At 45.0% G+C, this 60,948-nt stretch overlaps 1 protein-coding gene across 1 annotated transcript; it reads left to right on the forward strand.

Annotated features, from left to right (window-relative positions):
* Positions 1 to 16,740: 16,740 nt before the first annotated feature.
* On the forward strand, positions 16,741 to 50,356 carry arl6ip1 (ARL6 interacting reticulophagy regulator 1). Its single transcript, XM_084328510.1, has 6 exons — positions 16,741 to 16,875; positions 18,195 to 18,328; positions 20,211 to 20,330; positions 40,498 to 40,615; positions 44,773 to 44,857; positions 49,243 to 50,356. The coding sequence occupies exons 1-6, from the start codon at positions 16,840 to 16,842 to the stop codon at positions 49,359 to 49,361; spliced, it is 612 nt and encodes a 203-aa protein (XP_084184636.1). The 5' UTR covers positions 16,741 to 16,839; the 3' UTR covers positions 49,362 to 50,356.
* The last annotated feature ends 10,592 nt before the right edge of the window (positions 50,357 to 60,948 follow it).

Below are 60,948 nucleotides of genomic sequence, written 5' to 3' on the forward strand. Positions count from 1 at the left end.
AGCCCAGCAGGCACAAGTCGAGGTGGCGGGGGTAAGGACGACGGTGGGTGAGACGGCGGCAGGAGAGACGGCGTTCAACACCACGTTCAACACCGAGGAGAGTCGGGGAGCTCTTGGGCACCAGGATCGGAACCAGGAGCCACGGCTACCCGCACCAGGCCGCTACGCGGGAGCACCGGAGGGATGCAGGGAGTTCATCACCCAGTGCTCACTCGTGTTCCAGCTGCAGCCACGCTCATTCCCCTCTTCCAGAGCACAAGTCGCATATATTATCACCCTCCTCACCGGTCAAGCACTCTCCTGGGCTACGGCCGAATTAGAGAGCGGTTCGCCTCTCTGTGACTGTGTGGACGACTTCACCAGGGAGTTGAGAAGGGTATTCGACACTTCCCGAGTACTCTCGGTCTTCGAGGCCGGTGGGCGGCTTCTCGCTTGCCGGCAGGGCTCCCGCACGGTCTCAGAATACGCCATTGAATTTCGGATCGTGGCTCGGGAGGCGGCTTGGCCGGAAATTCCTTGTGTGGTCCTATTTCTCAAGGGACTCTCCGCACGGATGCGAGACGAGTTATCCGTGCGTGAGATCCCTGAGCAGCTGGAAACGCTCATCAACACCGCCATACGGATGGACAACCGACATCGGGAGAGAGAGCGGGAGCGTGAAGATACTACCCAGGTATGTGTCCTTTCTCCTCCCGTTGTTGACATCTTCCCGCATTACACGAGTGGGCCACTGGGTGATGAATCCATGCAGCTTGGGGCGCTGCCGCTCTCAGACGACGAGCGGCGGCGCTTCATCGAGGAGCGACGCTGCTTCCGGTGCGGCCGCACCGGTCATCGTTTCGGCAGCTGTCGGGAACAGGCTGGCTCAACTCGGCGCCAGTCGGGAAGGGGAGGTGCTCCGCCAGGCCTCGAGAGGGCGCCAGCAGGTGGGCTCACCCCAGCACTACCAAGCCACTACAGGGCGGCGGGCAATTTCATTCACTTGGGGTTGGTGAGAGAATGGGGAATCCCGGTAGAAGAGTTGGGGGTTCCCATTCCTGTCTACGCCCTGGACGGTCAGCCCCTGGGCAGTGGGAGCGTCACACAACGTACTGTCCCTATGCACATCCGGGTGGCGGGTGGGGGGTGGGAGTAGGTTCAATTATTTGTTATTGTCTCCCCCTATTCTGTTATGGTGTTGGGTCATCCCTGGTTGTCTTCATGTGTACGGAATATTAATTGGAGCACGGGCAAGCTCTCAACGGAGGTCGACGTGAAGTCGGTCGTCGGCGAGAGTTTGTCCACTCCCTTGTCTCCCTTCCCCTCTTCTTTTTTCTCCTTCTTCTCTCTCCAGGGTGGTGGGGAGCGTCGCAGATTCTGTTCCACCCTCTAATCCCGATTTGATAGGGGTTCCTGAGATCTATTGGGACCTGGCGGACGTTTTTAGCAAGACGCGTGCTAAAGCACTACCGCCTCATAGATCGTACGACTGTCCCATTAATCTTCTACCCGGTACCTCCCCGCCTCGTGGGCAAATGTTCTCTCTCTCACGCCCCGAGACCTTGGCCATGAACACCTACATTGAGGAGGCATTGCTTGCGGGGCACATACGTCCTTCCACATCCCCGGCCGGCGCTGGTTTCTTCTTTGTTGACAAAAAAGATGGGGATCAGCGCCCATGCATTGATTATAGGGGATTGAATGACGTTTCCATCAAGAACCGATATCCTTTACCTCTCATGGACACGGCCTTTGAGTGCTTCAGGGGGCACAGGTCTTTTCTAAACTTGACTTACGTAATGCATACAATCTGGTCAGGATTAGAGAAGGAGACAAGTGGAAGACTGCATTTAATACACCCAATGGTCACTATGAGTATTTGGTCATGCCCTTTGGTTTGGATAATGCTCCGGCAGTCTTCCAAGCCCTGGTTAACGACGTGCTGCGAGACTTGATTGGGGTGTCGGTGTTTGTTTACCTAGATGATATCCTAATTTTTTCTCGCGATATGGTGCAACACCAATTGCATGTTCGGGAGGTGCTAGACCGTCTCCTCAAGCATCAACTATTCGTTAAGGCTGAGAAGTGTGTGTTTCACACTGATACCGTTTCCTTCCTGGGCTTTGTGTTGACGAAGGGTGATCTACGCATGGATTCGGCCAAGGTGAGTGCAGTCTTGGACTGGCCACGGCCTTCGTCGATCAAGGGGTTACAACGGTTTTTGGGCTTTGCAAATTTTTACAGGCGCTTTATTCGCAACTTTAGCGCCTTAGCCAATTCGTTAACAGCTCTCACTAAGGTCTCTCTCCCTGGCTTTGAATGGTCGCCTAGGGCAGAGTCGGCCTTCTGCGATCTCAAGCGTCGGTTTACATCCGCTCCTGTATTGATCCGCCACAATGCAGAGGTTCCGTTCATTGTGGAGGTGGATGCCTCTGACATCGCTGTGGGGGGGGGGTGCTCTCTCAGAGGTGCTTAAAGGATGGGAAAGTGCACCAGTGTGCTTTTTTTTCTCGCCATCTGTCATCAGCCGAGCGCAACTACGACGTGGGTAATCGGGAGTTGTTGGCTATCAAATTGGCACTGGAGGAATGGAGACATTGGTTGGAGGGGGCGGCACATCCTTTCATTGTTTGGACCGATCATAAGAACTTGGCTTACATCCAAGGGGCTAAACGCCTTAACGCTCGCCAGGCCAGGTGGGCGTTATTCTTCACGCGATTTCGATTTACCATCTCCTATAGACCCGGGTCCAAGAATATCAAACCCGACGCGTTATCGCGCCAGTTTGATCTTCCTGGCCGGGAGGAGCAGCCCCATCCCATTATTCCACCGGCCTTGATTTTGGCACCCGTGTCTTGGGGCATAGATAAGGTGGTAAGGTCGGTGCTGACGCGGGAGCCTGATCCTGGCGGGGGCCCTCCGGGGCGGTCGTATGTGCCCAAGGCGGCACGCTCACGTTTGCTGCAGTGGGCACATGCCTCATCCCTCACCAGCCACCCTGGGGCCACCAGGACCCTGGAATTTATCCGTAGGAGGTTCTGGTGGCCGACAGTGGAGGGGGATACGCGTTCCTTTGTGGCGGCCTGCCCGATGTGCGCGCGCAGTAAGACCTCTCGCCGTGCACCGGCAGGTCTCCTCCGGCCACTTCCTATTCCTAAACGGCCCTGGTCGCACATATCCCTGGACTTTATTTCTGGCCTCCCCCTTTCGGACAGGTTCACCGCCATTTTGGTGGTGGTGGACCGGTTCTCGAAGGCGGCTCATTTTGTTCCTCTCCCCAAGCTTCCATCGGCCCGGGAGACTGCTTATCTGGTGATACAGCATGTCTTTCGGGTCCACGGGCTTCCGGTGGATATCGTGTCGGACCGGGGTCCTCAGTTCGCTTCCAGGTTCTGGAAGGCGTTTGCCGCCGGTCTCTGCGCCTCTGTCAGCCTTTCGTCTGGGTTTCATCCGCAGTCGAACGGGCAGACGGAGCGCGTCAACCAGGACCTGGAGGGGGTCTTGAGATGTTACCCGGCAACGTGGAGTAGGAGGTTGGCATGGGCTAAGTACGCGCATAATACCCTCCTCTCCTCCTCTACCGGTATGTCTCCCTTTCAGTGTCAGTATGGTTTTCAACCTCCTTTGTTTCCCGAGCAGGAGCAGGAGGCGGAGGTGCCCTCGGCCCAGGTACATGTGGCTCGCTGCCGCAGGACGTGGAAGCGGGTCCGGGCAGCGCTGCAGAAGGTTTCGGTTAGTACCCAGCGGCAGGCTAACCGCAAGCATCGTCCGGCTCCGGTTTACCGTCCTGGGCAGCGGGTTTGGCTTTCCACCCGGGATCTCCCTCTCCGGGTGGAATCCAGGAAGCTGGCTCCTCGCTTTATAGGACCCTTTAAGGTGGTACGTCGGGTGAATCCTGTGGCTTACAGGCTACGGCTTCCGAGTTCTATGAGGGTTCATCCGACGTTTCATGTGTCCCTGTTGAAGCCGTTCCTCTCATCGCCCTTGGCCCCGCCACTGCCTACGGTTCCTCCGCCTCGGTTTATGGGTGGTCACCCATTTACACGGTGCGGAGGATACTGGGTTGTAGGCGGAGGGGTAGGGGGTTTCAGTTCTTGGTGGATTGGCAGGGGTACGGGATAGAAGAGCGTTCTTGGGTGCCTCAAAGGGATATTTTAGATCCCAGCCTGATCGATGATTTCCGGCAGCTGAATCCCGAGGCCCCCAGGTGAACGTCTGGTGCCGTTCGTCGGGGGAGGGTACTGTTACGATTCTGGTTCTTGACTACGTCGGGAACCTCCCACCTTCTCTGTCATCTGTCACTTGTTTACTGTCACTTGTTTCCCTGTCATTTAGTGCTGTCAATTAGGGGTTGGCTTCTGATTGGCTGTCACGGGGGTGTGTGTGGAATGTTGGTATTTGGTGGCTACAGTATATAACATTCCTTTCCTCTGCTTGTCATTTGTCAGGTCTTCACTTTAGGCGTTCGGAGATAACGCGGGCGGTTCCTGTTCTGGACCACCACTAAGCTCCATTATCTAATTCTCTCGTTCCCTTGCCTTGGCATAGTATCCTAGTATTACTCTTTGTGTTCTTTACTATTAAGGGGAGACACTACAGGTGAATAGGGTAAAAAAATTTACTAATAGATATCACAATGAAAATACCCCAGTTGATTACTTATATTAAGACAAGCCTTTTTTGTATTACAAGTTTTTTGAAATTGTATGTTTAAATATGCAAATGAGGCATTATCTACTTAAATATGCACTAATTTGCATATAATTCCAGGACAGAAATCTGAACATTGGATAAAGCCATTTTCAAAATTATAATTTCATTTTGTTGACATATTAGAGCCAAAGGTTATTACAGAGGGGATTTTGGATATCTCTTTTTATCACTCCATAAATCAGAAAATACTCCATTCAGTAAATTTTTATGGTAAAATTCCATATTTCGCCATGTTTTTAGGAATAAATGTGATATAAATCAGGGTATGAATGCGATATCAACAAACCCTTCTGTAAATACCTTCAGAACATAGATATGAATAGAACTGGAAGGTTTGGTGTATGTGAGTGCTACTGAAGTGGAGATTTCTGGCTCAGAGTATGAGGAAAAACTCTTAAAACTCATTTTTGGGAAAACGACTTCAAAGTTCTGTATTGTAAAATGCCATACTTTTTTTTTTAAACAGATATTTACAAACACAATATCTAATCAAACCATTAGTAATAGACAACCTAAACACATGCCTGATAACTGAATAATAATAATGATGTTATTGAAGTGAACAGAACTACACACAGGCTACAAACAGTGTAGTACAGTGTAGTACCCCCTAATAGGCAAAAAATATTTAAATAGATATCACTATGAAACTTTCCCAGTTTGTTATGTACATATAAACTAAGAAAAAATATATTGCAAGTTTTCTGAAATGTATGTTTATATATGCAAATGAGGCACTTCCCCATTAAATATGTGCACATTTATGGATGCAATAAGGCAAAATTAAGTAAAATAAACAACTAAATGTGTGTTATTGACGTTTTATTGTCATTAGTTTCATAGAAGACATGTTTAGGAAGCAAAATATAACAAAATCTCAAAATCAACAAAAAAAGTATATTTGCCTATTCACCTGCAGTGTCTCGCCTTAAAGTCGAACCTGTTCAAGAGTATACCTTCTCCGTCTCTATGATTGCCTACAACAATTGGAACTCACCTACCTCCATCCTGACAGCCTAGGGGGGTCTAACGACCACCCCTAGGCATGGTTTATTGTTCACAAACCACTCCTGCGCGTGATGTAATGCTTAATTCGTAGAGGCAATTAGGCACTGTCTTTAGTCTGTGCTTAAGCGAGGGAACATTTATGCGCATGCGGGGGAGCGTCATTAGCGTGCATGCAACCAGTGTTGATATGAGGAACGCAACACTGCACACACACACACACCATAGCTGTCAACATTGGGATTTAAAAAAATGGGAGATTTCGCCCCGCCCCCCTCCCCCTCCCAATGTAGTCTCCTCCCCCTCGTATGTATATATTTTCTGTTAGGATGTTTGTTGACAGCTGCTCTCTGCTGAGCTGCCTCGTCGCTGCCATCTGCTGGTCAAAACCTGTATGTACCCAAGGACTGGGTGAACTACTAATTGCTACATTAAATTTATCAGATACCTGGCTGAAAGTGAAATGCTGTGTACATCCTTGCATTAAATGAATGGAAGTGTCAGTGTATGAGGGCCGACGTTCCACTCTACTGGTTAAGATTGCTTACTCGTGAGTAGTACGTTCGTTGATAAAGAAAAATAATGTCCACAGCCGCTCCAGTGTAAAACAAAGATATCCAAATGGTTTATTTCTCTTCCTGTCAGGATCTGAACTTTCTGGACAGACCTCTGGTGCCCCCGGGCGGTCTGTTCGCGGTGCTACAGGCCGCCGCCCTTCGTATGGACTTTTGTGTACACATATTGTCAAGTCTGTTGTCTGTCTTGCTCCCTGTGTATCTCCCATTAGTTCAGATGTTCTAGTCTCCCTTGTATTCCCTGTGTTGTTATGTTACAATGTTTATTCCTGCCTGTTAGTTCAGTGTCTAGTCTCCTTCCCTTGTATTCATGTGTCCTGCCTGTCAGCCCCCAGCTGTTCCTTGTCAATTATAATGAGTCCTGTATATATTCATGCTGCCTCTGTCTTCCAGTGTCACGTCATTGTTTGTTGTTAGGTTTTCCTGTCAGTACCCTTCCGTGCTGTGTGTATCTCCGTATCTCCTGTGTCAGTACCTTCCCGTATTTGTAGTCCATGTTTTCCAGCATTGCTGATGTTTTGTTTTCCCCTGTAACGTGTGCCTTTTGACTGTGCTCAGTAAACTTATTATTATCGGAATGTCGACTCGTTGCCTCATCTCTCTCACTCCACCTTGTCCTGCGATTGAATCCTACACCCCTCCTGAACTCCGAATCCTCACAGTATGACGCAACCTAACCAGGATTCAGCGGACAACGGGAGAGACCAAGCGAGCGACTTGCTGCTGACCATGCAGCACTTCTTCGAGGGAGATTTCCTCGCTTCATCCTCGTTCGAAAGGATGCGGCTGCACGCACTGCTCACCTGCGCAAGTGGGACTTGCAGCTCGGAGCAGGCTCCACTGCTTGCGGAACATGAACGGCAGCTGGGACTGATTATTCGGGCGCTCTGGTCCCCTGCTCCCAGCAAAGCCACGGCTACCAGTACGCCCTCCTCCACAAGTAAGGCCTCTACTGCCACCGCAGCTGTTAGCGTTGGTCCCGCGGCCTTCACTGCCCAGGCTGTTAGCCCAGCCGTTAGCCTAGCTTCCAGAGCCAGTAATGCTAGTCCCCGCTCTGTTAACACTGTCCAGACTACTAGCATAGCCGTTAGCCTTGCTTCCCCAGCTAGTACTGCTAACCCCGGCTCCGTTAACACAGTCCAAGACTAGCATAGCCCTTCCTGCTAGGGTAACTCCTACTGCTAGCACCTTAGCCCCTCCCGCTAGCGTAGTATCTACAGCTAGCACCTTAGCCCTTCCTGCTAGTATAGCATCTACAGCTAGCACCATAGCCCTCTCTGCTAGTATAGCGTCCCCTACTGGTCCCGTAGCCCCCCTAGGGAACAGGTTTCATGAGGCACATTCCCTCCTACAAGAATTCATGGGCAATTATTCTCCGGCCTGCAGTCTGGAGGAGCGAAAGAACACTTATCGCCTGGTGTTCTCCATGATGAAGCGGAGTCCTGAAAGAGCATGCGAACTCCGGGTACTGGCCGGGAACATGTTTAGGGTGCTCTTCCAGGACCCCAGCTCCCCAGCCGACTGCCAAGCTGCTAACCCTGGTAAGGCCTCCACCACCAGCATGGTCTCTACTGTTAGCATAGCTACTATAGTCCCTACTGCTAGCATAGCTTCCACAGCTAGCACGGCCTCCTCTGCTGGTGAAGCCTCTACTGCCAGCGTGGCTCCGGTTGTTAGCACAGCTACTGCCAGCACCATAGCCCAGTCTGCTAGCGTAGCGCCTACTGCTAACAAGTCACGGAGAGCTAGAAAGTCTAGGAAGGCTAGCATAGCTTCACCTGCTAGGGTACCTGCTGCTAGCACCCCAGCCCTGCGTGCTAGCCCCACTGTGGGTGTAGCGCATTCAGTTAGCATGGTCTCCACGGCTAGCCCAGCCCCTACTGCTAGTACAGTTCCTACTGCTAGCGTAGCTTCGTCAACTAGTCTGTTTCCCACTGCTAGGACTGCCCCTTCAGCTAGTAAGGTCAGTTTCCCTGGAGCCGCCCTGTAGCTGGCGCCTTAGCTCTTCCTGCTAGCATACCCTCTACAGCTAGCACATCCCCCACTGCTAGCAGACTCTCTGCAGCTAGTACTGCTCCTGCACTTAGCTTAGCCCCTGCTAGCTTACTCCAGATTGCCTATGTAGCCTCTACCACCAGCATATCTCCCACTGCTAGGACTGCCCCTTCAGCTAGCGAGGTCAGTTTCCCCACTGCTAGGACTGCCCCTTCAGCTAGCAAGGTCAGTTTCCCTGGAGCCGCCCCGTCGGCTAACTCCACAGTCTCGTCTGCTAGAGCCCTTGCTGCTAGCACCTCAGTCTTGTCCGCTAGAGCCCCGGCTGCTAGCACCTCAGTCTCGTCCGCTAGAGCCCCTGCTGCTAGCGTTTCGGTCCCGTCTGCTAGGGTTCCTATGCCTAGTCCCTCAGTTCTGCAAGCTAGAGTTCCTACTGCTAGCGCTTTAGCCCCGCCGGCTGGTGTAGCCCTAGCAGCCAGCACAGGTCCTGCAGCTAGCATTACCCAGGTAGCTAACTCAGTCTCTACTGCCAGTTTAGCCCCTGCTAGAGTGGCCCTAGCTGCTCCTGTTCCTCCGGCTCCCGGGGAGACCCTGACGTCTGGTCCGGGTCGTGCCCCTGCTCCTGTCCCCGGGGAGTCTCCTGCCTCTGGCTCGTCGTCTGGTCCCGGCTCGTCGTCTGGTCCCGGCTCCTCGTCTGGTCCCGGCTCCTCGTCTGGTCCCGGCTCCTCGTCTGGTCCCGGCTCCTCGTCTGGTCCCGGCTCCTCGTCTGGTCCAGCCCTGCGCCGTGGTCTACGCCGTGGTCTACGCCGTGGTCAACGCCAAGGTCTGCACCAAGGTCTACGCCAGGAGGGATCCCCGTCCGGGCGTCTGCACCTGGTCTCGAGATCTGCACCTGGAGAGTCGTCTGGTCCAGCCCTGCGCCGTGGTCGACGCCGTGGTCAACGCCGAGGTCAATGCCGAGGTCTGCACCGAGGTCTACGCTGTGGTCGACACCATGGTCAACGCCGAGGTCTGCGCCGAGGTCTACGCCAGGAGGGGCCCCCATCCGGGGTCCTGCACTCGTTCCGAGGTCTGCACCTGGAGAGTCATCTGGCCCAGCCCTGCGCCGTGGTCTACGCCGTGGTCGACGCCGAGGTCTGCGCCGAGGTCTACACCAGGAGGGGCTCCCGTCCGGGGTCCTGCGCCCGGTCCCAAGACCTGCGCCTGGAGTGTCCCCCGTCCGGGGTCCTGCTCCGGGGTCGTCGCCTCCGCCCCTCTTCTCCGGGCCCCCTGGTTCGGTCCCGAGGTCTCCACCTGGAGTGACTCCTGTCCAGGGTCCTGCTCTGGGGTCGTCGCCTCCGCCCTTCATCTCCGGGCCCCCTGGTTCGGTCCCGGGGGCTGCACCTGGAGGGGTCCCCGTCCGGGGTCCTGCTCTGGAGTTGTCGCCTGCGCCCCTTTGTTCCGGGCCCCCTCACCGGGCCCCTCAGGGCTGTACGCTAAGCTTTTTCACTAGGGGCACACTTGCCCCTAAATGAGAAATTTAGGGGCAAAAAATATTTTTTAGGGGCAAATTTTTTAATAACAATTTTACCATTATTTATATCGATTGTTTTTTATTTAAAAAAAAAGAAAAAAAAATGTATATAATTTTTTTTAATAAAATATATATATTATATAATCATACTTGTAGTTGTATTATCTGCGAGACATCGCCACCACGCAACAAGTCTAAATGCTCGCTATATGCAACCAGCTCCACTGTCTGTGTGTACTGAGTAGCCTCCAGCTACGGCCAGGATTCTCCGGAGCTGCAGCTGGGCCCTATACTGTAGCCTCCAGCTACGGCCAGGATTCTCCGGCGCTGCAGCTGGTCAATATTGACTATACAGCGTGCCCTCAGCTCGAATACGCATCGACTCAGTGTTATAAGACATTGATATCAGGACGGAGCTATCTGAACTATTTAGTTTAATGGGACGTTTCATTTTGAACAGTAAGCTAACGCAAGCTATCATGCACTACTAGACTTACTGGAGCATTTGTTGATAGCTATCAGTAGCTAGCCGGCTGGCAGGCTCACCGAGGTCCCAGTGTTTACAACAGCCACGGGTGCGAGAGCGCTGAGGAGGAGCAGACGCTGCAGCTCGCTGATCATACCTGCTGAGTGCTCACTGCTCAGCTCGCGTGAGTGACGTCATCGCGTCATCACACGCCTTGGATAATTTAGGAGTGAAATGCGAATCCAAGGCTTGAAAGCACTACTCGCAAGCCCGCCCCCAGATAATATTTACCAATCGCAACGGCCAATTAAAGGGGCAATTCGCGACGATATCATCGCACTGTACAGCCCTGCCCCTGTCCCAGTGCCCGGCCTCCGCCGTTGGGCTCCTGTCCCCATCTCCAGCCCCCCTCTCCGGGCCTCTGTCCCTGTCTCCAGCCCCCCTCTCCGGGCCTCTGTCCCTGTCTCCAGCCCCCTCACCGGGCCCCTGACCCCCTCTCCAGCCCCCCTCACCGGGTCCCTGTCCCCGTCTCCAGCCCCCCTCTCCGGGCCTCTGTCCCTGTCTCCGGCCCCCCTCTCCGGGCCTCTGTCCCTGTCTCTAGCCCGCCTCTCCGGGCCTGTCTCTGTCCCCCTCTCCGGTGCCCCTGGTTCCGTGCCCTGTGCGCCCTTCTCCGGGCTCCCCTCTGGTCCTGTTCCCCGGTCCCCCTGCTGCTGGGCCCCTCCTGGGTTATTTTTTCCGCCCCCCCCCCCCCGGCTCCTGTTTCCCGTGTCCTCGTCCCCAGTTATTTCCGGGGTCTCTGCCCTTCGCCGTGTCTGTTCCGGGTCGATCTTGTGGGTCGTCTGGGAGCCTCCCCTTCGGGGGGGGGGGGGGGGGGAGTACTGTCAGGATCTGAACTTTCTGGACAGTCCTCTGGCGCCCCCGGGCGGTCTGTTCGCGGTGCTACAGGCCGCCGCCCTTCGTATGGACTTTTGTGTACACATTATTGTCAAGTCTGTCTTGCTCCCTGTGTATCTCCCATTAGTTCAGATGTTCTAGTCTCCCTTGTATTCCCCGTGTTGTTATGTTACAATGTTTATTCCTGCCTGTTAGTTCAGTGTCTAGTCTCCTTCCCTTGTATTCATGTGTCCTGCCTGTCAACCCCCAGCTGTTCCTTGTCAATTATAATTAGTCCTGTATATATTCATGCCGCCCCTGTCTTCCAGTGTCGCGTCATTGTTTGTTGTTAGGTTTTCCCGTCAGTACCCTTCCGTGCTGTGTGTATCTCCGTATCTCCTGTGTCAGTACCTTCCCGTATTTGTAGTCCATGTTTTCCAGCATTGCTGAGGTTTTGTTTTCCCCTGTAACGTGTGCCTTTTGACTGTGCTCAGTAAACTTATTATTATCGGAACGTCGACTCGTAGCCTCGTCTCTCTCACTCCACCTTGTCCTGCGATTTAATCCTACACCCCTCCTGAACTCCGAATCCTCACACTTCCACAGCGAAGTCTTTCTTTACAGAAGTGGTCCTAAATCTATTTTCCTAAATATTCACGTCACTACTACAAGGTAAGAAAACTGTATTTTCCCAGTCTCCAAAATCACCGCTGACTCGACACATGAAAATTCCTCCACACTGGTTGTTGAGTCCATCCGTTCAGTCCTGTTCAGTCCTTGGCTACACACCCTGCTCTTCTTCTTCTTCTTATTCTTATTTGAATTTCCGGCAGAGTAGACGCATCGAGGCGTATTACTGCCCTCCGCAATTCTTTTTATGGGCTCTTCTTCTTCTCCTTCTTCTCCTTCTTTTTCTTCTTCTACTGGACCCCGTCATCACCTACATTGTCCATTGGAGTGCAGCTACTGCTGCTACTTCCTGTCTGAGCCCCCCTCCGCGGGATTTCTTATACTACACTAGTGGTGTTCCATCTTTAGGCCTCTTCAACTCACACTTTCTCCTTCTTCTCTGCTCCTCTTGCCTGTCCAATACTAATACATACACTAACGCTATATCCTCTGGTACAACTCTGAGGCATGCAGAAATGTCAGCACTGCCTCTGTGATCAACTGGTGGTTCTCATTATCCATGCCAAAGAATGATTTAAGAGAGAAGGAAGATACTCCCAGCTCTACCAGACTTTTATAAAAGATTTCCCTCTCTTTCCTATACCTTTCACATTCTAGGAAGACATGCCCGACAGTTTCAGTCTCTCCACATTCACACACCCCATCTGGATGTTTGCCCACAATGAACAAGCTACTGTTCAACCCACAGTGCCCCAGCCTCAGTCTACACATCTTCACCCTATCACTCCTTGACCCATATCCCTCCACCTTGATCTTGACCCGAGGCTGCAGAGAGAAATAGTGCCTTCCCTTGGTCCCCCTTTCCCACTCATCCTGCCACTCAGCCTCAACTCCTTTCTTTATCTTATCTCTGAGTTCTACTCTTCCCATTGAAATACCTATCTCTTCCTCCCTTCCCAGGCTCTGTTTGGCAAGGGAGTCAGCCATCTCATTCCCCGCAATCCCAGCGTGTCCCGGGACCCAACAAAACTCCACTGACCAGCCTGCCTTCGCAATCCTATATAAAACCAACATTATTTCCTGAATGAGATCAGGGCGAGCTTTAGACCCACCTGCACTCAGAGCCATCAGTGCAGCAGCCGAGTCAGAGCATATAATCACCTGGCTTGGTCCCACTTCCTCCACCCACCACAATGCCCTGCTCTGAGAGAATTGTGGACTATATATAGAGACACAAATGTAGAATGTTCGGTTATGACATCACGAATGTTCCAGAACGTTCTATCATGACATACGGTGACATCACGAATGTTCCAGAACATCCTATCATGACGGCATGTGTTCTAATGTTCTAGAATGTTCTATGTTCTAGAATGTTCGGCTATGACATCATCTGGTTAATTCATATGCTCTGAGAGAATTGTGGACTATATGAGACACAAATGTTCTAGAATGTTTGGTTATGACATCATACGGTGCCATCACGAATGTTCCAGAACGTTCTATCATGACATCATACGGTGACATCACAAATGTTCCAGAACGTTATATCATGACTGTGACATCACCAATGTTCTAGAATGTTCTATGTTCTAGAATGTTCGGCTATGACATTATCACAAATGTTCTAGATTGTTCGACCATGACATCATACTGTGACATCATAAATGTTCTAGAATGTTCTATTATGACAAATACGACGGTTCAATGACTTTATCTAAATCCAATCAATATTAAACATTATAATACAATAACCTAAATATATAGCTTTGGCTCCTATAGTGTTTCTGTAGAGGAGATGGAACGCCTGCTCTTGTCGGCACTGCACAGCCATGGAATCGCAAGGCCATAGATTTAGAATAGATAGAAAGGGCACATTGTGGTGTATCATAATTAATTTGTTGAATAAAATATGGATTTTTATAACGTTGACACAAATTAAGGAATATTTACACTAAGTTCTCTTTTACCTCTTATTTAATTCATTCATTAATTTAATTGTAGGTACTGTTTATATTGTACATAGTCCTGTGTGTTGTATATTGTGTCCTATGTTACTTTTGTGTTTATTGTCTCTTTCTATATACACCGTGGGAAGGCACGTAATTGAATTTTTCTGTATGTCTTGCACAAATTGGAAAATGACAAAGTTGATTTTAACTTTTAACATGTGTCTATAGTGTCAGACACTAATTGTAATGTTAAAAACGGATACTGCTGTAATATAAAGTGAAATTCTACCATGCCTCAATGTATCAACTTTAAACATACACTAAAGGCTAGATCCACAAAGAATGGATTGCACGGAGCAAGTTGCACCCTTACTTACAATTCATTATGAATTGAAAATGGGGGACCCTGATGTAAACAAGACGGAAATCTTTCTCTGTATTGTACTGTATTGTACCCATTCTGCAATCTGTTAATAAAATGTTCATTCAATCAATCAATCAATCAATCTGCGTGGTGATTGATTGAATGAAATTTGTATTAACAGATTGCAGAATGGGTACAATACAGTACGGCTCAATACACACACGTTATTTTTTTTTATCTACTTTTTCTCCCATTTTCTATTTTTCTCCCATCCCAATTTCGTATCGTCCAATTATACCCTCCCCTGTCTCGGACGCTGTTTGGCCATGCTGTAATGTGGACGAAGCCATACATTGCACGAGTCCCCTCCGGTACTCGAGGTAGCAGCCGTCGCATCTTTTCACCTGCACAGCGCGATCTTTCAGCGTCGGGGGTCTGCGCTTTGGAGGGACGCCGCCCCCGTCGCTTCCTGATTCTACTGCGCAGGCGCCAGGGGCGTAACTCCCACGGGGGTCTTTGGAATGTGTCCCCCGCATTTTTTCAGAATGCAGTTATGTCGTCCCCCCTTCTGACTACCTGTCCTATTATTATGCAAAGAGGAGTAGATGGGGGTCGCATTCTTGCCCTTATCTAGAGCTAAACCAGCAGCAGTGACGACACCAGCAGTGTGTGTGTGTGTGTGCAGTGAGTGGTGCGTTCCTGAAATCAACTGGGATTGCACTCGCTATTTGCATATCAATAGCGCCGGTCGTCAGGTGTGTTAAATACGACCGGCGCTATTGATATGCAAATAGCGAGTACTTATCTGGGCTTGCGGTATTGCACCCCTGGTATTAAAAAAAAAATCAAGGTAGAGAGGGGGGGGGGGGGGGGGGGGGCCCCCTAACCCCCCCAGCGACGTCACTCGCCACGCCCACAAATCTGTCCCCGGCACACCTGGAGAGAGAGTTACGCCACTGGCAGGCGCACCAACCGACCTGTAGGAGTTGCTGTCAACAACGTCCGATCCCTACCCATCAGCTTCCCACCCCCTAATACTGCCAAATGTATTAGTATGAACGACCAGCAAAGCTGAATGCAATGCGGAGAGCTGGGCTCGAGCCCAGCGTCTCCTGCATTGGTGGTGAGCGCCTTGCCCACTGCAACACCTAGCCGCCCAATACACACAATTGTTAAGGGGATGCAGACCAGAGAAAGACTTTCGTCTTGTTTACATCAGGGTCCCCCATCTTCAATTCATAATGAATTTTAAGTAAGGGTGCAACTTGCTCCATGCAATCCATTCTTTGTGGATCTAGCCCTAAATGTTAATGTTAGAAATGTAAATTACACATTATACACTGAGAAACCACGGCTCTCTGGGAACAACCCCACTTTGCCTGACAGTTTGTCAGCAACTGTTTTCTGGTCTGACTTCCTGTGCTAACTTTTGAATCTACACTGCTGCCACCGCTCGTCGCAGAGGGGAATAGACCACTACACTTCCGCGTTACATTGAAATCAGGGAGGAGATTGCGGGGGGGGTCAAATGAATGAATGTGGACGAGAGCCGTGATGTAAGTGGTTGCCGATACGGCTGTGGGGGTGCTAGAGACATGATCGAATAGACGTTTATGCGCCTCGCTCTCCTGAACACGGCGTGACCCATAACTAATCGATCAGAACTAAATCGGCAGAGAAAAAGCCTATTTTAAAGCACCTATTCCGCATGGACATGCGCAGAGTGCCCATGGAGTCTGGACGACGCGAGATGACGCTCAAATGAATGTGGACTGTTCTATCAGAGGGGGGAGCTTCGATGGTCATGTAAGTGGCTACAGACCGCTGCACTTAAATATAAACATTAGTCTACCTGGAGACTCAATGAGGTAATTGTAGATGTCGCCATAAGACGCGTCTGGCCATTTAGTGGGATAATTTTTTCATTATCCTGTTCAGCTGAAAGGACACTGGCCATCGAAGCTCCCCCCTCTGATAGAACAGTCCACATTCATTCGAGCGTCATCTCGCGTCGTCCAGACTCCATGGGCACTCTGCGCATGTCCATGCGGAATAGGTGCTTTAAAATGGGCTTTTTCTCTGCCGATTTAGTTCTGATCGATTAGTTATGGGTCACGCTGTGTTCAGGAGAGCGAGGCGCATAAACGTCTATTCGATCATGTCTCTAGCACCCCCACGGCCGTATCGGCAACTACTTACATCACGGCTCTCGTCCACATTCATTCATTTGACCCCCCCGCAATCTCCTCCCTGATTTCAGAATCCCGGAAGTGTTACGGTGGTCTATTGCAGCCATTTTCTATAAATAAAAAAATACAGGAAAATATTTTACCCGGAGGACTGCAGACGAGAAGTTGAAAATATGGTTGAAATACGGGAGAATCCCAGTAAAAACGGGAGGGTTGACACGTTTGACACACACACACACACACACACACACACACACACACACACACACACAAACACACAACCAAGCCTTGGCAGGTGTAACGATCAGTGCTCAGCCCAGAGCTATTCATTACTTATTATCTGGTTAAAAAAAGGGGGGGGCTCTGCTTTGGGCCAGCCCCGCGTGTATCCATGATTTGGAACTACATTTCCCATAATGCTGTCTGCTACTAATTGACGCAAATCTTTAGATAAAAACATCCTGCCAGCGTTTGTCCGTTAGTGACGTTCATGCGAGGGAAGGAGGTGTGTGCTGCTGTGTTCCGCTTCTGATAAATAGCATTTGAAAACAACGAACCTCTGAAGATAAATCTACGCCACTATTGAACATGGCCGAAGGAGACAACAAAAGCGCCAACATACTCGTGAGTGGTAACTACAGTGACGCTGTAAAGTAACTTTACCTTAGCTGACGTTAACGATAGCTCTTGCTAGCTAGCTAACGTTAGCTAGGTTGTTTGCTTCCTCACGACTGCATTACGTGAATGTTGCTGTAAATGTCTTTAAGGAGGGTTATGGTAACGTTAGTTCCCGTACTAACGTTAGCTTGCTAGGCATGTGCATTTTCCAACACAAAGTGCTGACTAGCTGGCTTGCTACCGCTAAATCCCTTATCCGACCATCTGTCGGTGTTGGCTTCACTGTTCCGCGATAGCCGGGTTAAAGCTCATGTTAACGCCCTTCACCAAGTCTATTAGACCAGCAAACTGGCGAGTTCCCCAAATTACTATTATCTGAGAGTCGTTCATGGTCTGTATATACGCCGGTAACATTAGAGGAACCGTAACCATCTGATGTCTTAACATGCGTTAGTGAGAAACTCTCCGTGCTAAGTGGCTAATCGCACATTACAATTACCTGGGTAAATATAACGTAAAAAAATAGGCCTTGAGCTATTGGCCCGTTACATTGCGTAATCTGGAAATGAAGAATGTATTGACAAAAGTTCGCACCACGGTGAACCTAGTTCACATGAGCTGTATGTTGTTGACCCACCTAGCAGCAGCCTCGGCCACCTCCGAGCCCACTGCCCGGTCAGCACAGCCGGCATGACATGGCACATCAAGCAGGCCCAAGGACTTATCGTTAAGAAACGTAAAGAAGACTAGGTCAAAGTGCTTTGCATCCGGCCCCTCTAACTTCAAGTATGATTCTTATTGCTTGTTTAATGTAGCCATGTCTAATGTTTGAGGGGGTATTCTGTTGCTTATCTGCGTGGAGCTCCAAGGAATAGTCCCCATCTGGTAATTAAGCCCTATCCCCGTTTGTCATTGGCCAGCATATATGCAACAGTACTCTGCTGTATTCAAATATATTTGCACGGAAAACGTTATCAGGTGCAACTGACTTCTTATGGAAACTGTGGTTGCTGTAGTCTTCATTTTAGAGATGTGTCTAGTACAGTGGTGAACGGATCAAATGTGTGTCGCAAAATTGGGTAGGCCAGACCAAGGTGCTGGTAATCTGTATAGGCCTACTTGGTATACCAACGGAACAATCTTTGACTGGTATTCTGAGCATTTATTTGTCAATCTGGTAGCCTAGGTAGAAAATATGGCTGCCTCAGACTAGCCATTTGATCAACCCTGGTAGTGGTGACTCTGCAGTGTCTGCTGCAGCAGCATGTCATGCACTTGGCTGAGACCTAATGTATGTCTCTCTAATGGTTCTCGTGTGTGTCCAGGCTCAGGAGACTGCCCAGCTGGAGGAGCAGCTGCAGGGCTGGGGGGAGGTGATCCTGGCAGGAGATCAGGTGCTGCGCTGGGAGAAGCCATGGTTCCCTGGGGCGCTGATAGGTGCCACCACCCTAGTCTTCACGTGAGTGTCTCTACACTGCACGTGTTTGGCATAGACGATTATGCTCTATTCCCCCTCATTCGGTAACGCATGTGCAAGGTGCCAATGCCAACACGTACACAAGTATATCCCAACTGCATCAAAAAGGCTGTCTGTTATGATGTTGGAGCCTTGCAATGAAAGGTATGCTGAACACAATGGTCTGGCTTCATGTCTGTAGAAAAAAGCAAAACGGGTTGGATCTTAGGTCACCCTACAAATCTGCTCTGGGTCATAATAAAAATGCCACGGAATGTGGGTGACCGGAGGGGAAAGTTTGGTAACTGGTTAGTGAATAGGGCAGTTCCTTCTTTTTACACTGTTTCACTTTATGCCCTCTGTAACCTACAATCACATTACTTTACCTTTCAAGTTTAGCACTTGTTCTGTCTCATAAGAAAGTATGCCACTTCTGGAGACTTTTATTGAAATATGTTTTGCAGTACCGGCCCCAGTGGGAATATAACCCCTAGCCTGGTGGTGGTAGTGCCATGTTTTATGCTGCATTCAACTATAACTTTGTAGGTTGACATTTTTTAAACTGCAGTCAACTTGAGAGTTCCTAGTAAAAAACTTGTGTTGTGATTTGATTTCTCAACCCCCAGTTCAAGCCTCTGCATAATTTGATGTAATTTCAACCAAGAGTACATTTGTAGTATATTAGCAATGTCATTGTAAACTGTCTTTGACTTGTGAGTTGTAGTCCATGCAAGACAAATCGACAGATCCATCTGTTTTTATGAGCATCTGTCTTTCCGACTTTGAAGTTCAAGCGCATGTAGGTCAGTGACGTTTTCCACTTCCAACTCCCCACCTCTGTCCATAAATTAATGCAGCATTAGGGCTGGGTGGGTATTGTTTTAAAATCAATACAGATACCCCGGAATTGGTACAGATACCAAAAAACGATGACTATACCTTTGCAGAGTTATGTCCATCACATGTGCTATATGAGCCAATCTGAGGTTTATTGCATGTTGGATTGGTTCAACAGATTAAATGGCCAATCACCATCTTTGTTTATGAGATTAAGTAGTTGGGTATTGAAGACGGTTTGTATTGGATGACTCAGCATTTTTTTTAATACGCCCTACATGGATACCTGAGCTACAGTGAATGGAACTCCTAAATCTGGTAGTGTTGGTGCCATGCTACCCATTGGGACATTGTGAAGGGTAGTGGTAATTATTTAGACATTGAGGAGGGCTGGGAAGTATAATCAATATGAAGGTATACAGTCTTTGATATGTGTGGCCTTTTACAATACCCATGTCCACATGTATTATACAATATAGATGTATAGTAAGTTGATCAAAACTTTTCCTTACAGCAGAATAAAAAATGTACAAGAATATATACACTGTGGGCGGCTACGTGGCGTAGTGGGCAAGGCGCTCGCCACGAATGACTGAGACGCTGGGCTTGCCTGTTCGAGCCCAGTGCTCTACATTGCTTTCAGTTTAGCTGGTCGTTCATACTAATACACATTGGCCGTATTAGGGGGTGGGAAACTGATGGGTGGGGATCGGGCGTTGTGGACAGCGACTCCTACAGGTCGGTTGGTGCGCCTGCGCAGTAGAATCAGGGAGTGTCCCACGCATTACTCCTCGCCACAGAGATCGAGCTGCGCAGGTGAAAAGATGCGACTGCTGTTACCTCAAGTACCGGAGGGGACTTGTGCTATGTATGACTTAGTCCACATTGCAGCTGGCTTGTGGGAGGCAAGAAACAGCGTTCGTGACAGGGGAGGGTTGAATTGGATGATACGAAATTGGAAAAAATGGGAGAAAAAGTGAATTAAAAAAAAAAGAATATATACACTGACAACTGTATTATCCCTGCCTCTCTCCCTCTCTGCTGACAGGCTGATCTACTACTTGGACCCATCAGTGCTGACTGGGCTGTCCTGCACAGTCATGCTACTGTGCCTGGCTGACTACCTGGTGCCCACCCTTGCCCCCCGCGTCTTTGGTTCCAACAAATGGTGAGAAGGGGCTGTTGGATGAAGGGGACGTTTTTGGGTACATGTCCATTTTCTGACCTATAAAAAAAATTGTCTTACTCAAATGTTGTGGAATTTCCAGCCCAAAGCTCTAGGTGAGGCAAGATAGGGATGGTATATTTGGTTGTTACAGTCCTTGTAAACAACTTTTTTCAGACTTGTATTCTTTTGTAATAAACAAACTATTGCATATTGTGGTGACCTGATTGGTCATCAAGGTTCTAAACCGACCCATACGCTAGAGTGTGTAGTTTCAGAGTTTCCTGCAGGTTATTCCATGAGATATGGGCAGAGAAGCCAAAAGCAGATCTTCAGTACAAACTCTAGGCACTCTTAAGTGTAAGCCAATCACTCGATCGTGTACCACAGGGTCCAGCGGTCTATTCCATTTGCGATACAGCGCTATTTGATACAGATGGGAAAGGTAATGGAATATATTAGATGAAGGAACATGAAAAATTCTTTATACAATAATTGAAACGTAAATAATACAATTATTCTGTTACAGCTGCTGAGCTATATACTATAGCTACTGTCTAATATCTTCCTTTGAAATTAAATGGGTTTGAGACTCAGCCCCCCCTTCCCTCACTATTGGATGCCTCTGAGCGTTCCCAGGAATAGCTTACAGTAATTAGCGTTAGCTTAGTTAGAGTTGGCATATAACATTAGTTAAGGTTTTTAGCACAACGTGTGTGTATACAGGAAGGGCGAGGATGAAAAGCATGTTAGACCATTGGACCTGTTGCTCGTGGAGTTTCGTTGCACATAGAAATGGCGTGACTCGCGAGATGAGTTGTTACAGAGCTGAATAGCTAGATGTCATAGCTTCTAAAATTGAAATTACAATTGCGCATTGACACGGCCACTACGCAAAACTATTACTTGCACACTGCTCCTAAATTATTTTTCTGGTTTGCACAAATCAATTTTTAGGGTTAAATGTGAGTGAAATGCTTGCACTGTAGAGCCCTGCGACTGTTGGGCTGTTTACTTTAGGACATCTGACTGGCAGGACTGTTGGGCTTTGTTTTGCATCTTGTGAGACTTGTTTCTGCATACTGCTTCAACAATGGGATTAGGGGGACTTTGCAGCGCCATCAACGACTCCTTCAGAGCAGGTTATGGTTGTTCTACAGATCGGCCACACGTACAGCATTGTTGGGTCCTGCACACTGGAAGCAAACCCTGTCATGTTCTCTTTATCTGATATTAAGGTGTGCTCTCGTCATTGCTACACCCCACCAAATGTAGGAATTTAAAACTGACTGTCACGCATGTTAACTCATGATGACTCATTAATTTGTCATTAGCGGTGGCAAAAAAAAAAAAAAACGGATTGATGGCAATTGGCAGGAAACTAACCATGCTTTCCAGCATCACCTGTCATTCAGATTCACCAGGCTAAAGAACCGTCTGGATATCCATGCCAAAATGGAATTCTCTAACAATAATTCAAAGATGCTTTAACAACGGACATAGTTTCCAGCCGTCTTTCCCCATGTCATAGCTACTATGTAAAATAACATGATACTTCTGTTGGACACCTGAAACCAGTGCTGAGAAGGCCTCCGCCTAACTTGTGTAGCCTTGATATTTGGCAGCTCTTCCTGGTCGGACGTCCCCTTCTCTTATCTGGAGCTGACTGTGAGAACTGGACACCCACGGCAGGGATTGAGTGACTGGTCTGCAGTTGCTGCTGGGTGTTGTCCTGACTGAACCCCCTGAGCTCTGACTGTTCCCATGTCCTGACTGAACCGAGCTCTGACTCTGCAACCTTTCATCTACTTCACCCAAAACCAGGAGTTTTATTTTTACTTTTTTCTAATTGTGTAGTCTCGTATCTAGGCCTGCCACGATAACACATTTTGCTGGGCGATTAATTGCCCCCGAAAATATCGCGATAAGCGATATTATTGCGACCGGTTAGAGAATTTTTTTTTGGAGAAATTTATTTCCCAAAACTTTTATTTTGAAGCCCACCGCTCCGTCTTTTCCGGTGTTTAAGACTTTTATTTTGAAGCCCACCGACCGGACCGGAAGTATTGTTGTGATTATCAGGTACTTTTTGGGTACCAGAAAAGTCACGTGAAACACTGCAGACCACTGAATAGAGACGCGTCTCTACTCTCTAGGATTTCATAATCATTATGTTTGCAGCAGGCACAAGTGCAATAAACAAAGGATACAGTCACTGTGTATTCTGCCTCATTTATTGATTAAACAAAACCGACATCAACACAATTTGCCACCGAGCGGAGAGTTTAGTCTCGCAAAAAGATCGCCGACTTGTTAAGGCTTGTTGTTAGGTTAGGTGCTAATGTTGTGCTAGCGTTTTAGCATGGCTATCGTACATAGCGTGATCAATATAACTCGCTATTGATTGTTTGTATGAGTAACGTTAATGCTAGTAGAATAGACACAACGTGAGGTAATCACCATCCATTTTAAACCGGTTATTACCTAATGCTAACGTTAGCAAATAGACGCGACTGGTAACGTTACAGCTTGTTAGCCTAATGCTCGTTAACGTTAGCATAGACAGCCTAGCTAACGTTAACGCTTGTAGAATAGACACAATGAGAGGTAGCGTTAGCAGAATAGACACAACGAGGGTCTTGTTAATGTTGTTATTGATTGATTGATTGAAAACTGTTTACTCTGTTTGTATGAGTAACGTTAATGCTAGTAGAATAGACACAATGAGGGGTAACGTTAGCCCCACGGAGCTCCTGTGCTGTGCTCTGTAGTAAAGCCAGCGGCCCGCCTCCCAACACGGACAGTGACTGACAAGGGGCACTGGGTCCGCCTCATTAAAACAAACGCGCAAATAGCAATTAATCGCGCCCGTCAAAATCATTGCATTCATTTTAATTATCGCGGCAATTAATCGATTTATTGCTTATCGCGGCAGGCCTACTCGTATCCCTGAGGAGGCTTAGTTGCCATGGAAGGAGATTTGTTTATTGGGCTGCATATGACGCAAGCTGCCCAGCGGTACCTTGCCGCAAATGTGTCTTGTAGATCACTAACATGCTGACAATGTGTCTTAAAGACCACTGTTGTAACATGCTGACAATGGTCCTCATTCTCGAACGTGTTCGTAAATACCTTTTCGTACCAACAGTTTTACGAAAATCCTCCTCCGGATTCCTAAATGCGTGAAACGGTCTACGTATGTGGCAAATCTTCATAGCTGGGTTCCCACAAATGACACGAGTCACTTCTTCATGCCCTTTCTCACTCCCCATTCGGTGGCGAATCAGCGTCTGCTCGCACCAGAAAAGGGTGTCCGTCTGAGTGAGAGCGCTCTCCCCCTGTCTCCCGCTGATTTGTCCCCGGGGGCGCTGAACCTGGACCGCTGAAATAGGTGGTCTCGGGTGCGCACTAGTGGGAGCGGGGGGCGTGACACACACAACATCGTTACTGTAATGCTTTCATGCTTGCTTGAATTTTGGGCAGATAAAACCACACGGCAACAACTGGACAATACCCACAAACGATATTTATGGGCAATTTGCGAGTTCAGACCTCAACCAAAACAAGCATGTGGAGCCTCACAGCTCAGTGGATGAAAACATGAAGCCACGTTGCACAGCACTTCCCTGGCTCGCATTAGGCCTGGCAATTTTGTTTGCCATTGCTATGTCTATACATTGGTTTCTTGGGGGGGTGGGCGGGAGTTCGCATCCAAAGACGGAACGAGACGGTACGGAGCTGATTCGACCCCGATGGTGAGTGAGAAAGCACCCTTAAACTGAAATGTGTGTTCTCGTTGATTGAATTCGCATACAGACACACCCCGCCAGCTCCTATTAGGCGTGGCAGAGGTTCGGCATTGCCCTGCACCATGCTGATCCATTCAACAGGTAGCGCGGAAGATTTTTACGACTGATCTCAAAATGAGATTCAAATGTATCAGTGTGAAGGGCGGCTGAGTGGCGCAGTGGGCAAGGCGCTTGCCACTAACGCAGGAGATACTGGTATCGAGCCCAGCTCTCGGCGTTGCTACCGGCCGCCATACTAACACAATTGGCAGTGTTGGATGGTGGGAAAGCCAGTGGGTGGGGATTGGATGTTGTGGACAGCGACTCCTAAAGGCTGAGCCCGAACCCTGTTTTTAGGGTTCGAACGTTCGCCAGGGTTTATCGAACGTTCGAACGTTCGTTTTTTTTAAATTTTTAAATTTGTTTTTTATTGTATTAGATCCTACGGAGGGCGGCATTGCATAGTCTATTGGTGAAAAACATGTTTACAGTGGTGGCTGTTCATGTAAACATGTAATTAAACAAAGCACGCAGAAGAAAATAAACAAGCTACTGAATCAAAGTTACTATGATAAACAATAGCCCTTGCAGTCACGTAAGGGGCTAGATAAACAACGGCATTAGTTTTGTGGCATTAACGTTATATAGTTAGTGTTACACGTTCAATAACAGGTATTCACTCTTGGTCGACGGGGAGGGGAGCCGGGAGGAGAGGCGCACGCTCCTCAACAGACCCGTCCACCGTCTACCTCGGAACGGCCGGCCTCCCAACACGCCTGCCGCCCGTCCGCCCTACCACCGTTCCGAGGTAGACGGTGGACGGGTCTGTCCACCGTGCGCCTGCTGTTTCCAACGCAACCACCTCCCGCCATGAAGCTCGCGCTCCGTGGCCGAAAAAGGCTGGTATTCATTAATGATCCTTCTGCAGGTTCACCTACGGAAACCTTGTTACCGATTACTTCCTCGGCGGGGAGCTAACTACGGCTCCCCGGTAGCTACGGTAAGTCTGTTGAGGCTTCAAGCAAGCAGATCATGGCGGCGTTGCCTGAAGTTAAAAACGAATAAACGCTTGCCGATTGGTGGTAACAGCAGAGGCGGGTGCAAGCGGTGTGACGTAATTGGCAGAATCGCCTGTCAATCAAAATAGAGCTCTGGTTGAGAAATAGTATCCCGCTGCAGCCCGGCAGACCATACTGGTTGAGCCGAGCGCCTGACGCGCCGCTTCACATCACCTCAACCCCGTGCGCATCCTTTATTTTTTTTTCACCGAACGTTCGAACCTATTAATTAAAGTCCGAATGTCAGCGTAACGAACGAACGTTCGGGCTCAGCCTTAACTCCTACAGGTCTGTTGGGTTACGGCGGAAACGGGAAGTATCGGGGGCAGCGTGAGCCTCCCACGCGTTACTCGCCACAGAGTTCGAGCTGTTGCGGTGAAAAGATGCGACAGGCTGCCTCCTCGTGTACCGGAGGGGACACGTGATGCAAGGCTTCTATCCTCACTACAGCCGACCAGTGGGAGGCATAGTCTAGCAACGTTCAAGACAGGGGAGGGGAGTAATACGAAATTGGGATGGGAGAAAAATATTAAATACGGAGAAAGTGGATCCGTGTGGCGATCGGGTTAGTTCTTATTTGTTTTCGGACATGGTTCATTGAGTCATGGCTATAAATGTAAAACATGATTGTTAATGTCGTATTTATTATAATTATTTAATTCCACGGATGTCCGTCATATCGAAGTGATATTGGCATGACTTATTTAGCATGACATCTCATTTAGTAATGTCAATACTGAACAACTGCACGCTTGTCAAGAGCCAATTGCGCAGTCGTTCAGTATTGACATTACTAATTAAGATGATGTCATGCTAATGTCATGTTCTACAGTAGGACTTACTACTATAATACCTCATAAAACGAGTCATTCGAATAATGGAAGCCTACTTTGCTGGAACACATTTAGCACGTATACAGTACGTGTGCCCTGAGGCTGCCTCACGTTTAGCAATGAGAATACATCAAACCAACAAATAATATCATAGCAAAGACAGTATATGGCATATTAATAGTGTATTCCACTATACAGTAGCTATATCGGCGGCGATCGGTTTAGTTCTTTAGTTTGCAGTGTGTAATGCTCACTGTCTCATTGAGTCGGGACTATAAATTCAAAACATAATATTGTTAATGATACAAATATTGTATTAATTTAATTCCACGGATGTCTGTATCGGCAATCCCCAATGACTTGTCCCAGAGAAAGTTGTTAAACACAGGCGCACACCGCGACTTACGACTTTTCGAGTTCATAAATCATACAACGAATTTACAATACAAAGCCGTTGGAGAATGCCGAATAAGTACGTAAATTGAGTTACGAAGGAATTCCTTTAACCTTTATGTCTGTTCGAGAATGAGGACCAATGTGTCTTTTAGATCACTGTTGTAACATACTGACAATGTGTCTTGTAGATCACTAACATGCTGACAATGCATCTTGTAGATCACCGGGAGGAGAAGCAAGGGGTCAGGATTTGTCTAAATATTGCAGTCATGTAATCTGCTGACTTATGTCCCAGGGTGAAGAACACGGAGGTCTGTCTGTACAGTTGTTCAGGAAATGAGCTGGGGGGGGGGGGGTGATGATGATGCCAGTACAGTCTTGCCTATTAGGTACTAATATTACAACTGGATTTGAAGGACATTAGCCTATTTTTAGAGCCAAGTCAGGAGGGTGTGGCTATTGATCTTTACTCTGTGCAAGATGCAACTGTGGCCTCCAGGACTGGGAACTGCATTGCTCAAGTGACTGCCTCACCATGCATCCTCTTAAAGCTGCAGTAGGCAACTTCTAAGAAATTGGCAAGAGGGAGTTTATCTGCCCAGCAGAAATTGAGCTCTGAATCACTTTTCAAGCCAAAAACATCTGACTGGCCTAAAACAAACTTCAATCGGATCTTTTGGGCTTGCCAAGTGGTGTACCTGGGGTTGCATCTAAGACCACTATAGTGTTCCTCATCAAAAGTACACAATGTGAAAAACCACCTTGGAAATATTTATTTAGAAAGATTTGGCTTAAAACCACTGGTGCTTATTAGAGTCTGGGATAACATTTGATGCTGAGATTTCTCCATCTGCTGGGCAAATAAACTCTTGCTAACTTCTATGAAGAGGCCTACTGCAGCTTTAATGCCACTGAAGCCAAATAAGATGGAAATAAACGTGTGGATGGATAGACGTGTGCACGATTAACTAGTGGGGCTATTCTAGTATGGTGTCATGGTCTCAGTTTGGGTCCCTGTACTTGGGGCCTGAAATGGGTAACTAATGATGGCTAAGCAGAAAATGCGCACTTCCCCTAAAGTCAGTTCTGTATAGTGGAAGGTTCTGATACTGGGGCTGCTTCCCTTATGAATGTGAGCATGTATAACTGGTTTGTTTATTCACCATAAAATTGTATTTTGGAGAAGTGGCTTCACGGTAGTTAACGGTCCGGTTGATTAGCTGGCCAGCTGAGAGAAAATGGTCACTTTGAGATGTTTGTTCTTAACACATCCACCGCCATAAACGGCTTACGACGGGTTTGCTGATCATGTGAATTCCGCCAATCCACAGCATACGACGTTATTGAGATCACATTTAATTTTTTTGCCATGGTATTCATAATTCCGCCACCCAGCCTCTGCTGAGACAGTGGGACTCGGCACAACCGTGCAACGCTTCAATACCGTCGCCTGGTGGATGATCGGGCGAGTTACAACCGGAAATGGATCTCTGGTGATCTCGGTGCATCTCGGAAATCCGTCCGGCAGTCACATATTGTTGCGGGACTCTAGACACACATCAGTGTATATGGATCGCTGCCATAACTCAATAATCGATACGATTTGGGCGTTTATTGCGCCATACAAACCGGAAATGGATCTAGTCAATCGACGGCAAATAAGTGGGATCTTTTTCCTCCAGTCTCATCGGCGAACGGTAAGAGGACTAACGTTAGTTTCAGCTTGATTTTTTAAAATTCTTTTCAATGCAAACCGCTCTGATCAATATATCACCCATACTACATAAAGCATTTACTGACGATCACGTAATTATAAACGACCCCCCCCCCCCTTTCATCCGCATAACTAGCGTTCTAGGAATTACTGCAGAAAACAAACATACTTATATTCTAGACGGTATTTTCGTATGAATATATGAATGAAAAAGTGTAACGTTCCTACATCCTGAACGATGGATAATCGATGTTGAATGGGCCATAGTAATGTCAATTTAGCAATACAATTTAGCCCTGCAAAGAAGGTGAACATCTCCATAGGCTTAGACTGGTGGCAGTGACCATACATTGATGGATAGAAGCGTGACAGTTAATGTGTTAAGGAGCAAGTGTCCAGATCTAAAGAGGAAGATTTATTTTTTTATTAAATTGTATTATCTGATGCAACAAAGATCATTACATTGGCATATTATCGGTCCCCCTGCTCTCTAAATAGCTCCACAGAAAAACTCATATCAGCCAACCACTAATTCACGCCCCTCTCCCCAACTCAAGCTACAGTTGGCCTATGCCGACACGTTCTAATCAGAAAACGCAAAAGTACTTAATCGACCACAGGAAAAGTGTTTTATTTTTTTTATAAATATATTTTATATCTTATCGAAGTCTCCCAAAAAAAGCATGGATTGAGAGTCGAACTAACAATGCTTATGGGGGGGGGGGGGGGGGGCGGGCGGAGGCGGCGGAGGCGGCATGTGCACTTCCGCTAGACAAAGCCACCCAGCAATACTATGATAGAAGGTTATGGTTAGTTTAACCTTTGGCCCTAGCCATATTTTCAGAAAATTTGCCTAAAAGTACATGCCCAAGTAAATGGAAGATTGCGCCACTTCTACAAGGTCCACTTGCATATTCTTGGTATCTAGGGACATCTATGGACCTTGGGGAATATATTCAGTGTCAGAAATATGCTTGAGTAAATTGTAATGAACCAAAGGAGAATATAAAATTTATTTTCCATCTTTAGACGGCAATGGTGGTGTAGTGGTTAACACTGTCGCCTCACGGCAAGAAGGTCCAGGGTTCGATTCCTTGGGGGGGGGGGGGGGGGGGGAAGGACGGACAACGGGATGGGAAGGACAACGGGATGGGAAAAGTGCAGAGACATTTCATCGGCGACTCAGTGCATGTGCGTTCCTGTGGGTCGCCCCATCTTGCGTGTAGGGATGGGAATCGAAAACCGGTTCCTAATTGTCCGATGCCTGGAATCGCGTGACTTTCTATTCCATTATCGCTGCCAGGTTTTCCCGACCGTTGCACATTTCAAAAGAATAACGTTGGCGTTAGCATGTAGCCATGGGCAGACTATTTGATTCCTTAAGGGCTCGAAATGTCCTGGGTTTTGGTCATATGCTCCCGAAATGCTCCCGCTGTTTGGCTACTTCTATGTGCAGTGAAAACTACTCGAATGCCTTAGAACAGGGGTCGGCAACCTTTTTGACATGGAGTGCCTGTTTGAAATATAGTTGTAACTAGTGTGCCTCAACAATATTCCATGCATCGTACATTATTTTTTTCTCATCAGGTATTTTTTATGATTTTTACATTATTACATCATTATTGTTATTATTAACAATATTATTATGATGGTTGTATCAACCCTAAATCTGAGTTGGGGGGGGGGGGGGATGCAATGCAGACAAACAGCTGCATACAGTGCGACCATTTCACTCGCATTTTTTTGGACACATCACACACCATCAGTGTGTGTACTGTACGTGTGCTGTCATAGCTCCACCTACAGGCCGAATGGAGAACACCAGGATGTGAATGTGAGGTATATCGTGTAAATACGTTTTGATTGATCGCAAGACTACACTGTAAAAAAAAAAAAAAAGTTACCAGAACTTAAAAATATTTAGTTCAGTTACTGTGCATTAAGGTTTTCAGTTTTCAATCCATAATAAGTACACAACCACATTATTTCAACCTAATAAAACTATGTTTATTGTCATTGTTTTAAGAACACAAGTTGACTTGGTAATACTCACATTTTGAGTAAAAAAATGGCTTAACATGTACAATGTTCAATGAAATAGAAAAATAAATAATAAAATTTGTTGATTAATCCCACTGGTCACAATGGTGACCATAATATTTTTTTTGTTATAAGGCTCTGCAAATGTTACTGAATGATGTAGCAATGTATTTCCAGCTAAATTTAAATAATAAACAAAGGGTCTCAATTAACTATGTGGTAGTAAAAAGAACCAGTGGGAGGATTTCAACAGTGCAAAATATTTCACTAATATTTATTAAAAAAAAACGTAATGCTGCCCCCTGTGCCTATGCAGGCACGTGTGCCTAGGGTTGCCTACCCCTGCTTTAGAACCTAGTCATTGATTTAGTTCAGGTAGTAGGGATGGGAATCGAAAACCGGTTCCCATTGGGAACCGGTTCCTAATTGGCCGATGCCTGGAACCGTGTGGCTCCCGTGACTTTCAATTCCCTTATCGCTGCCAGGTTTTTCCTACAGTTGCGCAATAACGTTAGCATGTAGCCATGGCAGACTATTTGATTCCTTAAGGGCTCGAAATTGCCTTGGTTTTGGTAATATGCTCCCGAAATGCTCCCGCTGTTTGGCTACTTCTATGTGCAGTGAAAACTACTTGAATGCTTTAGAACCTAGTCATTGATTTAGTTCGGGGTGAGCTAAAATTAGCCGCGGAGCTAACGTGAGCTAACGCTATTTAATCAAGCTCACAAAGAGAAACGGCTGACAGCGGATAGTACATGTACAAATACAATAAAACAGCAGGTGGGGGCTGTTGTGTAAACCTTGTACTCTTTAGTTCACATATAATAAGAGACTGAGTGTTTGTTTACAAGTCTGTACACTGTAAGCCAGGAAGTACCGTGGTGGTGCAACATACAAATGTGTCCGTGTAGCAACACAAGCCAATACCTTATAGGACAGGGGCCCGGGGAGGGAGCTCTGTGTGAGACAGAAGTCAGAGGAATAACGACCTGTTATTCAATAGATTAAATTAGTTTAAGAATAAAAAAATAAATACATTTTAAGAGAATCTCAAATACATTATTTTATTTAAGTGTAGGCTATAGTTAATGTTTTATTTTTTACAGTTTTTGTATTTTTCTGACATGGGGGCTCAACAATAAATGACAATCAAAAATGTACCAGCTTAGACCCCTACGCTCTGCATCTTCTGGCCGCCTCAGACCTACTCCTATCCAAGCTCCGGGAGGGTCATCAAAGAGAAGTCGCCTATTCTCAGTCCTTGCCCCACAATGGTGGAATGAACTACCCACCCCAGTTAGCAGGGGTGTACAGTGCGACATATATCTCGCACGTGCTACAGCAACAGCTGTCTGTGCGATGGATGGATTTACTTCAGTAGCACTGGTGCGATAGGGATTCGGTTCATATAGATACTCTTATTTTGAAAATCCTGTAGCGGGTCTCATTTCTGCCCACGCGCAGCTCCAGCTAGGCTCCAAAAGCTAGCAACGTTCAGGTGCATATGATACTCTTATTTTGAGAAAACTCTTGTGACAACTCGACGAGTCGTATCCGCCCTATCCGTGCCACTGCTTCTGCAAGCAGAGCAGCGCGTTGGTCGGTTGGTGCACGTTAACACAGCAGTGCGCCTACACGTCCCGAAATAAGTCCGTGGTGTTTTTTCTTTCTCGCAACGGGTCAAATGCATCTACATGCTTTGCACCGTCGCCATTCCTTTATGCGCACATCGCCCGAAATTAACGTTTATGTACCATTACAATCACTACAACGTTAGCAAGCTAACAAGCTAATCCTGATCACAGGCAGAGCCAGCAGACAGTGTGGAAAGGGAAATGGGGGGGCACTCTCTCCCCTTCCCTGTGTGTGCGTGCGTGCGTTTGGAAAGACGATGAAGTCACTAGTGAAGACTCAGGACAGGAGTATATTATAGTAAACTGAGGATGGACAGATAATGATGATATTCAAATACAAGTTTCGAGAGGAGTGGAAGTTTGAAGACAGACTAGACTACAATATGATGCGGGGGTGGTGAGTTGAAACAGTGTGTGTGAATGAATGAAAACTTTATTTAACAGATTGCAGAATGGGTACAGTACGGCTCAATACACACAATTGTTAAGGGGATGCAGAACAGAGAAAGACGTTTGTCTTGTTTACATCAGGGTCCCCCATTGTGTGTGTGTGTGTCCCAACCGACCCCACTTCTATGTTTCAATAAATTATTTGCATTTAAAACTATTAACACTGACTCATTCCTTCAGTCCACTAAAAATTATGCTAATATTCCTTATGTTGTTTATGATATTAATTTAAAATAGCATATGAGAGTATCATAGTAATAATAACACATGGCGATATACTAAATGACAGCCAAACATGGCACTGCAACTAAATAACACAAATACAATAGGCACATTTGTGACTGTTACAAATATAACACGTTTTATACTTGTGCTACAAGATTTTGGCCTGTGCTACAAAACTATCAACCTCTGTAGCACCAGTGCTATGTGCAAAAAAAGTTAACGTACAGCCCTGCCAGTTAGGACAGCCGAATCACGTCCAATCTTTCGCCGTCGACTAAAGACTCACTTCTTCAACCATTATCTGAATTAAAAAAAAAAATCTAACCGTACTGTCATGCACTTGTCCTAATAAACTAACCTACACTGTAGCACTCAACACTTTGATGAACATTGTTGCTCAGCTGATAGAGTTGTGCCCTTCCTGATGGCTTGTCGTACAGAACTTGTAAGTCGCTTTGGATAAAAGCGTCAGCTAAATGTCTAAATGTAAATGTAGTTCAGTTGCATTTCCTATTTATGTAAATTATAAAGTGATCAGGTATCGATAAAGAATCGAATCGATAAGCAGAATCGATAATGGAATCGTATCGATAAAATCCTAATCAATTCCCATCCCTAGTAAGGTAAGATTAGCCGCGGAGCTAACGCTAGCTAATCAAGCTCACAGAGAGATAAACAGCAGGTAGTACAGGTACAAATAAAATAAAACAAGGGACAGAGGGTTGACTGTGTTTACTAGTAGGTACCGTGCAACATACAAACGGGTCCGTGTAGCAACACGAGCCCATAGCTTACAGGACAAGGGCCCGGGGAGGGAGCTCTGTGTGTGTGAGACAGAAGTCAGAGGAATAACGACCTGTTGAATGCAACTACGGTTCAATAGATTAAATTAGTTTAAGATATTTAACTGTAGTTGCATTCAACAGGTCGGTATTCAATAGATTAATACATTTTAAGAGAATCTCAAATACATTATTTAATTTTAAGTGTAGGCTATAGTTAATGTTTAATTTGTTTACAGTTTTTGTATTTTTCTGACATGGGGGCTCAACAATAAATGACAATCAGAAATGTCAAGTTGCATGTTATTCTAACCAGCTTAGTTCTGTTGCATTTCCTATTTATTAAAATCATAAATCGATAAGGGAATCGATAAAGAATCTGATCGATAAGCAGAATCGATAATGGAATCGTATCGATAAAATCCTATCAATTCCCATCCCTACTCGTGTGTGTGTGTAAAATATCTAAGCAGATTATTTACAGGTTTTTGTAGATTCGGTACTGCATTTTGCCATCTGGACACATGCAATTTGAAATATGAATATATAATATCGGGATATAGTATGGTGTCATGGTCTCAGTTTGGGTCCCTGTACTTGGGGCCTGAAATGGGTAACTAATGATGGCTAAGCAGAAAATGCGCACTTCCCCTAAAGTCAGTTCTGTATAGTGGAAGGTTCTGATACTGGGGCTGCTTCCCTTATGAATGTGAGCATGTATAACTGGTTTGTTTATTCACCATAAAATTGTATTTTGGAGAAGTGGCTTCACGGTAGTTAACGGTCCGGTTGATTAGCTGGCCAGCTGAGAGAAAATGGTCACTTTGAGATGTTTGTTCTTAACACATCCACCGCCATAAACGGCTTACGACGGGTTTGCTGATCATGTGAATTCCGCCAATCCACAGCATACGACGTTATTGAGATCACATTTAATTTTTTTGCCATGGTATTCATAATTCCGCCACCCAGCCTCTGCTGAGACAGTGGGACTCGGCACAACCGTGCAACGCTTCAATACCGTCGCCTGGTGGATGATCGGGCGAGTTACAACCGGAAATGGATCTCTGGTGATCTCGGTGCATCTCGGAAATCCGTCCGGCAGTCACATATTGTTGCGGGACTCTAGACACACATCAGTGTATATGGATCGCTGCCATAACTCAATAATCGATACGATTTGGGCGTTTATTGCGCCATACAAACCGGAAATGGATCTAGTCAATCGACGGCAAATAAGTGGGATCTTTTTCCTCCAGTCTCATCGGCGAACGGTAAGAGGACTAACGTTAGTTTCAGCTTGATTTTTTAAAATTCTTTTCAATGCAAACCGCTCTGATCAATATATCACCCATACTACATAAAGCATTTACTGACGATCACGTAATTATAAACGACCCCCCCCCCCCTTTCATCCGCATAACTAGCGTTCTAGGAATTACTGCAGAAAACAAACATACTTATATTCTAGACGGTATTTTCGTATGAATATATGAATGAAAAAGTGTAACGTTCCTACATCCTGAACGATGGATAATCGATGTTGAATGGGCCATAGTAATGTCAATTTAGCAATACAATTTAGCCCTGCAAAGAAGGTGAACATCTCCATAGGCTTAGACTGGTGGCAGTGACCATACATTGATGGATAGAAGCGTGACAGTTAATGTGTTAAGGAGCAAGTGTCCAGATCTAAAGAGGAAGATTTATTTTTTTATTAAATTGTATTATCTGATGCAACAAAGATCATTACATTGGCATATTATCGGTCCCCCTGCTCTCTAAATAGCTCCACAGAAAAACTCATATCAGCCAACCACTAATTCACGCCCCTCTCCCCAACTCAAGCTACAGTTGGCCTATGCCGACACGTTCTAATCAGAAAACGCAAAAGTACTTAATCGACCACAGGAAAAGTGTTTTATTTTTTTTATAAATATATTTTATATCTTATCGAAGTCTCCCAAAAAAAGCATGGATTGAGAGTCGAACTAACAATGCTTATGGGGGGGGGGGGGGGGCGGGCGGAGGCGGCGGAGGCGGCATGTGCACTTCCGCTAGACAAAGCCACCCAGCAATACTATGATAGAAGGTTATGGTTAGTTTAACCTTTGGCCCTAGCCATATTTTCAGAAAATTTGCCTAAAAGTACATGCCCAAGTAAATGGAAGATTGCGCCACTTCTACAAGGTCCACTTGCATATTCTTGGTATCTAGGGACATCTATGGACCTTGGGGAATATATTCAGTGTCAGAAATATGCTTGAGTAAATTGTAATGAACCAAAGGAGAATATAAAATTTATTTTCCATCTTTAGACGGCAATGGTGGTGTAGTGGTTAACACTGTCGCCTCACGGCAAGAAGGTCCAGGGTTCGATTCCTTGGGGGGGGGGGGGGGGGGGGGGGAAGGACGGACAACGGGATGGGAAGGACAACGGGATGGGAAAAGTGCAGAGACATTTCATCGGCGACTCAGTGCATGTGCGTTCCTGTGGGTCGCCCCATCTTGCGTGTAGGGATGGGAATCGAAAACCGGTTCCTAATTGTCCGATGCCTGGAATCGCGTGACTTTCTATTCCATTATCGCTGCCAGGTTTTCCCGACCGTTGCACATTTCAAAAGAATAACGTTGGCGTTAGCATGTAGCCATGGGCAGACTATTTGATTCCTTAAGGGCTCGAAATGTCCTGGGTTTTGGTCATATGCTCCCGAAATGCTCCCGCTGTTTGGCTACTTCTATGTGCAGTGAAAACTACTCGAATGCCTTAGAACAGGGGTCGGCAACCTTTTTGACATGGAGTGCCTGTTTGAAATATAGTTGTAACTAGTGTGCCTCAACAATATTCCATGCATCGTACATTATTTTTTTCTCATCAGGTATTTTTTATGATTTTTACATTATTACATCATTATTGTTATTATTAACAATATTATTATGATGGTTGTATCAACCCTAAATCTGAGTTGGGGGGGGGGGGGGATGCAATGCAGACAAACAGCTGCATACAGTGCGACCATTTCACTCGCATTTTTTTGGACACATCACACACCATCAGTGTGTGTACTGTACGTGTGCTGTCATAGCTCCACCTACAGGCCGAATGGAGAACACCAGGATGTGAATGTGAGGTATATCGTGTAAATACGTTTTGATTGATCGCAAGACTACACTGTAAAAAAAAAAAAAAAGTTACCAGAACTTAAAAATATTTAGTTCAGTTACTGTGCATTAAGGTTTTCAGTTTTCAATCCATAATAAGTACACAACCACATTATTTCAACCTAATAAAACTATGTTTATTGTCATTGTTTTAAGAACACAAGTTGACTTGGTAATACTCACATTTTGAGTAAAAAAATGGCTTAACATGTACAATGTTCAATGAAATAGAAAAATAAATAATAAAATTTGTTGATTAATCCCACTGGTCACAATGGTGACCATAATATTTTTTTTGTTATAAGGCTCTGCAAATGTTACTGAATGATGTAGCAATGTATTTCCAGCTAAATTTAAATAATAAACAAAGGGTCTCAATTAACTATGTGGTAGTAAAAAGAACCAGTGGGAGGATTTCAACAGTGCAAAATATTTCACTAATATTTATTAAAAAAAAACGTAATGCTGCCCCCTGTGCCTATGCAGGCACGTGTGCCTAGGGTTGCCTACCCCTGCTTTAGAACCTAGTCATTGATTTAGTTCAGGTAGTAGGGATGGGAATCGAAAACCGGTTCCCATTGGGAACCGGTTCCTAATTGGCCGATGCCTGGAACCGTGTGGCTCCCGTGACTTTCAATTCCCTTATCGCTGCCAGGTTTTTCCTACAGTTGCGCAATAACGTTAGCATGTAGCCATGGCAGACTATTTGATTCCTTAAGGGCTCGAAATTGCCTTGGTTTTGGTAATATGCTCCCGAAATGCTCCCGCTGTTTGGCTACTTCTATGTGCAGTGAAAACTACTTGAATGCTTTAGAACCTAGTCATTGATTTAGTTCGGGGTGAGCTAAAATTAGCCGCGGAGCTAACGTGAGCTAACGCTATTTAATCAAGCTCACAAAGAGAAACGGCTGACAGCGGATAGTACATGTACAAATACAATAAAACAGCAGGTGGGGGCTGTTGTGTAAACCTTGTACTCTTTAGTTCACATATAATAAGAGACTGAGTGTTTGTTTACAAGTCTGTACACTGTAAGCCAGGAAGTACCGTGGTGGTGCAACATACAAATGTGTCCGTGTAGCAACACAAGCCAATACCTTATAGGACAGGGGCCCGGGGAGGGAGCTCTGTGTGAGACAGAAGTCAGAGGAATAACGACCTGTTATTCAATAGATTAAATTAGTTTAAGAATAAAAAAATAAATACATTTTAAGAGAATCTCAAATACATTATTTTATTTAAGTGTAGGCTATAGTTAATGTTTTATTTTTTACAGTTTTTGTATTTTTCTGACATGGGGGCTCAACAATAAATGACAATCAAAAATGTACCAGCTTAGACCCCTACGCTCTGCATCTTCTGGCCGCCTCAGACCTACTCCTATCCAAGCTCCGGGAGGGTCATCAAAGAGAAGTCGCCTATTCTCAGTCCTTGCCCCACAATGGTGGAATGAACTACCCACCCCAGTTAGCAGGGGTGTACAGTGCGACATATATCTCGCACGTGCTACAGCAACAGCTGTCTGTGCGATGGATGGATTTACTTCAGTAGCACTGGTGCGATAGGGATTCGGTTCATATAGATACTCTTATTTTGAAAATCCTGTAGCGGGTCTCATTTCTGCCCACGCGCAGCTCCAGCTAGGCTCCAAAAGCTAGCAACGTTCAGGTGCATATGATACTCTTATTTTGAGAAAACTCTTGTGACAACTCGACGAGTCGTATCCGCCCTATCCGTGCCACTGCTTCTGCAAGCAGAGCAGCGCGTTGGTCGGTTGGTGCACGTTAACACAGCAGTGCGCCTACACGTCCCGAAATAAGTCCGTGGTGTTTTTTCTTTCTCGCAACGGGTCAAATGCATCTACATGCTTTGCACCGTCGCCATTCCTTTATGCGCACATCGCCCGAAATTAACGTTTATGTACCATTACAATCACTACAACGTTAGCAAGCTAACAAGCTAATCCTGATCACAGGCAGAGCCAGCAGACAGTGTGGAAAGGGAAATGGGGGGGCACTCTCTCCCCTTCCCTGTGTGTGCGTGCGTGCGTTTGGAAAGACGATGAAGTCACTAGTGAAGACTCAGGACAGGAGTATATTATAGTAAACTGAGGATGGACAGATAATGATGATATTCAAATACAAGTTTCGAGAGGAGTGGAAGTTTGAAGACAGACTAGACTACAATATGATGCGGGGGTGGTGAGTTGAAACAGTGTGTGTGAATGAATGAAAACTTTATTTAACAGATTGCAGAATGGGTACAGTACGGCTCAATACACACAATTGTTAAGGGGATGCAGAACAGAGAAAGACGTTTGTCTTGTTTACATCAGGGTCCCCCATTGTGTGTGTGTGTGTCCCAACCGACCCCACTTCTATGTTTCAATAAATTATTTGCATTTAAAACTATTAACACTGACTCATTCCTTCAGTCCACTAAAAATTATGCTAATATTCCTTATGTTGTTTATGATATTAATTTAAAATAGCATATGAGAGTATCATAGTAATAATAACACATGGCGATATACTAAATGACAGCCAAACATGGCACTGCAACTAAATAACACAAATACAATAGGCACATTTGTGACTGTTACAAATATAACACGTTTTATACTTGTGCTACAAGATTTTGGCCTGTGCTACAAAACTATCAACCTCTGTAGCACCAGTGCTATGTGCAAAAAAAGTTAACGTACAGCCCTGCCAGTTAGGACAGCCGAATCACGTCCAATCTTTCGCCGTCGACTAAAGACTCACTTCTTCAACCATTATCTGAATTAAAAAAAAAAATCTAACCGTACTGTCATGCACTTGTCCTAATAAACTAACCTACACTGTAGCACTCAACACTTTGATGAACATTGTTGCTCAGCTGATAGAGTTGTGCCCTTCCTGATGGCTTGTCGTACAGAACTTGTAAGTCGCTTTGGATAAAAGCGTCAGCTAAATGTCTAAATGTAAATGTAGTTCAGTTGCATTTCCTATTTATGTAAATTATAAAGTGATCAGGTATCGATAAAGAATCGAATCGATAAGCAGAATCGATAATGGAATCGTATCGATAAAATCCTAATCAATTCCCATCCCTAGTAAGGTAAGATTAGCCGCGGAGCTAACGCTAGCTAATCAAGCTCACAGAGAGATAAACAGCAGGTAGTACAGGTACAAATAAAATAAAACAAGGGACAGAGGGTTGACTGTGTTTACTAGTAGGTACCGTGCAACATACAAACGGGTCCGTGTAGCAACACGAGCCCATAGCTTACAGGACAAGGGCCCGGGGAGGGAGCTCTGTGTGTGTGAGACAGAAGTCAGAGGAATAACGACCTGTTGAATGCAACTACGGTTCAATAGATTAAATTAGTTTAAGATATTTAACTGTAGTTGCATTCAACAGGTCGGTATTCAATAGATTAATACATTTTAAGAGAATCTCAAATACATTATTTAATTTTAAGTGTAGGCTATAGTTAATGTTTAATTTGTTTACAGTTTTTGTATTTTTCTGACATGGGGGCTCAACAATAAATGACAATCAGAAATGTCAAGTTGCATGTTATTCTAACCAGCTTAGTTCTGTTGCATTTCCTATTTATTAAAATCATAAATCGATAAGGGAATCGATAAAGAATCTGATCGATAAGCAGAATCGATAATGGAATCGTATCGATAAAATCCTATCAATTCCCATCCCTACTCGTGTGTGTGTGTAAAATATCTAAGCAGATTATTTACAGGTTTTTGTAGATTCGGTACTGCATTTTGCCATCTGGACACATGCAATTTGAAATATGAATATATAATATCGGGCCTATAAATTACCTTATAGCCAAGTCATACATTTCTTAATCAGAACTTATGTCATGTATCCCTCGGAGTTGTTTTAAAAAGTAGCAGGATTAGGGCATTTGCTGCCCCCCCCCCCCCGGAGCAGGTAGGGGTTTGGTGCCTTGCTCAAGGACACTTTGACTGTCATGGGACACATTAGTTGTTGTGGGGCTTGAACCAGTGACCTTGGGCATCTCTAACCGCCAGGCCAACCCTGCCGTCCCCACTAAGACCTTCCTCTTTGTCCTTCAGGACCACTGAGCAGCAGCAGCGTTTCCATGAGATCTGCGGCAACCTGGTGAAGAGCCAGCGGCGTGTGCTTGGCTGGTGGAAGCGCCTCTTCGCTCTCAAGGAGGAGAAGCCTAAAATGGTATTTACCAAACACACAGGATGCGATGCTACCGTTCCCATGCTTGTATAGATTGGTTTCAAATGTATTGTCGTCATGCAGTACAACAAAGAAGTTTAGCATCTAACCAGAGTGCAAATGTAACTGTAAAGTGCAATATACAATGTACAGGTCATTAAGCTGGATATAAAACTTATAAAGAGTACTACTGAGTAATGGTGCTATTATCGGGTGCATGTACAGTGATGAAGACACTATGGTACTAAGTCATACTGGCCAGCAGGTAAGGGATATGAACAGATAGTATCTACAGGTATGTAAATATATACAGGTGGATATGTTTGTGTATAAGGTATTATTGTACATGCTATCATAGTTTTATGAAAGTGTATAAATTGGTATATAGTAAGAATTATTTGCATATATATTCGTGTGTGTATAATATGCACAAACCAGGCTTGGCTGTGGGAGAAGAGTGTGGGTTTGGTGTATTAGGGTCATCAAGTGGGCAGCGTTCCGGATGTTGAATTGGGCCTGTGACACTTTCGTGCGGCTCAGTGAATTCCGGCATAGCAGACTCGGGTCGCTTTCACACAGGGGCTGTTTGGTCCGGACTTTCGGACCAGAATTCGATAGTCCGGTTTTTCGGGTCTGTGTGAATGCGCGTCGAACTCGGTTCGCGGACAACAGTCGAACTCTGGTCCGCCTGAAAACGTAGGTCTCGGTTCGGCTTCATCGAACCAAACGCGAACCAAATATAGGAAGTGATTATTATTATTACCACTGCTCGCAGCACTCACTGCAAAACAAGCACACTGCATCTAATCTCTATCTATATATCTGTGCATCTTGGGAAGAAGGAAGAAAAAAACGCGGCTTATTATTATTACCGAGGCGCGCGGCTTATTATATTATTAATAAAACAGCTACTTGTGGGCACTCATAAAAACACCGTGGTCTACAAGTTGTTTAGCGAGAGGATGGTGGTAATGTGCTTCAATAGAACAATGGATCAATGCCATGTCAAAACTCGGCTCCGCTGATCTGGAGGACTCGCAGTCCACACAGACGCACACACACACATTTCCACTGTCCAATAGACAAGCGCCCTTTTCGACCGCGTGACATTGTTCAGAAGGTCTCGGTCCGCCTGACAGATATCTGTGTGAAAGCAGGCGAACCAAATGAAGAATGCAACAATGTTGCAACTTCACCCCCAGAACCGCACAGAGTCCACCAAAACTATATGTGAAAGCGACCTTAGGATCACTCCAGTCAACCACACTGTGCTACACCCACACACAGACTCATAACTGATCATTCTAATTTGATCACCCCCCCCCCCCCCCCCCACCGCAAGTCTCTTCCCCTACTTCTGTAATGAGTGGCCATTTCTTCAGTTTCTCTGATTAGCAGAAGTGTGGACAGAGACATTCCAGAGCAGTGCAGCTTAATGTGTTGGCGCTGATGGAAGTTTTCTTTTTTTAATTTATATATACAATGGCTGCCTTTCTCTCTGGGCTGCAGATAAATGTGGCTGTTAGTCAGCTGATTTGGCTGCTGCTTTAGCAGGTCATAAAGTAGGTTACAGGCTGCGCCAGGCAGACTGCTCACACTATGCCCTGCACTAGTCTTCAATGGGAAGAAATCAGGTGGAACCTCACTCCCCAGATCTATAAATGTCTCGGACTGGTGCATGTTCTCCTATGCATTAAACGTGTAGCTCTACAATGCTAGATTTTGGTGTCATATTGTACTCCTCACTGATCGATCACAGTATGTGGCTTGAGGCAAGTGTCTAATTTTCACCTTTTTATGGTGATTGTGCACAAATATTACTTTGAAATGCCCACGGTGGCCTTTGCAATATATAGGTGTGTGTGTATATATATATATATATATATATATATACCATGTGTGTCAAAGATACTTCAAGATTAATGATTTTCTTTCAATTTAATTGTATTCATATCTATTTGACAATTGGGTTGGGCTACTTGGTTTGGGAAGGTTATCTAAGGACACCAATCTGTCACTTCAAGTGATTGTGCCTAGAGCTGGCCTGAACTATTTGAATGCTGGCAAATGGCTTCTTCTCTGCATGAATGCCATATTATGCTTTTAAGTTAATATCCGATGTCCCCAAAACGACAATGTGCTTTAATTTCTTTGCTGAAAATACCCCTCGGATTATGCATTCTAGCATGTCTCTATACCCCTATTTCAATCCCATTTCTTAACGGGTCGTTTCCGTAGATTTAAACTTGAACTGCCATTTGTTTGCATCCCTGTTGACTACAGGTCAAACTAGACATTGCAGATCAAATATGAATTAAGATCCAGCAATTGTATATCCATTCTCACCTAAAATGTTGACAAACTTATTTCTTCTTTGGTGGAAAAAGAGGAAGTTGAGCAAGCCGCCCATCTTGAAAAACGGACATAAAAATCGAGGACCACCCATATGCAATGTGTAGAGCCTAGGGGTCTAAAGGTACACGTATCCGTACCGAACTGAACCGTTTCACAGTGTAGTGTACCGAACGAATACAACGGTATGTTAACCACTAACGACTGCCCACCGGGCGCTGTTTTTTTACACAATCTAATATAATTATATTATTAATTTCAATATAGAATATTCGTTGACAGCCCTACAAGTAGAATTAGTTACTGCACACTACATCACCCCTGAGTGAGTGGAACATGGAAAGTCAAACTTTACCCCACTGTACCGAAAACCTGTACTGAACCATGACTTCAAAACCGTACGTACCGAACCGTGGTTTTTGTGTACCGTTACACCCCTAGTAGAGCCGTATTGTAAAGAGGCTGGACTACTTTCGGGAGAGAATAATTCCCTTTGGCATGGCTTTTAACTCTGCAGATGCACTTCCAGCTATATGATATAAAAGACGCTCAAAGCACAATATGGTGCCTTAACATTAGTTGCAATGTTTTCCACAAGTTAAATGACTACAGTCACACGTATAGCAGTGTGATGTTGAAGATTATAATGGGCAAATGGAAGGATGCAAACTAAGGTCGCTTTCACACAGGGGCTGTTTGGTCCGGACTTTCGGACCAGAATTCGATAGTCCGGTTTTTCGCGTTTGTGTGAATGCGCGTCGAACTCGGTCCGCGGACCAAGCAGGCGAACTCTGGTCCGCCTGAAAACGTAGGTCTCGGTTCGGCTTCATCGAACCAAACGTAGGAAGTCACCTGATAAACCATCTTGGGTATATTATTACCACGGCGCGCATTCACTGCAAAACAAGCACACTGCATCTATCTATCCATCTACTGTGCATCTTGGGGTAGAACAAGGAAGAAAAAAAACACCGCTGTTATTATTAATATTACCGCGGCGCGCATTCACTGCAAAACAAGCACACTGCATCTATCTATCTACTGTGCATCTTGGGGTAGAACAAGGAAGAAGAAAAAACGCAGCTATTATTAATATTACCGCGGTGCGCATTCACTGCAAAACAAGCACACTGTGTAAACATGTCTCGTGGACAGACTTGGGGGAGCTGAAGACCAAATAAAACAGCTGCTTGTGGGGAATGTGGGCACTCACAAAAACAACGAGGTGTACAAGTTGTTTAGCGAGAGGATGGCGGTAATGGGAATTATAATCGAACAATGGATCAATGCCACGTCTCTGCTACTATCACGCTCACGCAGTTTGTGTTGACGCGCATTTCACTTCCTGAAAGGGAGGGATTTCCACTGTGTCCAATAGACGAGCGCCCTTTTCGACCGCGTGACATTGTTCAGAAGGACTCGGTCCGCCTCACAGATTTCTGTGAACGCAGGCGAACCAAATGAAGAATGCAACAATGTTGCAACTTCACCACCAGAACCGCACAGAGTCCACCAAAACTATATGTGAAAGCGACCTAAGGGGCAGTGAGTGAAACCCTGTCTGTCCTGTTTCACAAAACTGGGAATGCTGTGAAGTAACTTGAATGATTTTAAATTTACATTTTGTAAACCCTCAGTATTGGTTCATAGGAACAAGTGAACATCCAAAGGCTGAAAAGTGAGATCAGACCAGCTCGTAGCTGTACAGATTGAGTGAATGTATAGTAGAGTGTTTCCCTTAGAACACCAGTCTGTGCATTTGCTACGCTGGGAGCATCTTTAACGGCCCCTCCCTGTTCTCTCCACAGTATTTTGCCTCTGTGATCAGCAGTCTGGTGGCAGTGGCCTGGATCGGACAGCAGGTGCACAACCTGTTCCTGACGTACCTGATCGGTGAGTATCAGACGCGTCAAGGCTGCATGATGGAGACAACGTATTGCCCTCACCCCACCTTTTTTATGACTTTTACAATATGATTTGGTGTAGTTTTTAATTAGGAAAATGTTTTAATTAGAGGTGGGCATAGATAACAAATTTTAATCTAGATTAATCTATCTGCAATCCTGGATTTATTAAAATATTACATTCAAAATATGTGTTCTACCCAAATAATGACCAGAAGTAAGTCCTTACTTTTTCTTTCCTCATGTTTCTCAGGCCAGGTGGCCCATTACACCATGAGCCCATCTCCCGTTTCCAAAATGCATTACAGACTGTTTGAAAAAGCTGTTTTGCTATGATAATTGGTAATGAAATATCAAAATAATGTTCAATAAGATGTACTTGTGTTAAGTTGTTTTATTCAGAAGTTAACACAAATGAATAATATTACCAGTACAGTACAGTATCTATCTATCTGCGTGGGGCGGCGTGGCTCAGGGGTAGAGCGGGTCGTCCAATGATCGAAGGGTTGGTGGTTCGAATCCCGCTCAAGCCCATGTCCATCCCACTGCCGTTGTGTCCTTGGGCAAGACACTTAACCTACTTGCCTCGTATGAATGTGTATACATGTGAATGAATGTTGGTGGTGGTCGGAGGGGCCGTAGGCGTTGATTATTCGCCACGCTTCCGTGAGTCTGCCTCAGGGCAGCTCTGGCTGCAATTGTAGCTTACCACCACCGGTATGACTGTGTATGAACGAATAATGGACTCTGTGAAGCGCTCTGGGTGTCATGAAGAGCGCTATATAAATCCAAGTCATTATTATTATTATCTAGCACACTCTCAGGAGCAAAACAGAAAGAAGCATCTTGAACTATGTGACATGGCTTGACTCAATCAGTCCAATCTCTATTTCTCCTTATTCCACCAGTCACTCAGGCAGACCAGCTTGTTTTATGTAGCGGTGTCTACTTATAGTGCCTATAATATTTTTCCCATTGGGTGCCAGACGGGGCCAAACCCTGCCAATGCAAATCAACTGCTCCAGTGGAGTTGCTCAGTGGCCAATGGTGTCAACTGTGGTTGTACTGGGCAGCTCCCAGGTGTGAATGGAACTGTGTGAATGTGAAGCAGGGCGTTCCTGAAAAAGAGCATCTGTGCTCAGCGAACCTACCCTGGGTAAATGAAGGTTAAAAAAAAAAAAAAAAAAAAAAAATTGTTTTTTTATTAACTGCGTCAATTATATTATCGCGCAATACTAGTATCGCGTTAACGCAGCGCGTTAACGGCCCAGCTCTAGTCTTAATGGACTTGGGGTTCGATTAAGACTTGCCTGGTTCCAGTCTAATTTTTATTTTTGATACAGTTGTCAAACTTGTCACCATAGGGGTAGTGGGTTTATATGTTTCCACTTATTCAATTGATCCAACCATTTGATCATGGGAGCAGAGCTGAGTCTAATTAAATGAGATTATTTTTACATTTGAGAAAAACCTAAGTTATGGGGACAAGACTGTACCTAATGCAACGATTCGACCTTCGATTAAGATTATTCAGGCAACGATTCAATGCATCATGAAATATCTTCATTTGACCACGATTCGATGAATTTTTATCTGTTAATTCCCCCCAAAAAAAATTAGCCACAAATGTGGTTGGTGGAACTGATTCACTCAGCATGAATGGACTATAGGTCAATAAAAAATCGACATTAAAATAGATTTCATTATTTTTTTAATCTATTACATTTTCAAATCGATGCATTGTTACACCCCTACTAATAATACACAAACATAATACACTATTGGAATTATATACTGATTACATGACTCGTTTGTTTTTAAACGCTGTAGTTTAACATTTATTCATGGATACAATTGAACTAAGATGGTGGTGAATACCGCAAAAACAAACGAGTGACGCAAACATAAGTAGTTGTGCTCTTGTGATTGGTCGAAGTTTGCCAAGGCATATGGATACTGAAGTAGTTACCATGGAAATGAGTAAAGATTACAATATAAAACTAGGATAAAAAGAAAAGGGTTTAAAAACACATTTGGCTGTAATACTAGTTTTGATCTTCAATGGGAGGAAATTACAGGTGGAACCTCACTCCAGATCTATAAATGACATGTCTCGACTCTCAGTGCATGTGCTCCTAATCCTATGCATTAAACGTGTAGCTCTACAATGCTAGATTGGTGTCATATTGTACTCCTCACTGATCTGTCACAGTAGTCTGTGGCTTGAGGCAGGGGTCTCATTTTCACCTTTACTCTGTGGTTGCACACAAATATTACTTTGAAATACCCACGGCGGTCTTTGCAATATATAAGTGTTTGTATATCACACACTTTTCATAATGTAATAAAACTTTAATATATTGTTCAACTCTAACACGTTTTGAACATCGTTTCATAAAACCAAAACACCAAGTTGGAGGGCAAAAGTAATATTGATGATCCTGCTTTGGCTGTTGCATTTTTAGCTTTCACTTGCAAGTTAGGCTGTGAAGGTCTGACATATTTGGCATGATGTGTGAACAGGAAGTGTTAGTTTGTCACTTGTGTGTCAACAGCCCTCTGTGGCAAATTGCCACAGAAAAGGGTTTAATATGGGCGGCTAGGTGGTGCAGTGGGCAAGGCGCTCACCACCAATGCAGGAGACGCTGGGTTCGAGCCCAGCTCTCCGCATTGCTATCAACTTGGCTGGTCATTCATACTAATACAATTGGCAGTATTAGGGGGTGGGAAGCTGATGGGTGGGGATCGGACGTTGTGGACAGCGACTCCTACACGTCGGTTGGTGCGCCTGCGCAGCCGAATCGGGTAGCGACGGGGGCGGCGTGTCCCTCCCACGCAGACCCCCGACGCTGAGAGATCGCGCTGTGCAGGTGAAAAGATGCGACGGCTGCTTCCTCGAGTACCGGAGGGGACACGTGATGTAAGGCTTCGTCCACATTGCAGCCGGCTTGTGGGAGGCATGGCCTAACGGCGTTCGAGACAGGGGAGGGTAGAATTGGACGATACGAAATTGGGATGGGAGAAAAGGTAGATAAAAAAAAATAAAAGGGTTTAATATTAATCCAGAGTTCTGCACATTCCAGACATGTGTTTTCTTTCCTCTGTTGGTAATGAACATGGCACTTCGCCCTCTTGCATGTTTCAACAGGTAGTTTTTTTGTGGCAGGTTGTTTTAATACCAGTTTTGCATATGTTGGCTTCAGAACCAAATGATTAGCTAGGGCTGTCTTAAATACTTAGAAGCTTCGTTCGATGGGCATGGGATTCGAATATGAAAATAAAATTAGATAAAAAAAATATATATATGATAATTCTTTTGCAAAATCAACTCTGCCTCTGTTAATTACAACAAGCAATTCTGTTTGTTATTTAAGATGAGGTCGTACTCGGCACTGACAGATTTGTGTTCATTGTGCTGCTTTTATAAAGCCTCAAATGACTGCTTACAATATTTCATGAAAGCAAAGTGTTTCATTTGTCTAAGGTTTAAACTTTACAGCACTGACAAAGTTGAACAAAGTGCTGTACAAGTCCCACAACATTATTTATTTTTTAATATATTTTTTATTTCGAAGCTTCGAATTAAAATCGAATCTCTGCTTCGAATTCCAAAAAAAATCGAAGGTCAGCCCTTAGCTTAAATTATGTTTGCTTCAGAGCTAGCTATTTTCTAACTCTAGTTTATGTAGAAGACTACACTATTCCTAGAAAATGTCCCGGAGTCAAATACCTCTAGTCTTTTTGCTATTGACTGGGTACTCTAGCTGCAGTGAGGCAGATGCTTCTATGCAGTCAGTAACCCCCCAGGGAATGTGACTGTTGATGAATCGTTGTGTGGTAGTCGGGTATGACTGCTGTGGGCCATCAGGCACAGTAGGGAGAGGCTAGCCAGATATGACTGCTGTGTACATTGTGTATTTTTGTACAATTCCCTTAAAATCTGGAACAACTTTTGGAGATGCCCATAATTGTTGGATTACTTGGCTGTGGCTGTTTTGATGGCAGCATGTTAGAACTGGTTGGCTAGCGAACATCTGCTAAACTACAAAACTGCCTTAGGTTTAGCCAGGCGGCCAGTGTTTTGCACCACAGTATGCCTGACAAAATGGACACAGCTGTAGCTTTCCTTTTTTGTAAATGACTTACAAGATTGGAAGACTGAAGGGTACAATCACTGATCAATGGGTGTATTCCATCAATTTTTCCTTTTTTTATTAACTGATTAGCAAATGCAAATTGTGTGCCCTAGTCTGACTATAGGCCACAGTTGTTGATATGGTGTACACATATGGAAAGTAATCTGAAATCTGTTTGGAAGTGTAAAATATATTGCAATCATGAGTCATAACTTTGTATTTCCTGGTTTGGGTGCAGTGAGCTTCCTGTTTCTCCTGCCTGGCCTGAACCAGCACGGTGTTATCGCAAAGTACACCTCCATGGCCAAAAGGGAGATCAACAAGCTGCTCAAACAGAAGGAGAAGAAGAATGAGTAAGATGGATAAATAAATAAAACGGAGGCCTGAAGAGGACCTGAAAGATGGACTACGGAATGAAGGATGAGACGGAAGTTAAACTGAAGCAAAGAAACTACAAGATCAAAAAAAGCCTCCTGTATCCTCGGTCTCTGCCGTAGAGCAAGACCAACCTTCACACGCTGGTGGAACTGTCATCTCCCTGTCCCTCCCGCCCCTTTTTGTTATCTAGACTAATCACCTGGTGGGATTTGGATAGTTTTTTTTGTTTTTTCACCCTTGTTCATATAAACTCCCACACATGCAGTCACCAAATCGGGAGTTCTTTTTAGATTCTATCATTGTTTCTCATGAAGTCGTCCTTTTTACATGTCACTGTTTCTGAGCTCCTCCCTCTCACACACCTCCCCTTCACACTCTAGGTCCTCCCTTCTGTTTTTCTTAGTTTGTTCTTAAGACGCCAGTAATGCTTTTTGAAGCCATTCCCATTTTATTCTTATTTAGCTGGAGAAAAGTGACTACTGAGCAGAGTTTTCGTGGTGTTGCTGTGTAATTTGTAACCCTGCGTAGATTGAAAAGTACTGCGCTTTGACTTTTTTTCATGACCGCTCACAACAATTTTAAGCTTATTCTGCTTCCGTCATATTTAATATTGCACTGAGGGGGGAGATGTAGAGAAACTGGAGTCAAAGCGGGCCTCTTCTGTATAGAGATCAGGTTTCTAGATGCAAGCCTACTGCTGTATTGCTGCTAGCCAGGACCTTCTGTGGTCCATTAGCTTTCGCTTGTCCCCACCTCCAACACACTCTATCATAACTTTGTTCTGGGGTTCCTCTGTCCATGTAAATACACCCGTCTCATTTCCCCATTTCTTATCCTTGTGATTTGTGAGTTTTTGTTTTTTATTCTGTCCCTACATGTTTGTTCTCAACTCCTTCATTTCATCTTATATATATATTTTCTTCTTCTACTGGAGATCTTTACAAAGAAATGAATAAAGTCTGATTTAAATTAAATTTGACTCCTGGTTTTTGTTTTGTAGGCTGCCGTTTTGGTTTTAGATGGAACACTAGTTTGTGGGGGGGGGGGGGGGCGTTGCAGCTCTCTAGGTACCTAGTTTTTCAAGTAATGTTTTCTCATCAATATTTTGTTCCTACCCCGGTTATGTCCTACTTGTTTACATAATCTTAATCGCATTCTTAGACTTGAGCTCTTCTCCACAGCCCCTCCTTTGGAACAATGTGAATGTTTTGAATAATCTGTGGAGCTACATTGCAGCCAGCCAGTAATTTCCCTCCAGGGCAGTTCCTCATTTTAAAATCCTGTTCCTGTCAGGGGAAGGCTGCCAGATTTACTACTGTACAAATTCACTTTTTTAACATTAATGACAAAGGGATTTATTTGGATTGACGAGAGGCTCAGGGTTGGGCTCAATTTACGTTGATTAATTCCAAAACAATTGCAAACAGATTGTGGTTTTTATTTGCCAATTGTTAACGGGTTGACTAGACCAGTGACATGTTTTATCCAAATCTTAAAGGCTACTGGAAGTCCATCCATAAAGCATGTAGACTAGACTATTGTTTTTGAGCAATTGAAAGAAACCATGCTGTGAAATCAGTGGGCAGAGAATTCAGAACGCGTATGTCCACTAGTATGCTTAACATGATAAATACTAAAAGGTTATCTCAACACTGGTGCCAGTGGATGGACTGAAAGGATTCCCAGTTTGTGACCAAATATAATTCTAAAAAGAATGTGGACTATATCCCTTAGTTATGTGCCATGTAGAGGTGAATGTGTGTCAGTGCTGCTCAGTCTACATGTGTCAGTGGGAGTTTGGGACTAGTGGAGTCTTAGGGCACCGCAGTCTGTCTCCCGGGCACCGCCGTGTGGCCAGTACGCTGGGCGCGTGTATCGCTTCCGCAACGGAATTCGGTTTCCTGGTTCCTCTGATTGGCCGTGACCCGCCCCCCTATCCACCGCTCAGAGCGGCCGCGGACTCGCTCGCTTGGCTTCCTCAATTTATACGCATGGAAGTATTGACTGAATGAATGAAAACTTTATTTAACAGATTGCAGAATGGGTACAATACAGTACAGCTCAATACACACAATTGTTAAGGGGATGCAGACCTGAGAAAGACGTTTGTCTTGTTTACATCAGGGTGAAAACCCGCAGTTCTTGCCCGCCTGATGGGAGCCGAATCCCCGCATCCGATTTGTCTGATGAATACAGGGGCGTCAATTTGGTATGGCAAGGTATGGCACTCGCCATACCTTGGCAAATAAAAATGTAAAAATGTAAAAAAAAAAAAAAAAAAAATTATTTAATTTTTTTTTTTTATATTTTTTTTTATTATTTTTTAAACAAACACATAAACATAAACATGACAACATAAAATTAGATATACAAGCATTAATTAACAGTTAAAACCATTTAAATAAATGTAATATACAAGGTATACACCTAATACTTGCTATCTAATACCCTATACATATATGCTCTCGCTCGCTCCCCCCCCTGGGCCCCCCCCTTGGATAATCCATCCAATTATTTACAATTTTTTATGTTGATTTAGAATTCGAATGTCAACATTATGAACGAAGCTTCGAACTATTCGGTACAGCCCTAGCATGTTTTGATATTGTCAATTATCTCACTTTTACTAGGTGACTTTTACTGTGACTAACTGAAATATGCCCAAAAAAAGGAAAATGGACATAGGGACGTTTTTTATCAAAGGGCAGCAGAGACAAGTGATACAGGGACACAGGTAAGGTCTGGCTTAGTGATTATAACAGTGCAGTTCAGCATTCAGTAACCCATACTTTTTGTAAATGTGTTTTTGATACTACATTCTGTTGAACACACACCTCAAAACCGTACCTAAGGAAAATTGGCTCAATTGCAAGAAAAGTAATAGACAGTTATGATATTACATTCTGCATAATTCGTATGCAAAATATTGTGGTTCCCTGCTTTAGTCTGTTGACACATTTCTATACTAAAAATGCTTGTGTAGTCCTGTGTCATACCTAAATGTCATATAACTGAATTGTATAGAAACAACTCACCAAAAGTGACTATTGCACAACTGATTTGACAAAAAAAATCCACCAAGGGGGGGAAACCCCCCCTTCACCCCCCGCCCCCCCCCCTTCACCCATCCCCCCCCCCCCCCCTCTCGCCATACCTTGCCTTTTACTGAAATGACGCCACTGGATGAATACCCCCAAACATGGAGGTCCCGAATGCATGGAACTAAGTATTGATTGTGCCGTAACAAATCATTAAAAAAAAGATACCGTTAACTGGAATATGTTGTGCCTTTACACATATGTTGGATTATGTAATTGGTTTGTCATGACAAACAAATAAAATATCGCATCCTATATGAATTGAAAATGGGGGATTGATTGAAAACTTTATTAACAGATTGCAGAATGGGTACAATACAGTACAGCTCAATACACACAATTGTTAAGGGGATGCAGACCAGAGAAAGACTTTCGTCTTGTTCACATCAGGGTCCCCCATTTTCAATTCATCAGGACATATTTGACATACATGACATACAGATAGTCAGTACTGCTACATCTATACATTTATGACATACCAGATTTGCAAATACAGTACTGTTTGTGATACAGAAGGAGTCAAGAAAAGGGAGTATATATTTGACATAGAAACTGTACATTGGAGGAGGTTGGGTGGGGGGGGGGTTGGGTGCATTGGGATATTGACAACCATACTGGGTAATTTACATTGGAGGTGGTTGGGGGGGGGGGGAGAGACACACTGTATAAACAAGCAAAACTGTACATTGAGGGGGGGGGGGGGGAGGAGACACTGTACACTGTACACTGTAAACAAGACAAACGTCTTTCTCAGGTCTGCATCCCCTTAACAATTGTGTGTATTGAGCCGTACTGTATTTTACCCATTCTGCAATCTGTTAAATAAAGTTTTCATTCATTCATTCATCCAGTCAATCAATACTTCCATGCGTATAAATTGAGGAAGCGAGCGAGTCCGCGGCCGCTCGCTCTGCCGCGAGCGGTGGATAGGGGGGCGGGTCACGTGGGGGTCGCGGCCAATCAGAGGAACCCGGAAACCGAATTCCGTTGCGGAAGCGATACATGCCTCCTGCGTTACGGGACGGGCACACTGAACCCGCACGAATTTCACGCGCGGCTCCCTCGCGGGATCGCGCGCCTGGTCAGGCACACTGGACCAGGCATGCGTTGTTCATGGTACGGGGTAGCACGGTGTGGTACCTCACTGAGTATTAAAGATTTGAGCAGAAGCGCGTGCACGCACATGCACGCGCTCGCGAGAACGCGCTGCTCGACTCGGCTGGTTGTGTTTACCTGCCTCCCGGGCCCCGGCGCTACCTCGCATTATCATAACAATAGCCGCTATAGGCTGGTGTCTTCAACACGTCTGGACTCTTTGTGATGTAAATATGGAACGTCCCAAGTTGCCGCTGCCCACAGAGTGCACCGCCGTCCAAAGGTGAACGACGGCGAACGAAGGGCCAAATCAAAACAGCCGTCAATTCCGAATTGACAACTGTTTTGATTCAACCCCCCACCCACCACCACTCACCCCCGGACAACAACACACTCTGCAAACAGCAGCAACCCGGGACATTCCATATCTACATCACAAACTTTGGGACTGAGTAGATAATTAATTAATCTTCTCTTTATTTTTATTATTTATATTAAAACTGAATCAAACCATAAACAAGGTTGCCTGTTGGGATGTTAGATCCTAATGTGAAAAACTGATTTTATATGTCTGCACTTTATGTGCTCATTTTATGCCTGTCTTAATTCTGTTGTGAAGCACTTTGAGCTGCAGTTTCTGTATGAAAGGCTATACAAACAAAGTGTATTATTGTGCGCGAGGGAACATATGCGCATGCGCGCGGGGCCGCGCGTGCGTGTGCGCGGCGTCATTACGCCCCGAACTCACTGCTCACGAACGAATTTCACGTGCGGCTCCCTCGTGAGATCGCGCGCCTGGTCAGGCACACTGGACCTACGACTTGAGCGTGCGGAAGCGCACCGAGGAAGGCATATTTACATTGGGACAGCTGTAAATGCCTAGTCTATATGCGAAGTCAGTCATTTTAGAATGATGATCAGTGTGACTGTACTCCTGAAAGAGCAGCGTGTAGCCCCAGCTTATTATTATTATTATTATTATTATTATTATGCAACATTGTAATAGTTATAGGTATAAACAAACATACAGACAAACATTCAAGGCGTTTATTTGCAGATACAGACACAGCTGGTTGAACAACATCTATATCTGTGGTAATAATGCAGATATTCAATTGTATTTCTGTGCCAATGCGCGTGGCGCGCCGCCTCAAATAGGATCGAGGCGAAAAAATAGCTTGCCGCTCGCCAGCCACTCGGGAGGCGCGCTCCCGCTCGCGGCCAGTGTGCCTACTATCGTCCGTTAACATGGGAGCGGAAGTGAAGAGGCAGCCGCCCGTCCGTCCGTCCGTGTTCGTTCGTGAGCAGTGAGTTCGGGCCGTTATCCTGCGTGGCGGCTCAGTCCATAATAACAACGCAACACTGCACTGGACCGACGACTTGAGCGTGCGGAAGCGCACCGAGGAAGGCACATTTACATTGGGACAGCTGTAAATGCCTAGTCTATATGCGAAGTCAGTCATTTTAGAATGATGATCAGTGTGACTGTACTCCTCCCCCCCCCCCTCTCTCTGTCTCTGTCGGGACAGACAGGCAACCAGATAGACAGATAGACAAACAAACAGACAGGCAAACAGACAGGCAAACAAACAGACAGACAGGGCGGGGTACTAACTATAGTAATATTGTTTATTTGCATTGGGAAAGAATCGATACAGACACATTAGCTGGTTGAACAACATATATTGAAAGATAGAGAGAAAACGAGAGAGAAAGAGAAAGAAAGGCATAGGGAGAATAAAGAGAGAGAAAAAGATAGAGCTGTACTGTATTGTATACCCATTCTGCAATCTGTTAATAAAATATACACTGATATAAGCCTACTGGTTGCTGTTCAATCATAATAATAATAATCATAATTACCATAATTAGCTGTCAGGAAACAAATAAAACGTTTGTCATTATAGGTGACAAGGTGGATTGACTTAATGACTGCTATATCCTGCTATTATTATTATTATTATTATTATTATTATTATTATTATTATTATTATTATTATTATGCAACATTGTAATAGTTATAGGTATAAACAAACATACAGACAGGGGGGGTTGGGTGTTTATTTGCAGATACAGACACAGCTGGTTGAACAACATCTATATCTGTGGTAAGAATGCAGATATTCAATTGTATTTCTGTGACCATGCGCGTGGCGCAAGCCTCCCGCGCCGCCTCGAATCCGATTGAAGCGGAAAAGATAGCTTGCCGCTCGGGAGCCGCTCGCGAGGCGCGCTCCCGCTTGCGGCCAGTGTGCCTACTAGCGTCCGTTAACATGGGAGCGGAAGTGAAGAGGCAGCCGCCCGTCCGTCCGTGTTCATTCGTCAGCAGTGTGCCCATGCCGTAACGCTGGACGCGTGTATCGCTTCCGCAACGGAATTCGGTTTCCGGGTTCCTCTGATTGGCCGCGACCCCCACGTGACCCGCCCCCCTTTCCACCGCTCTGCCACTGCCGCACGCGGCAGAGCGAGCGGCCGCGGACTCGCTCGCTTCCTCAATTTATATGCATGGAAGTATTGACTGAATGAATGAATGAATGAAAACTTTATTTAACAGATTGCAGAATGGGTACAATACAGTACGGCTCAATACACACAATTGTTAAGGGGATGCAGACCTGAGAAAGACGTTTGTCTATACATCAGGGTCCCCCATTTTCAATTCATATAGAACGACGCAATATTTTATTTGTTTGTCATGACAAACCAATTACATAATCCAACATATGTGTAAAGGCACAACATATTCCAGTTAACGGTATCTTTTTTTAATGATTTGTTACGGCGCAATCAATACTTCCATGCATTCGGGACCTCCATGTTTGGGGGTATTCATCAGACAAATCGGATGCGGGGATTCGGCTCCCATCAGGCGGGCAAGAACTGCGGGTTTTCAGCCTATCGCCTCTCTCCTGGAGCTTAAGGGGGAGCTTAGTATGCCTGCCGCGGAGGAGGTGGCTACAACATCAACACACAGTGACTACATGCAGTCACTGTGTGTTGGCGTAGCCAGCGGGTAAATCGCGATTTTTTTATTTGTTTGTCATGACAAACCAATTACATAATCCAACATATGTGTAAAGGCACAACATATTCCAGTTAACGGTATATTTTTTTAATGATTTGTTACGGCGTAGTCGTTCTATATGAATTGAAAATGGGGGACCCTGATGTAAACAAGACAAACGTCTTTCTCAGGTCTGCATCCCCTTAACAATTGTGTGTATTGAGCCGTACTGTATTGTACCCATTCTGCAATCTGTTAAATAAAGTTTTCATTCATTCAGTCAATACTTCCATGCGTATAAATTGAGGAAGCAAGCGAGTCCGCGGCAGCGGTGGAAAGGGGGGCGTGTCACGTGGGGGTCGCGGCCAATCAGAGGAACCAGGAAACCGAATTCCGTTGCGGAAGCGATACACGCGTCACGCGTAATCAGAGGAACCAGGAAACCGAATTCCGTTGCGGAAGCGATACACGCGTCCTGGACCAGCTGGGTGTCTGCTCACCTGATGGGTAAAGACACACGTCCATCAATTTGAGTCGTATTTCCAATGGGTCAGAGGGGATGTGTGCATACAATGGGATGGGCTATATGAAAAATCTATCTGGAATTATGATATTAATATGCTTTATTACATGGCGTTTTCACATTCGCCGAAATGCTTGCTTGTGATTGGTCAATAGCGCTCCGTTACCCCTAGCAGCGGTCAATTATCACACAATAATGACCGCTGTACGCAGCTGTTCGCAATCAATCCCACAATAATGACCGCTGTGCGCAGCTGTTCGCAATCAAGCCCACTGACATCAGTGCTGCCGCCGGCGAAGCTGCCGGCGATGACAGGGGGCGGAGCGACGAGCGGAGCCAGAAGCCCAGAACCAGTGTTGCGAGTCGATGTAAAATGAATTAGGTATATTGTTAGTAAGTTAGCCATGTAATAAGCGGGATAATGTATAGCTATACTCGATCATTGTCGCAAAATAATTGACCTTCACTGACGTTTAAAACACCTCGGCGAGGCGCCTCGGTATTTTAAACTCTGTGTCGGTCAATTATTTTGCGACAATGACCTCGTAGCTATACATTATCCCTTACGTATATCATGATACATATATGCAAAATCCCAGCATAAATGAACCTGTTCATCACATTGCACTGCATGATTAAGTTAATGTACCAAAATAGAAAATTCTGAATCTGTGGTTGCTGCTATTTATTTATTTTAGATCAGAGTTGTTCCTAATGATATGACAATGACAATTTCATTACAATACGATAAACCTTAATATTGAATTATCACCCAGCCCTACAATGAGATTAGATCTGTGATGTTACACACGCTTTGTTTGTGTGTACTTGCTTGTTTCTATTCAGTTGATTTAGAAAGTGGATTACTTTGGGAATCTTTTGCCAATTTATTTTAGCAGTAAAACCAAAGGTTGGGAAACCATCAACTCAAGTCGATGGTCACAATATGGCAAATTGGCTCACTATCAACTGGCCCTAAAAAACATGTTTTTCATTAAATAATAATGAAACTAAATAAAATGATTTGTAAATTATGTTTTAAAAGTATCTTATATGTTTTACCTCATGTAGATCCTGTTATTTGTATGTGGTTGTGTGCCGGGGCAGAGGATGCCAACAAGATAGAGAAACTGATTAGGAGGGCGGGCTCTGTTCTGGGAGCTGCTTGAACACATTGGAAGTGGTGACGGAGAGCGACACACCATGGACCTGAGCCAGCTTGGAGGGGTGTAGACTGTAGACTGTAGACCAGGGGTCAGCAACCTTTTTGACATGAAGTGCCAGTTTGAAATATAGTTGTAACTAGTGTGCCTGTGCCATATCAACAATATTCCATGCATCATAATTTTTTTCCCCTCATAATCAGGTATTTTTAATGATAATTAAATAATTTAATGATTATTACATCATTATTGTTATTATTAATATTATGATGGTTGTATCAACCCTAAATCTGAGTTGGGGCGGGGGTGCAATGCAGACAAACAGTTTTGCTTTACTGAGCGCCAGGGCCGTAGCCAGGGTTTAGAAATTAGGGAGGTCCATTTATTTTTTTGGCCCAGACCGGCCCACTATAATCGGTCGGACACCACCAACCAGTACACCATCCTTACGGTCCCCTTAAATATGCGTACCTACTGTACTATTCCCCCCCCCCACAACCCATTACAAAGCTGGGTAGTAAGTGCCATGGACAAGTGGACCAGTGTACTCACTCGCTCTTGGCTGAATCTTGTTTTGGGTGGTGATGTAAAAACACCTGCATCATAGCAGGCTCAGGATGGGCAACGTAGTCTATAGCCTGTTCATCCCTGTCTCTCTCCTCCACAACAGGGGCGTTTTTAGGGTTAGAAAACATTGGGGGCTTCAGCCCAGGGGGGTGGAGGGGGGGGTAACCCCCCCCCCTTCTTTTTTTTTTAAGCACAGAAATACGCAATTTTAGAGTAATTAGAGATGAATACTGAATAACTAGAATCATTAGAGGTTCTCAAAGTGAGGTCCAGGTCCATGAAAGGGATCTGGGCAGTCCCCATAGAAAATTCAAAGTTAACAGGACCAAATCATCAGTTTCTTATTTATTTATTTAGCCAGATTAAACATTGATCTGGTCCAAGAAGCCCCTACATGATTACAAATATACATATATACACATATATATATATATATATATATATATATATATATATATATATATATATATATATATATATATATATATATATATATATATATATATATATACTGTACATACATACACATATGCGGCATACATACATGTGTATGCATACATACACATATGCGGCACGGTGGTGTAGTGGTTAACACTGTCGCCTCACAGCAAGAAGGTCCAGGGTTCGATTCCCGCTTGGGGACCAGGTTTCCATGATGCCAGGTACCCAGGTGGGGTGTCTACCGGGCCTTTCTGTGTGGAGTTTGCATGTTCTCCCCGTGCTCGCAAGGGTTTCCCCCCCGATAAGATAAACCCAATGGAAAAACATGCACAACAACAGATCGCTAACGCTGTGGCGTCCTTGACGAAGACGGACAGGAGCACTTGGATTGGTCCCCTGGCGCGGCTCACGTTGACGCCTGTCTGCTCCCGGCTGCCCTTGGGGGGGAAGGACGACGGGATGGGTTAATCGCAGAGACAAATCGCATCTGCGATCCTAAAGAGACAATGCATGCGTGTGTGTTCCGGTGTGTGTGCTAAACTAACCGCTGTGTGTACCACTAAAACATTGAGTGTCGTTGCATGCCGAATAAAGACCTCTGCAACAGGTCCTGCATTATTATTATTATATACACCAATAACAAAATAAAAACACAGTTAAGAATCATACACATAAGCAAATAAACAAACAAACAAACATATGCACAGCCTATGTACAAAATAAATAAACAGTTCATCTCTAGTCTTTACAGTTTTCTTCAATTGCATAAACACTCAAATCAAAAGTATTACACAATTATCAAAACCTTACACTCAAGGAGCAAAATATAGGCCCAGATTTGCACCCCTACAATGTCAGCCTCACTTTTTGCAAAACAATACACACAGTGATTTGCAAAACACTAAACACACTTGCATTACATTAGACACAGAATGTCAAATTACCACACATATGAGCCAATTGGTTAACACAGCCATCAGATGCACAAACACACCATTGCTTAATTGTAGATACACAATCAGGTTTAAGCACTATAAAAATGCAGCAGGTGAGTTCACCTGTCTTCAACCAAAATGGAAGGAGAGTGAAGTACTGTACACAGAGAACGTGAAAATATACAATACATTCACCAAACACTACACAAGACAACCAATGATGCAGACTGATGAAAATATAAATTTTCTCCAATTTTCCCAAATCAGTCAACATGTCAACATGGAGAATCACAACAAAAAAATTTCTTGCCAGATCCAGCTAGGCAAAGAGATAATGTCTAGTATTTTCTGTTTAGATTTTTTCAAAAAGAAATTGTATTACTGTAATTTTAACCTGTACTGGATACAGTATTTTATGTTTGTCTGATATTTGCTGAGCTTACAGTGTTATGCACATAGTAGCATGAAAACTGGGACATGTATTGTTGTGATTCTCCATGTTGAAATTGATTTGGGTATATGGAGAGAAAATGTTATTTTTTTCATCAGTCTGCATCATTGATTTGGGTATATGTAGATAAATAAATTATATTTTCATCAGTCTACAGCATTGGTCTTGTGTAGTGTTTGGTGAATTTATTGTATATTTGCACATTCTCTGCGTACTTCACTTACAGTACTCTAATCACTGAGAAGTAGAATTGCTAAATGTGTTTTAGGTTAAGCACAGCAGTGTGTGT

This window comes from Notolepis coatsorum, assembly GCF_963971535.1.
Source record: "Notolepis coatsorum genome assembly, chromosome: 14".
Lineage (NCBI taxonomy): Eukaryota > Metazoa > Chordata > Actinopteri > Aulopiformes > Paralepididae > Notolepis > Notolepis coatsorum.

Excerpts from the sequence above, each read along its gene's own strand:
- arl6ip1 (XM_084328510.1), top strand. The coding sequence starts at position 16,840 with ATGGCCGAAGGAGACAACAAAAGCGCCAACATACTC. Across the intron at positions 40,616-44,772 it reads AGGAGGAGAAGCCTAAAATG|TATTTTGCCTCTGTGATCAG; the intron begins GTATTTACCAAA and ends TTCTCTCCACAG. Across the intron at positions 44,858-49,242 it reads GTTCCTGACGTACCTGATCG|TGAGCTTCCTGTTTCTCCTG; the intron begins GTGAGTATCAGA and ends GTTTGGGTGCAG.